The following is a 72,089-nucleotide window of genomic DNA, read 5'->3' on the forward strand; positions in this document are numbered from 1 at the left end:
ATCTTCAAAATGTTCAAAACTCTTCTTTCAGAGATTTGCCAAAGTAATAAGTTACAAGTAGTTTCTAATTTGTAATTGTAAAACAGTCCCCTTTTTTCTGCTGGAGATACCAGTATTTTGTAGCAGAATTTTACATGTCTGTGTAAGATCTCAGACTAGTATGGAAAGAAGCAAATACTGTTGCACTATTTGCCTTTGAATACAAGTTTCCCATGAATATAAATTGAACTATTCCACACAAGTGAATACAGTACAAACACAATTATGCCACTGTGTTTCTTACATATTTTGGCAAATTAGTAGGATCTGGTTATCAAATTTATGATGTTCTGCTCCCATAATAAATAATATGCAAACCCTTTAAAACTCTGTTTCTCACATATCATTAACTACAATAGACCAGCATGTGTGCAAACATAATCTCATTCCTAAAGCCAGATACTCTATATCAAACTTCAGGGTTTTCCATGTGGCCTGTTTGTAATATTCTTGCAACCCGAGGAATGAAAATGATTGCTATATATTTGAGAGCTATAAAATATTTGGTTAATTTTTCCAAATGTCAAATATGTTTTCCACTCATCAGATTCATTTGAATTTTCACTTAGTAGTTTCCACCATTAGCTCCAAGTCTTAACTTAAAGCAATCCCTTTATTTTTAACTTGTCTGGAGAAAAGGCAGTTCAGGGAAGACCTTATGGTCTACAGGAGATTGTAGCCAGGTGGGGATCATTCTCTTCCCCTGGGTAACAAGTGACAGAAAAAGAGGAAATGGCCTCAAGTTGCAGCAGGTGAGGTTTACCTTGGATATTAGGAAAGAAATATTTCATGGAAAGGGTTGTTAAGCAGTGGAAGAGGCTCCTCAGGGAAGTGGTGGGGACACCATCCCTGGAAGTGTAAAAAATGATGTGGGTTTGGTGTTTGAGTACATGGCTTAATGGTGAACCTGTGCTGGTACTAGGCTGACAATAGGACTTGATGATTTTACAGGTCTTTTCCAACTTAAACAATTCTATTGTTTTATGAAAACTACAGGTAGACAAAATATTTTCTGCTAATATAATATCTTCCAGCTCTGGCCTCAACTCAGAAATGTCAGACCAGTTCTACTCTCCTCTTCTTTTACATCTATCCCTTTGACAGACACTAGTAGGTAGGTTTCTTAGCATTCTTCAGCATTTAATCTTCAGACAATTTTATATCCTTTGCCTTCCCCATAAAGACATAGAAGCCCACCTTGGCAATGAAAAAGACAGGGGAGAGAAAGGTTAAATGGTTTGCTCATGGTTGCACTGGAGCTCTGTGGATAAGGCATTTCTCTGTAGCACCAGAGCAGTACTGAAAACCTCCCTTCCCTTGGGCAGTAGATACCAAAGCTTTTGCAAATATCCATGAGTCCAACCCGAGAGCAGTGTTGATGTTCCTGCCAGCAGCACCACCTCCCACTGCAAAAGAAGCAAATTGCAGTTTGAGTAAGAGCTGGTATTTGTCATCCTCTGCCTTTGCTGTGCAGTGGAGAATGTGGCACCTGAGCTTCCAAACTCTCCCCTCTCCCTCTCACCCACAATCATTTGTGAATTATCATTTGTGTAAACATTTTCACCCTGTTCCTTTTCTGACACAGCTCAGAGAAGAAGTGTCAGTGCTACTGCAGCCATCCAGCAACTGTTTACTAAATAATCCTTCACTGACTTTTCTTTGAGGGAAACATTCTTACAAATACAGCAGATGACATATGAAATTATAAAAGAGCCTATTGGGTAAATTAAAGATCTCCTTTATTCACAAAAACGTCCAGCTTTACAAGTCTAATGTGGAGTGCTGTACTACGCCAGATACATTTGGAAACCGTCCCAGCTATCACTTTGAAACTCTGCCTATTTAAAATTTTTGGCAACTTTAATCACAGCCACAAAAGCTTCAGCAAAATTGATGTTTTAATGAGGCCAGTTCTGCCAGGAAGCAACAAAGCAACCGATGCCATCTGCTTGCATCTACCCACATTTAATCTATTAATGTGAGCCAAACTTACAGTCATCAGTATTGTTTTACTGGGATCATTATCTGGCCTAAAAATAAGCTCTGGGTCTTATTCACTGCTGAAGTAACTGAAATCAGCATTCTTGCACCAGATATAAGTTTGATCCAATGTTTTTTTGGCCAGAAGAGAAACCAGGAATGGTTCAGCTCCACATGCCATGAATGCAAGTGAACCTTGGCTAAGCAGACAAATGCTTTCTTCACATATGCATTACAAGCTGAGAACTAACTACACTTGTGGGTCACAGTGTCTGTTTTCTGAGTCTCTGTGAAGTTAAAATAGGTGGAATAAAAACAAGTTAAAAGATGTTCATATGTTCCTGTGCTGCTATCAGGTTTCTATTCAACAATCCAACATGAAGTAGCTAAATAAATCCAACTGGCTTCTTTTCTATGTATACCCTAGGTCCCTCAGGATCATTTTTTCCACTATTTTATTCAGTTATAAAAACTTTGGACAATTGTAATGATAAAACATGGATATGGGCATTAGTGTCTTTTACTTCAGGGCAAAACTTAAAATCATTAATTGGTTTGACACTCCAGAGAAAGCCACTGCAGAGAAACGTCAGCTTGCATTTTGTGATGTCTCTGTCTACACAGTTAACAACTGGAGTAACCAGAGCTGAGAGTGAACTGCAGGAACCTGGAACAATTCTTGAGCTCTGATTCTGAGGCTGAGCTCTGGTTACATCTCAGCTCCCATAGAAGAAGTTCTGCTGATATAAATTCCCACTCCCCACCTCCTTATCCCACCTCTCTCAGTTGGCCCTCGTTTTCTGACCTCGGGGATGCTCTCACATGGATTGAAAGGAAATCAGAGCAAGACCCACCAAGACCCCTGCCCTGGCCAGAGCCAGGATTCTGGAAATGTGTTGCAGTACAGTTGACCTGCAGTCTAAAGTAAATCTACAATCATAGAATCAATTGTTTAGATCACCGAGTCCAACTCTTAATCAAAGACAGCTCTTCACATCTTGTGCTTCAAAACTTCTTGAAAACTTCTTCTCCTCCTTTGCAAGGCAAAGGTGGAGGTTTTCACATAGGGATGATGTGAGCTTGTGAGGAACAACTATCTTCCATGGTTGGCAACAAAAATCGTTCCTCTTGGGTTATTTAAACCTAAGAAGAGGAATAATTTATCTCATTTTTGATGATATGAGATCATCCTCACAGAAAAGGAGATGAACAGACAAAGTTTACCTGTTACTTAACAAATGTTAACAAAAAATGGAGATAAGCAAAGCAAAAGAAGAAAAGCTGTAGGCTGTTTGATACCTGTAAGATCTGGAATAAGACATTTCTAGTGGATGGAGAAATTAATTTTCCTGGTTTCCTGCTTGTTTCCCACACATAAGAAAAAATGTGTGTGGAATCACTATTCTCCAACACTTTAAAACATAATTTACTATAAGCAAGATGTTCATTTCCTTGGCTGAATACAGACATCCTGAAATAGGGATAATTCTTCTTAGTTCCTTGGGCCTCTCATGAATTTATTTCTTACTTGTTCAAAAAACCACTTATGATCACCTACATCCTCTGAGTTAATGGTACAATTTTTTCTTGTTGTTTTCAGCCTATGTTATGATCTCTGAGACTATACTGGATTTAGGGATTTCAATTTGGTCTTTAGTGGCTCATATATATCACAAATCTAATACATATCACTGGGCAAAGACTAAAACCAAAAGTAAAAAAAAAAAGTGCAGCTGAAGCTGGCATTTCTGTAAAAGCCCAGAGTGCTGTAGTACATTGGCAGGATAATCTGTCATGGCTAAGAATTATTATATTCATAAGTCTATACCACACAAACCGAATCCTCTGATCTAAATTAAATTACTCTGGTTTCATGGCAGTGCTACTTATATTGCATTACAGTCCATCATCCATGGCCTTGTTCTGGCCATAAGTGATGACAGATTCTAGTGCCTTATATAGTTATATTGGCCATTTATTTTCAGTGCTTGAACAATAGGCACAAAGTCTCTTTTGTAAAGGTTTGGTGCAGCTTGAGCCACGTATTCTGCTTTTCAATCAAACTTTTTTAAGATGTCAATCTTCTTTTTTCATCACTAGTCCTTCTATCTTGTACGTCTGATTCTTAATCATTAAGATTTCACTAAGCTGTGACATGAGCAAACTTTTCCATCATCTTCTGCCTCCTTAATGCTAAAGTTCACAGAACTTCAATTATTTTAAATCATCAAGTGTATTTCAAATTTTATTTAAGATATTAGCATGTCATGTTCTGACACTGCAGAATGTTATAGGTTTAGTGCTGGTTTCTCTTAAACATAATAAACTTCAGTTCTTCAACCCAGATCACCTAAATCATGGCTGGGATGGATGATCCCAAAGGCATAAGCACTACAGCACTATGAGAGAAGCACTCCTGGCTCTTACACCAACTGCTGGGAAAAAATGGTGCAAATGAGCAGATTTAGGGTAAACTCCAGAGAAAATGTATTCCTAACTCCCCAGGCCTAGGCATTCAGTTAAGCTCTGGAAAGAAACATAGCAAACAATTATGGAGAATAAGAAATGTAATTTAATATTTTTTTTATTCATATTATTTTCTATGCAAGAAGATGTTTGTGATGGCTTGGGCAGTGTGGTAGTGCAGTGCCAGTAACAGGGGCAAGGGAACATCATGCAGCATTCAGAAAGGAAATTACTGATTTCTAGGAACAGCACATTCCCCTGCTTTGGATGCTATGCTGTTGTACAGGAATACCCAAATAATTCCCCTGAATACATTGACAAAACCTCTGCTGTCTAGCATCCACAAACACAGACTTATCCTCCAAATACAAAAAGAGACATAAACCACAATCTGCTTGATTTTAAAATAGCAATTTAAAAACTAATGTAATAGCCTGAATCCACAGTTTTTTCTTTTTGGTAGTTAAATCCAGACCACCAGTTAAATCCAGGAAGCTCTGGGGCATGAAATGCATCTCCAGAGCTGGTTCCTTGCGAGCTGGAGCAGCCAGGCTCAGCTGCCTTACAAGAAACACAGCAGCTCCAGAAGTTCACAGTAGCCACACTAATTTTAACCAGCTGAGGACTTGAGCCTTTATCTCTTGTTTAGACTTCAGAGCAGACCTCAGCTTTCAGCAGAGTGAGTCTGCTCTAAACAGAGGGCTGATCTTTTGGGTTCAGGGTTTGCCCATCCTGGGGAGCCTGATCTCCCTTGTGCTGCAATAGTGGGGAGCTCTGGTGACAAAACGACATCCAATACCTGGAAAAGCACTGCTGTGGATGTGGGAAATGGAGTAGCTCCCACATGGGTGCTACTGAAATGAAACTGGCCCCATGTGCCAGCTTTGCAAAAAAGAACACTTTGTTCCTGCCTGGCCTTGGCAAGCTTTTAACCCTGGATAATTTAACATTAAAGCTACACTAGCTGTCTCAGATCCATATTGTTAAAGCCAGCTGGATATGCCAAAAACTACAAAGGGGAGCAAGCTTTTTGCCTACACAAATAATACTGACTGTCACTTTGTATCAGGACTTAATCCCGTTAATGAGCTGCAGGCGGGGCAATTTCCCTGATTGAATGTGTTTTTCAGAGCCTATTTGCACTCACTGTGTTGCTTGCTGATAGCCATAAGGTATGGACTGCAATCCGGACTCCACTCTCATTCAGCAGTTCATTATTCAGAGTGCCTTTTGCTTCCACATCCACTCAATCCTGTTATCTCTCCCACTGCCACAAGGAAATGCTGCTCCCTTTCATTGCAGGCTTTCCAAGCTGTATTCAGATTTGCACCAGGCTGCACATTCATCTTTTGTGCTGTGTAAAGGATTCTGGGGAGGTTTCACCTGGTTTCACACTAGTTCTGTTCTGCTGTACTGGATATTGGAAATTTCACAAGATTTCTTTCATTCATTCATTCATTCATTCATTCATTCATTCATTCATTCTCAATGAAAATGAAATAAATTCCTTGGTTATTCCACTTCAGACACTAAGAACTCATATTGTGCTGCACAGAAATAGACCCATGGATTGGGTAAGTTTAACACCTGATCATATATGAAAATTAGTCCAGAAAACAGATTTATGCTAATAAAAACCCTATTTTTATTTTTCATTTTTGTTGGTTTTAATTTGATCCTACCATGGCTCCATGGATGTAGAAGCAACAAGTATTTCTTTGCCTCTGAAAACAAATGGTTGGATCCATTTCCCTATTTCCATTATCTGAACATCCTTGGAAGGAAAAGAAAACCCTACCAGATGAAAAGATGCCACCACAGCTCCCTGGAAACTGGGAGAGTAGGTGTGCCTGTACTGATCCTGCTTAAAACCCTGCAGTAGGCTGAATAGCTCTCTGCCCAAATCTTTCTATATGACATCCTGGCTCTTTTAGCTCCAATTGCTCTCCCACAAAGAAAGGGTTAGGAGAGGAGGCAACAAGGGTACTTATTTACCTGTCCTCTGAGTAAGAATGTACTATTTCAGGTAAAACATTTTAGGTTTATGACAGGGTTTGTTTTTTTTTCGTTGACAAAGGAAAAATATGAAAAACACACATATATTTTTCAATGGATATGAATGTTAAGAAAATCACCAAACTTAGAAAAATTCACTTTTTTCACAGGAAACAGTTCCCCTGTTGAGAAACCTCTGAGGACCAGTGTTGGTTCTAGGCATAGGGCCTGCACACACCTAGTGCCCCATACCACTACCACAAATCATCTGCTGCTTGTTTTTAAACCAAATACTAGAGAAAAAGGGCTATTTTGGGTTAAAGGGACAAGCACCACTTTGAGCACAGGAACTAATAAAAGGCTGGCCTCCAGAAGGTGACCATCTCATACTTTGTTTGTTTTTACCTGAATTAGATTAGTTCTGCAGTGTGATTTCACCCCTATTAGACACTAGGAAGGCTACACAATGTAGCACTAAGCTCAAGGAGAAGTTCAGAGAGAGTTCACAGCTAATTAGAGATCTCAGGCTGCTCAAAGCAAAGCAACCTTGATGGTGAAGTGGATTCTTGCATGTCTGATATGACAGAGCTGCACTGGTGTGGGTTTTTACATGCCTGAACACTATTGCATTCAGCTGGTGAACTAATAAGTGCTGTTCCTCCCCTCACAGATTGCACATAATGTTGATGGAAAGTCATAGAGAACTCTGTTAAAAATATCAGAGTTACATGTCACATAAATATTTATGTCAGAACAGCATAACAAGACATAACTGGGACCCTAAGAATGGATATATGTATCTAATATATATTCACATAATTTATCAAATAGTACATATTTAGTATAGCTTTTTGTCTGCCTTCTCTAAATAAATTGTGAAGTTAAAGTGAGTTGTATTTTTTTGTTCTCTTAAAAATATATTTATTGCTAGGCTAAATAATCAAAAGTTAAAGATACATTTGATACTGCCAAAGAAATAATATCAGGTTTACAGAAAATAATTCACACATAACCCCAACTAATTGTCGAGCAAATGTTCGTATTTGTTGCCTTCCCAGTTATAATGATCTGATTGTGAGAAGTTTGGCTACTTGGGAAATGTATTGCAAAACACATGCATGTATCCCATTTTTACATCACCAAAACCCTGGATGTGGGCAGGAGCTCTGAGTGCAGCTGGCAGTGTTTCACCCCTGCCTGACTTCCACAGAAATGTTTTCTCACCCTTCAGTAAAACAGAGACTTGTTTCTCCATTTTAAAAGCGACTGTTGGCAGCAGATAGTTGTATTCAAGGCTCCCCTGCCCAAAAGGCTTCCCAAAGAATAAAATTCCCATTTTCCCAGATGGTCAGGCTCACAAATCGCCTCTGTCCTGCTTGGCTGTGGTTTTGGGGTGTGAGTGGGAGACCAGTGGCTCACAAGCTGTTTGCTGACAGTCTCTGTTGGAGTGAATTCACTGCTGGATGCCAGGCTCTGTGATGGCAAAATCTGCCCCGTGCCCACAGACCTGGCTTTATCTGTGCTGTGTTGATGTATTCCCTCAGGATCTGCTTAGCACTGATTAAAAGAAAGTTGTAAGATATTTGTATTCTCTGGAGAGTCACAGTTTTCACTGTCTTGGGGTATAAAGAATGTGGATTAAACACTTCATAAAGTTGGGGAAAATATATAGCTGGTAGAGCAATATCTCATGAAATGTGACTATGCAGTATGTGACATTACATATGGTGTATTCAAAAAGTTCAATACTGTTGAACGGCAATTAAGTCAAATAAAACATATATTAGCATATCACAAGAAAGCTGTAAAGCACTCCACACAAATTTCCGTGCTTTTTCCTCTTACTCATAGCTAATTAATTTTTTGGAAACAGGCTGCATTTATGAATTTTGGAAACTAAGTGAAGCACAGCGGGGATTCCAGTTTACTGCCTAGCAAAAACTGTGACTTTTTTTAGCAGTTCTGACAGGCACAGCTGAGTCTTACAAGGGCTATTCCCTTCTCTCCAACTTTTTTTTTGTCCCTTCAAATATTCTGTTGCCATATTAACAATCCATGTTGAAAATTTGCACTTACCCCAACAACATATTTTCAGGAGCTACTTTCTGATTTATATATCTTTCTCAACTGATTGCAGGATTTAACCATTGCAAACAGGAAGGCTTTCAATGTGTGTATGCTTTACACACAGTCTGTGTCTATTTGTGACATTTATTTTACAGCTTCTCTCTTTAGTGGTAATATTTGCAGCCCCATCATTAACAAACGAGGTAAGAGTTTTAAGGGAACTGTAGTTTGAAACAAAGATTGCCTCCAAGAAAAATGGGCTTGAATGAGGCAATAAAATGTTTGCACACATGAAAAATACCTATGAAGTCACCTCTTGGTCTGAGCTACAGAGTCAGGATGCAGGGAACAGATTTCACCGCTGAGGTGTTACAATGATTAATCACAGCCCTTAGGAAAGCCATTCTGAGTGTTCTGCAAGGGGAACTTCAGGGCCACCACCACACAAGGACTGCAAAGAGGCTTCCCTGTGCCAGCACAGAGGCGACTTTCCCATCCATACACTCCTACAAAGGCTGCCACAAGCTGCCAATTCCAGCCCAGCAAAGACTCGGAACTCCTTATTTCTGAACCCCAAGAGGCTGCTGTCTCATCCAGTGTGCAAAAAGGCTTCAGCAGACTGATGCCTTAGCACTAATTATTATTACCTGTCTCTGATTTATGGTGTGAAGGGGAGGGACTGTGGTTTGCCAGTTTCCAGTTGCAGTTGAACTGGAAATCTACAGCAGCTTTCTTCTAAATCTACAGCCATGGCATCGATATTGACATGAGCATGTGAAGATACAGCTCCCTGTACATCCATGGCACAGCAGCAGTCATCCAGCCTGTGCATACACACCCCCTCCTGCCTCATACACTCCTGCCAAATGTGCGTGGATGGGCTCTAACAGAGAAATTATTTGAGGGCTCATTTGTTCTTTTAGGAGGATGATGTTGTACTACCCCACATATTGGGTATGGCATAGGTTGGGAGAGCACCAATTAGGTTAAAGGGAAAATCCATACTGTATGTAAAAGCTTCTTTATATTTCAGTTACACATTTTCCACAAGAACTATTGAAAACCCTGACAAAGTGATATATGAGCAAATAAAACTCGAGTTTACGACATACAGACTCACATTTTCTGATTTTTTTTCCTCAAAACTCAGTGCCAACTGTTTTCTTTGCCATTTTTCTCCAAACCCACTGTGCCAACCAAGTGTCATTGATATGTGACTTTCCACACAGATAGATAGTATTGCAATTTTTCAAAGTACTAGACTGAGGCTATTAAGCATATTGCTTTAAACTTGCACCAAAATCAGAGGATATGAAGGAAGCAGACAGTTGGCAGAACTAGCCTTTCTACCACATATGTCAGCAAGAACTATAGCTTGGGAAAATGATGATTTCTGGAATATAGCACTAATGTATTTACCGTATGCTGTGCTAGAAGCTTTTTACATTCACACTAAGAATCTGCAAACTTGGTAATTTCATATAGGCAAACCAGAGCTCTATTTTTATTTTTTATGCAAAGATTTAATGTATGGGACTCTAACATTGCTAGGCTGTGTTATTTTTACCCACACATTCCACAGACTCTACTGGCAAGCTGTGAAATGCTGTCAGAAGAAACAGTAACTGCACTACATTTGTGGAAAATGCAAGCCCTCCACATTATAATGGTTATTTGCCTTGTTTCTTATCCATTTATCTATTTATTTCTTAGTAAAAAAAACGGAATAATTTCTAAATGACCCGCCAGTACTAAGAACTGCAGAGATTCTAACAGAAAGATAAATAAATATATAAAAACCTGGAAATTCCTATTTCAGAGCTTACAATGAAAGAAATAAGTAAGGCAAATCAGGTCATCATATCTATTCCAAGAATGATACCAGAGCACAAAACAGTATAAATCTTGACTAGGGGCATTTACACAACTCTTATTTAGGTATTCCTGTCCCTTTTTGCTTTAAACACCTTCTACTGCTAACATTGTACGGGCAACAGCAAAAGGGAGAACATGCATGAACATCTGAGTACACACAAGGAGCAAGACTAGAAGGATGTAGTTTACATTGAAAACATTCCTTGATACTCATGGCTGCTTTTGCCCTTTTTTCCTTCATCCTGTCCTCTATCTCCCAGCCAGGTTTATTTCCTCTCCCCTGCACCCTGATTTATAACATTCCCATGTTACAGGTGACTGGTAGCATAACAGGTGACCCCTGAGAGCTGACTCCTCCCAAGCTCAGTCCTGTGTGCAAACTTAGGTCAAAAACATAGCTGAAACTGGCCTGGGTAATCCCAAATGGCCCATCTGTTCCTCACTCCCATCACACCAAGCCTTGCCTGTCGTCACTCACAATGACTCTTGGAGCTCCGTCCTGCCTGTTTCAAATTGGTTGAGCTCAGAGAAGCTGGAGATGGCTGAAATATTATTTTTTTTACCGTATTCTGCACAGCCAAATACATAAAGACACAGATGTACTTCAAGCATCTCCAAAGTCAGCTTCTGTTTGGCTCAACGCTGACCTAGGCAAGGATGTGAAACATGGCTAAAATGTCTGCTCGGTTAAGGCAGGGGCCAGAAAAAGCTTCTAGGAATGTCTAGCGGGACTGATTTCCTCCTCTCTTTTGTGTTTTTCCTTCCACATGATGGGGATAGACAGCTCTTGATCTTGTTGTGGAGACTGCCTTGATAGGAAATGTGTTGTGTGCCTTTACCTGGGAGGCCCTGGGTTGGTTAGGAAAATATATTGCTGGTGCAGGGTGATTCTCCAGAGTGCCAGGAGTAACCTGGATTCTCTCAGCGTTGCTCATTTTCTGCAAAACTTTTTCTCTTGTGAGCCTTGGCAGCACCAGTGCCTGGTTTCAGAGTTTTGCAAGGTGGACCATGATGTGGAACAGTCTTTTCTAGATTTGGTGACTTCTGAATAGTCCCAGGGCAGCAAGGTCAGGGGGCTGCTGCTTGCTGGGGACAGGGCTGTGAGGGATGTTGCCCATGTCCCGTGTGTCCAAAAGGAAACCAGCTCTCTCCACTTGCAGAACAGAAAGTTTTTCTTCTTTTGTGGGTGGCAAACTTGCTTACAGAGCTTGTTCACTGACTCCTAACTTCACACTCAGTCATGTCCTTCCCCACATTGTCAACACACAAATATACTGTTTTGTTCCAAGCAAGTTCTTTCCTTACCCCTCCAGAGACCTGCCTCCCAGATGGCACCCTAGTCCCTGGTACTGCTTTAATATTAGAGTTCAGGACAAATATTTAATACCATTTCAAGGGAAAAATTATCAGGCCTTTAGACATAATCAAGGCAAGAGTTGTCCAAAGCTCATGTGACACGCGAGACAAAGGATGCTCAGGGCAGATCACTAACCTTCTCCATGGAGACACTCAGCAAGTCAACCTTTTCGTTATGAAAGGCAGGTTTCCTTGCAAAGTATTGTAGCGGTCAGGGGTTCCAGTGATGCAGATGATTTAGTGACTGCAGAGTCCTGAATCTTTCTGGAGCTGGTGGGATACCCAGGAATCCTAAAGGCACGGTGTGGAAGAACCCCAAACACTACAGCATGGACATGAGCAGTGTCCCCCTACTTGCACCACAGTTTTTATCTGCACAGAAGAGATTTGCAGGAAGAGTCTGGCACAATGGCACACACTGGACCATCAGAAACAGCACGAGCTCCAAAGGCACACAAAGCTGATCTACAGACTGAAGTATGTTGGCATTTTTGACACAGAGACCACAGAAGGAGAGAATTATCAAATTGCATTTCCTCAGGTCAGGAGCAGGTTAAATTCTAGAGGGAAAATAGGACTATCATAGATAAACCGACAGTGCTGCATCTTGATGAGTTATGGCATTCTTTCCTGACTGCCAGAACAAGAGAGTTCAAAAATAAGTGGTAGCAATTTCACATTTTAATTGGCACAATTGTAGAAAATGCTCCTTGGCAAGTATCAGGTATTATGTCCAACAGACCAAGCATTTGTCTACAACAGACTTCCTTTGTGTCACACAGGAATAAATAGACATGATTCTGCCTTATATGGCATAAGCATCACCTTGTGAGGGAGAAGTGATGACTGTGAAATGAAACTGAAGTTGGCAACGGTAATGCAAACAAGAGGATACCTTCAGCACAAGTGCTGACCCCATTGCATGAATAGCACGATTCTGACTCGTAATAAAATCCTCTGCTATTGTTTGTGTGTGCATAAAACACCCTTGTAGTGAAATACATACTCATGTTCTCTCCTAAAAAACTGAAAAAGATAAATTAGTGCCCTCTTATGCCTTAAGGCCAGAAAGCTGCAGACAGGAGCTGAAAAGAGCTGCAGGTCAGCTCAGTCTCAGTTTCTCAAAATTACACAGCACAGCTTCAGCCGCTGCTTCTTAGCACTGGAGTCTTGAATACCCACTGTGCATTGCCAAGTCCTCTGTTCAGAAATTTTCAAATTTAATACATAATTTATTCCTTTAATCCACTACTGCTTAACCCCTCAGCATGACTGACCCCTGCTTCCATTTTTACCCTTCACATCCCAGAGGACTCCTGTATCTGAGTTTAACTTCCAGTGACCTGATGTAGTCCCTCACATTTGCTGTTCACCTCCGGGTGCTTTTCTGATGTTTCACATTCAGACTCTACATCACATCCTTGCTCTTCCTCTCACCGTCTGTAGCTTTCCCATGTAAGTTCCAGACAGAAAAGGCCACAGACCCGATTTCAGTCCCCTTAGCCAAAGAGCAGCGAGGAGTGAATTTGTTTAGAGGTAGCTCAGCACCCTCTGCTGTATCCTCAGCGAACTGCAAATTTCCTTGCACATGAAGGACCAATTCCTCACAAAAGCAAGAATAATTCTGTGAAAACAGATGTCTAAGACAGTAATACAGGAACTTGCCTAGCTAGATAAAAACCTTACCTTTTTTCCCCTTCTCCTCTTCCTAAAAATGAAAAATTAAAATTTATTTCATTAAAGAATGAAATACCAAATATAGTATTTTCAACTTTATTGAACAAATGATAGAAGCATTGAACTTGGCAAATTACATTCCTCAAACTGTTTTTACCTTTTTAATTATTTTTTTCTTACTTATTACACTTTAATTTATAAAAGAGCTACTTAGATGTAAGCTTTGGAAAAAAAAAATCACATCATATTCTATTCTAACTAATTCTTTTTCAGTATTTTTCTGAACTGGGAAGCAAGAGGATGTCATTCAAGTGTTTCTCCTCAGCATGGATAGCTCCAGTGCCTTTGCTTTCTTTCTCAAGTTACATTGTTTCTCTTCAAAGTGCATTTCAAAGCTGTAATATTTCTGAAGGTGAGGTTGCTGGATTTTTTTTTTCTTCAGGATTAGACTGTGTGCTCAAATAGATTAAGTACCAGACACTACCAAGTAGTTCAAAACAGCAATAAAGTAATATACATACCCATTTCCATACTACATTTCTTCATTGATGTGATATTCCAAGTTCTCATCCTACAGCTACAAAACACAGTCTGCCTGTGTCCAGCTTTCACCACAGAAAAGGTAAATGGATGATTACCTGAAGATTGTTAACTGAATTTGAGCGGAAACCACTGTGATGAGCAGGAAACAGAAACCATTCCATTCTCTGTGAATATTTATTCACATCTCTGAATGACACAGTGATTAACAGTATTTTTAATTCCCTGACAAGGAATGAACAGTATTGTGACTGTTGTAGATCTTGCATGTATGACTCTTTCCTAAATTAATTCTTTCAGACAGGGCCCATTTATGGACACAAATTTTCACCTCCATGAAGCTCAATTCTGCAGTTGATGAGGGCTTGTAGAGTGGGATGAAAGAAAAACAAAACCAACAAAACCTAAGTATTACACCTGGCTGCAGAACACAACTTCCAGCAATTACAAAAACTATAGTATGACTTCACAGACTTGGATGACAACTGCAGTGTGATGAAACAGAGATTAGAGAGAATCCTTTCTTGGGATCCAAACAAACAGAAAAACACTGGGGCACAAATAACATCAAAGCTGGCAGTCATGTTTTACCAGCCTCACTTTTGAAGCTGTAGAAGCTCATCTGGAAATAAAGGAGAGTTGAAATATTTTAAGAGTTACACTACACACCTTAATTTGAACATGTCTGTGGCAATGCAAAATTAAATCTTTTGACTGGAAGTTTGCTTGGAAGGAAGCTGACTTTGAGCTCCCAGCTAAACTCTGAAGTATAAGAATACTGAATAGGAGAAAATTTAACTTTCCCATGGTAAAAAAAAAATAAAGGCAGCTATACACTGAAATAAGGCAAATATGAAATTGAAAATTCCCATGCTGGAGCAGGGCAAGGATTCTTCCCCCTGAGGAGTGGACGAAACATGATGAACTGATTGTAACTTCCTTTCTCTGTCTCACAGCACTTCTGGGAGAGAAGGCAGAGCTGGGAAGGAGTGAGGGTGGAGGGAAGGTTTTTTTAATACTTATTATCCTGCTGTGATTCTCTTAGAAAAAAATTCAATTAATATCCTCAAGCTGAGTCTAGCTTGCCCATGATGGTATTTTGTGAATGACCTCTTCCAGTTCTCAACTCCTGAATCTTTCATTAAGTTTTCTCTCTCCCATCCACTTGTGAAGTGAAAAGTAAAACATTTCAACTCAAAAGAAATTTATCATATATTTAGGGAACTTTATTTCAAGAAAAATGCACCAGCTTTTAGTTTTATTATACTTAAAATAGTCTAGGTAAAGTTAGGGTCAAAACAAAACAAAGGCATTTGATAACTCAATCATACCAAAATTTTGCTACATACACAGTGATGGTGGGAATATGAACTTCAGAGTTGTTCTCAGAAGGAAAAGGCTGCATTCTGGCACCTTCATTCAGAGTACCCAATTGCTATTCCTGTGCAAAAGTAAAAGTAGTCTTTGCTGTGTTTTGTCTCTTCATTCCAGTTCCCCCACTTCATTCTATTTTGGGAAGAAATCTTTGCTACCTAAATCAAATGATGGACTTGCCAAGTGTGGAACAGATACTGTGTTCTGTGCTCGGCAGAGCCTGCTAGAATGTAATATCCATCAAAACTTACCCCTTTTCAAGAGTGCAAAAAAAATGAGATGCATTGAGTAAGAACCAAACTTTGGAATTCTGCAATCAAAAATCCATAAATAAATTTCTTTTTTTAGGACTGCAGTCTATCTATAATACTGTACAGGCACAATTATTTATCCTGTAGTTCAATGCACTCAGAGCAAAAAATGCTCATTCAACATATAATCATGTTTTGCCCTACCACTTAGGTAATAAAGTACTTTTATTTATGCAATATATTTGAAGCCAATATTTTGAAAAACAAGAAAATTTTGTAGTCCCACCTTAAACTTCAGAAGATGTTAATCAGAAAGATCAGTGATGTTATAAATACAATATTCATGCTGAACAATTTTCTGGTTTATGCCAATTTGACATATTATGGAAGTTACAAATACTTTGATATCCAGAGACTATGCAGTGCTTTTCCACATGCTTCTTAACAAAAGCAATTCACAGATGTTTGCTCATCTCTCTGTTGAATGTCCTCTTATATTAGTTGATCCTAGAATAAAAATACAGATACAAATGAAAAAAAATCAAACTTGGTAAAACTAAAGCTTTATTCATGTAAATTATTTGGGGAATTTCTGACCAGGGCTGTTCTACAGTTCTGACTCCGATTCTGTGATTTTATTAATTAATCTGCCCCAGTGCAATTCCTACCCACATCCACCCTCCTTGAGGCTGATGTTTATGCAGCTCCTTTCTGCTTTTGGTAGTTTTATGTTGCACTCAACAAATAACACCCTGGACTGGCTCCCTTTATACTGTGATCAGTGGACATTTACATGGATGTCTTGATAAAGAGATCTTTAAGAAATCTTCAGCTGAGACAGAAAATTTGGGCATTATGAGATTTAAATTTCTGTTAAAATCTAACTCTGAAGTGAAGCAAGAACACATTTTTACAGCAGATACCATCCTGCACATAAGACAAGACATATAAACACCAACATCTTACATATTTTGCTGAGAGCCTACTTCCAATTCTGAAATGTCATTTTTATTTTGGGTAATTTATTTAAGCTGCTATGCTGACAACTTTTCAGGAAGTGGTAAATGTTATTTTACAAATATACTTGCCTTGTCTTTGCAGGAGTCCAGGGATGGTGATTGGCTGCCTTGACAGAGGCAGCTGCGGAGAAGGTGATGTAAATGGATGCAGCTGAGGGGTTCTGAAATCAAAATTAGCCCATGGTCCCCTTTGACTGCTCTGGGATCCAGCTGATAATGGACATGCACTAAGTGGTAACCTCACAGGGGTGGATCTGGGAATGAAATTAATTCATGCATGTGATTTGAGGCTACTTCTAACAGTATAAAAGATTTCAAAATTACTTCAATTTGTTGTCTAATATTCTAATGAAAAATATTATAAATTATATATTTTTACTTATTTAAGATTTTTACATCTTTCAGGAAGCAGACTGACAAAACAATTATGGAATCTAAGGTGGAAAAAAAGAAGTACTTTGTTACACATATTTTAAATTTCTGCTGGGAAGATACATTTGGCTTAATGATTACAAAGAACAAGAGTTTAATTTTTATGGAATGATTTAAAGTTATTTATTGATGATAATAATTCTCACAGTTTAAGACATTTTCAATGTTTAAATGAAAACAACCAGAAACACCTGTTGCAGGCTGCATGAGAAGTTTGGGTTATTCAGAGAGCAGTCCTTGCGCAGATATTGTGCTTTCATCTCTGATTTTTATAAGAATGATACAGCAGAGACATTATCAAATTTCCTAATTATAAAATTACTAACCCTTTATACAGGAGTGCCATGACAATAGATGTCAACAGCTACAGAAGCACAGACTATATCTGCTCATTTTTGAAAACGTGATTTCAAAACAAAATTTTCCCCGATAAACAAACATTCATGTAGATGATAGCCAAGTTGCACAGTAACACTTCTTCAGATCTAGAACATAACCTTTGAACATAAAAATTAATGCAGGCAAGAGGGGAAATTTTAGTCTCTTGCAGGAGATGGTAACCTCTTGAAAAAGTATTGAATTACCTTGTAGACCCTGCTCCAACATTCTGACTTGGTGTTACTAGAGCTGTCTGAGAACGTCTGTAGGATACGCTGCCTGTTGGAATCAGATTTTTGAGAACAGGACCAAGTGAATTTCCCATTTTCCTTGAGATAACTTTGCAAACAGATATTAGTACTTTCATTGCGTGATTTGGGACAAATTCATGATTGATTCATTCAACAACAAAACATGGTGCACAATTACAACAGTCAATGAGAGAGCTCAGCTGTCACAGAAACATCATATTGCACCATCCCTGCAAATCTTGTTCCAGTTAAACATGTGTTGGTTTCTTTCACCTTCTTTCATTTATTAGACTATTATTAGACTATCAAGACAGCTGTACTGAAGTGCTCCAGTTCTTCAGCTGATCTTTTTTTGCTCCATCCACCTCTGAGAAACTTCTTAGTGCACCATTAAATCATTATTTCCACTCACCCTTACTTTTGCACATAAACTTTGATTCCTTCAGCATTGTCCACTGCAAAACTTTATGTGAAGCTTCTGAAATGTGCTGAACACATAACTGTTCTACATAAAATTTTACTGTCTAATAAATATCTATTTATATTTAGACACAATAAAAAACCAGTTGACCTCAGCTCTCTTTATCTTGTTATGCCTAAATTTATAGGCAACCATGCATTTAGGAAGGATCTGAGCATATAAATCAAACATAACACATAAGCAATTTTTCCTCCTTCACTGAAATTGCATTGCAATTGCATTTATCTTTGTTTCAGGACACTTACACCATGTAAAAACACAAGAGTGCTAAAAGTTCTTTATGTGGCTACAGATGGATTCTATGAACTGCTGCAGCCAGGTGAAAGCCTGCCTGAGCATGGACTGCTGCAGAAACATGCTGAATGTAAAACTAAGAATGGGAGAGACACATGAATAGCAGGCCTGCAAAGCATTAGGAATTCTGGGAAACTCCTCATAAATAAACAGTTCTCAAGAGACTGCACCAATTCCAGTAGGCTCTTACTCATGTCTTATTTACATCTGAGTGTTACCCAAGTTCAGGATATGAAGGAATGAAGAAAGTAGTGGCAGGTAAAATGTCTTATACCCTATAACAGTGATAAGGTGAAAAAAAAAAATCACCCTTTTGAAGAAATTCTTGATCTTAACTACCTTACTTCTGTAAATAAATATTTTTTTTCACTTCCCTTTAGTTTCCCCCCTTTTCTTCACGTGCCATTAACATGACATTGTGGACAATGTTACCTTCTGTTAACCACAAACAGATAAAATAATGAAGCTTAACAGAGGTTCAACAATGTATATTACAAGTATTCCTGTCCTGTTCAATCACACATATAATTACAGTATTTTCCTTGCAACTTTGATTTGGGGAAAAAATCTGTTTGGCTACAAGTAATCATTTGCTGAACAGAAGAGCTAACTAGGAAAACATTTCATACTTCATTTTAACCATTTTCCAGTTGCTGGACTGAAGTCCATATGGTAAATTCCTCACTGCTCAACACAATTCAAATTTTTTTAGTAAATTGCTAATATACAGATTTTAATTTATTCATCTTCCTGATGTAACAGAAATGTTATTCAGTTACAAAGTTTCCTTTTACTCACCCATATGTCCATCCTGTGGTGGAGTTATTAGTGATAATCTTGTTGGACCAGTTGGTGTCTCCAGCTAAATTAACAGCAAGTCATTAACCACAGTGTTATAAGCATATAAATTATTAAGACATTTTAAGCAATATTATATTGCTATATTTTTGAAATCTACAGAGCCTGCAGAGCTCTGAAACTCTCTGCTGTCAGTTTTGTTCATAGCACTAAAATGCAAAACCTAAGAATTAAGTTACTATTTTTAAAGATCAATGGGCAGGTGGGAAATACATGTATTTTAGCTTTATTATAACCTATCACATTCAGATAAGAAACATTATGAGACACTCTCACTGTTTTCTGTGCTGAGATTCCATTTGCAAGCTAGCAGCTGTTACTGGATGTTACCTCTCTTAACCAGGATACCAACACCATGAAAAGCTCCTGCCTTCATTCTCTTGTTAGCAGTATCACTCAAAACATCAACTCCCTACTCAGGTATCAGAGTCTAAATGATAGTGCTTTCAGATCACTGGAATTTTTGTAATACTGGGATTTTAAGAATTTGCCATTTACTTTGGCATCACAGGTTTAAAAGCCTGTATATGGCAGGTGAAGAATATAATCCCAGAAATTAATGCTGTGATTTATTTCCTTTTGATTTCTTTTGGGGTGCATCTGACTTCCACGCTGAATCAAGTGTATCTGAAATCATCATGCACATCAGAATGGTTTTGAATGGAATGGGGGGAGAATCCTATGTTTTGCATCATTAGCAGAGTAGGAGAAATCAAAAGGATATATGTGTGTAACTATACATAAAAAAATTTAAAAAAAACAACACTTACTCTCCTCATTGGTGAAGGTACAGGATCAATCTCCATTGCCTCCATCCTTGCAAGAAAGGTCAAAGTATGACATTGTAATAAAAATCACATTTTCATTATAAAGACTAAAATTATGTTAGATTCTAATGTTAAATTTGACTAGTAATGGAAAAGCATAATACACAATGCATAAATTTAGGACTTATTCCAAAACTTACTAGCAATAAATCTATTCACTGATTGAACTTTGGCTTAGACATTTACAGAGAAAGTTATTTGATGATTAGGATTGTTATTCTTCTATTTGTCTGAATAAATATGCATATTTATGTATTTATCATTTGTATTCTCAGCAAGGGCATTCTGAATCTGTATTTTTGTAGGGAAAATAGTCATAATCGAAAGTATAGAAATATTTAAGCTTGAGCAAGCTGTATATTCATTTTACTTAAAATTAAATAAGCCTTACTGGACTGGCTCATCCCATCTAAACTGAGACAACTAAAGTGTACATACAGGTGTCTGTACAATAAATTCAGTTTTTCTGTATGGTAAATGGAGAGTGTCTCACAATTCACCATTCACCTATCCATCTAAAAGTTCTTTGAAATAAGGTGCATCATGCCTTAGGTTTTTTCCCCATAACCATAATTATCCATACAGCTGTAATATACACTTGGATAGATAAGCCTTTCCTCATTTCTTTCACATTTGAACAGTTTGCAAAAACAAAACACAAAATCAGGAAATATTTTATACTCACTACAAAAAGGTTACTTTCTGTATAAAACATTAGGTAAGATTCTCATTGAAAATGAACAAATTTGTACCCACGTTTCAGAAGTGGAAGGATGACTCGAATGAAGAGAATTTGAAGAATAAACATTCTGTTTTCTTGGAGGAACTGAAGTCATTAAGAAATTTAATATTAGAACACAGTTATGTCCAGTGCCACGTATTCCATAATTAGTATTTTAAACCAACATTTCTTACTGGAAAATGTATTTCTGCTCATACTGGAAAATGGCAGCGGTGTAGTTTTATCAGAAGGTTTCATACTAAAAGGGAAAGAAGAAATAACAAATATAAATCGAAAGCTGGTTTGATTAGTTCACGTGTCTAACTGGTCAATAAAGTATAAAATCAAAGCATTTTATCCATCAGTAGCAGGTTTTAACATAATACCATTTGCCATGAAGCAAAGTAAGAATTTATTTAGTAAGCTATGAACTTGCTTTTTATATCATAATATCTGCAGTGCTCATTGCATACCCAACAATATCAACTTAGCACAACGTTATAGCAAAGTACTTTAGGGAACAAAAGATGTTAAAATACAGCTCTTAACTATAGCTAAGCAGAAAATTCATTTCATTTCATGAAATTATATATTTACCAAACTTAAAGAAATCTAGTTGTCAAATGAAATGTTGGCATTTTCTTACTATTTAATAATAATTCTGTAGAACTGGTACCTTTGACAAGAACCATTAATAGGAAGAATATGTTTACTAGGCAAACAAGGGAAGGCCCTAGGACATTGTTCTCTTGGTAGAACTCAAAAAAGAAAATCTAAAATTCAGTTAGAACTCTGTATTTGATATAACCAAGATGCAATTCATTTGAGATAGAGACAAGAAAACGGAGGCAGTGAACAAAAACATATAAACTGATGTAATCCACCACATACAGTTTCTTTTATACTGGTTTTTCTTTCTGTTACATTATACCAAGCAGTCTGAGAGAGCAAAATACATTATGTGCAGTTAAGAGTCATGGGAAATAGCCTGTACTAAAAAAAAAACAAACGAAAAAGCAAACGAAAAACCAAAATAAAACCAAACAAAAACCACAGGAAAGGAATGAAGATCAACAAATTTGTGCTGTTAAAATGCTGGTTGCATGAACTGGCTTATTAATGAGATTTCAAGAACAGTTTTGGTTTTATGTTAGAAATAAGATGAAAAGATGAAAGTGTATCAGTCATTGAGGGGAAAATGATGAGCAATCTCTTGGCTACCACTTTGAAACATTTGAGAAAAAAGACAAATTCAAGATGAGACAAGAATTTAATTTTTACTAGTAATAGAAACCATGAGAACCATATTACAAAACTCTGGTAACTTTGTAAATGGGCTAAGATACCCACAAGGGCATCACATTACTTTCTAGGCTGATGCTCTAAAGTCCATTGCAAAATACACAAACATGGTTATGTAACTGCAAATAAAAATTTAAAACTGTGTATCTATGTGAAAGACTTTGTTAAAAGTTCACTTCTAGAGTTAACTACTGAGTTGTATTGTAAATAAAAGGATTTTTCCTAAGAGGATTGATTATTGTGAAAAATGAATCTGATGTCAGAAATCACTACACATTTATTTCTGTAAAAACATGAGGAAGGCAAACAAATCATTAAATCTTCATTGTTTAATGAATTAAACTTACTGTTGTCTGATTACATTTACTTTTGCTGCATTAAACCTCTTACCATTGCATCTGTTGCATTTGTTGTGTTACTTTCTTGAGAGACTCTTCCAGCTTTGCTATCTGTGAGATAATCATAGATTTAAACAAAGTCTATGTGTGTGATATACAGCTTCATTTTCATCCAACAAGTATCCTAAAGTGTTGAAAAGCTGCTTTCTATTGGTTTTAATCTTAAGACATCATTGCTATTCCAGATTTATTGGAGCTGTTATGGCTGTGTTATGGACCCATTAAACAGTCAGTCTGGAAGAGATATGCTTCTTTTTGGCAGTTAAAGACTTAGTTTGATTACCATTTCTTAAGTGTGCTGATAATATTGGATAAATGAATACTAGGAAGAGTGCTTAAAAACAGTTTTCTTTTCTTTTGCTTCCTATTTTCCACATCTGATATAAAAGCTTTCTTTATGATTAATATGGAGTTATCTGAAAAAGCTACCAATAAATGTACAAAATAATATGTTCCCACCATATTTCTCATTTCAGATTCAAAATGTATTCAGTTCACTGCAGTATCTACTTGTAATAAGCTTAAATGAAGAGTATTTCCTACTAAATTAGAGACACAACCAAAAATATCTCCATTAAAGAATGCTATGAGCTGGCAAAATTGAAGAATATTAAGGTCAAGAACACTAAGTCAGCTCCCTACTATGTGAATTTTTTACAGTCTTTCATTATGTGAACATATATTATATTTTATGAAGGATGTAAAAATTTACTCAATAGCCTCAATACTTCATCTATACTTTATCCTTAATTTCCATTACGTGGCCTTAATCCTTCACACTGTTCATATTTTGAAGGCAAATGAATTTGCTTGTTAACTTTTCATGCTTCTCAAACTATTATTTGAGTCCTTTAATAAAATTACCTGCTTTATAAAATCATACTATTTGTGGGAGATACTACGCTCTTTTTGCAGAAGCAAAACTCTGCAAAACAGATTAAAGAAAAAATGTAATTTATGTAAGATCTGGTTTTTGGTATTCTGTTTTCTTCTTCCTAATGAGAGCTAGGTTTGATTAAGAAAGGGACCAGTCAGGAAGAATGTACTTTACCCTGCTGCTCTGTAGGACTGGGTAATTTTAAGACCAAAGTATCTTAAGGTGAGTAACTATTTGATTTTCAGTATTTTGGGATCCTAGCACAACAGGGCTTCAAGACCTGATGGGAATACAGACAGCAAGTGCCCACCATCATCTGCACCCCAATATCTGCACAACTCACAAAAACAGCAACAAAGCAGTTTAATGAAGACCATGAGATCTTGCTGGTTGACAGTGACAAGGATGATAAACTAGAAATAAAGAAGGGGACCTGAAACAAGACAGCCAAGCACGAGAAACCAGAATGGTGTTTAATACAACCAGCCTCTCTTGACCCTGATCCAATACAAGCAGTTTTAACATACTAACACAAAGAATGGGCAACAAACCCACCCAAAACAGTGCATCACTGAAGCAGCAACCAACTATATCTATCTACCTATCTAGATATTTATGAATATATTCAACTGTTTCAGTACTGTCACCTGGACACCTTCCTTAGGTCAAGCATCATCCCTGAATAGTTTACAAACACTTCAGAGTGAATGTCTCAACAGTAAACAACTTAAAAATATTGCCATTACAAAAGCATCAAAACTCTTCACAGAGAGATAACATCTGTACTTATGCTGAATTCTATTAAGACATTTGTTTTACTTTGTCTACAGGTTTCAGTTTTACAATCTGGAGTTGTTACAAAAGATTAGAAGGGGGATGAAATAAGGATTCCTCCCTGGCCTGGCTTTGAAAGCAGAAGGACAGGACCCTAAAATAACTACACACACCACAGTACACTGTGAGTGATCCCAAAACGCATTCATGGAGAAGAGGGAAGAATGGGCCACAGAGCACCTAATTCTCCAAACTTCCTATCCATGACAATCATACCAGAAACTCCCCACACACATGAAATGGCCAACTGGACAGCTACATGAGCTTTTCATTCTCATTTCACACGCGTGGTACCCACTCATGGGTCTAATCACCAATACTGCCAAGCAGCTTTAAGCAACACCCCATGTCCTTAGAAATAAAAGAAACATCCAACTATTTAATAAAATATTTAGAAGTAGCTGAAAAATGAAAAAGAAATCTGCCTTCCAACCTACAAAGGAAGAAGCACAGTGACAAATGCAGTACCTCTTCTCCACGGAATAATTAATTCTGTCCTTCACAAAGAGCTATCCCAAATTCAGGGTATTAGCCCTTAGTCCTGGTTTCCCACTGCTCAAGCTTCTCATTTATTTTGTCAGCCCTAAAGTCTTCTTTTCCTCTGGGCTTATCTCCTAGCACCCATTCCTCCTCACCTCTTCCTCCTTCCCCTCCATACAGTGAACTGTTTTCTTCCCTCCCTGTTCTTTGATTCTCCACTTAATCTTAACCATCTCACAACTAGAGTATTTTATTAAAAATAATCACCAGAATTAATAGAGTCCTCACAGACTTTAAACAATTAAAAATTAGTATTTATAATGACAGTAATGAGTCAATCCTGATAAATTATTCTAAGCATTCCAATAAAAGATGATTACAGTTTCTAAAAATAAACCAAAGTAACAAGGCAAACATAAACAAAACCCTAGAAAATCACAGTTAGAATTACCTTTTCCTTGTAGTGTGTTAATAAACGCTTACGATATTTTTCTTGAAATTCTGAAACCTAAAAATAAATAGTTATATCAAGATTCACATAGTTACATTTATACACCTCAACAAAGAAGTGATGGAACATACCTACTCACAGTATGCAAAGTTTTCTGTATTTTAATAGGCAGTTAACCTATCTTCTTCAAATCCTCTTCAAAAAATACCCAAATTATTCTAAGTTATTATCACTGATAGACAAAGTCTTATAAAGTTAATTTAATCCAATATGACCTACAGTAGAGCTGGTAGATTTATTTCATTCAAGTTGTATTTTAACACTATGTTCAATAAAAAGGTAAAGACATTAGAAAGCCAGTTTAGCTGCAGTGTTTCTTATTCATCAGTGCTAAGCAAACACATAAAATTAATGGCAACATAAAAAGTAATCTGTCTTACTGGCAATTATAATATGCCTTGTAAAAATACCCTGTTAATTAAAAAATAATTGTTAGACACACTGTCTGGTGATGTGTAAGCACTTCTTGTGTCCAAATGAGGATCATAAACCATGACAAGTTAAAAGTAAAAATGACATGGTAGGCAAGACAAGAGCTTGAGAAACAAATTATCATAGACAGTAACTTCTAATAAATAATTCTTCTCACATGTAAGAAAACTGCCTGAAAAATGTGTAGGAATAGAGGAGTATCCAACTTAAATGGTTATTTTATTCCCTGTGGAAGAACCTGGGAGGTTCCCACTGAATAATCATGAAAGAATCAAGTGTGTCTTTTGAACAACTGATGGAAGAAATATCCACTTAGAAAGCGATGTCTCTGAGCTGCCTCCACTCACTCAGAAATGAGTTCTTGGGTCTAGGAGATCATCTTTTGATGCTGGGGCAAATTCTGAGCATACCTCAATGGCCTTCACTACACTTCAATATGTTTCCAACAGGTTCTCTCAGGCTATCTTAGCCTTGAGAAACTGAGCCCTCTTTTTTCCCTCCTTTGGCACAGTATGGAAGTTTGTATTCCCATGTGATTGGAAGTGTGGTTCCCTGCATTGTTACAGTTTACAGAGTAAACTGAAAAAAGCCCTGCTGATCCTGATGTTAAAAAGTGGGTATGGAAGGACAGAGGAAGGCTTCACATTTACCTTGTGTCACTTCTGCATCTGAGGAGGAGCACTCCTCAAGAAAGTGGCTAAGCTCAGCTTTGGAAAAGTCTGTGAAGCCTGGGGTAGAGCAAATGTGAATCCATGACCATTGCTGGAGGTGATTTTCCCTGGGTTATTGCTCTGCTGGATCAGGGAGTTCACCCAAAGATCAGCAAGTCCCAGAGCCCAAGGAGATGAGAATAGACAACGAAGGCTGCAGCTGAGCCCAGGAACAATGTACTACTGAGTGCCTGAAACTGCTGCTGAAATACACAGGAAGAAGGACAAGGACACAAAATCCCAAAGCCAAGCTGAAGAGATGCAGAAAACGAGGAGTAAATGGGAGTTTGTATGCACTCATTTAACCCACACAGCTACAGGAATTCTTTACTGGAAATGAAGCCTGAAGAAAGGAATCCTATCTGGAATTCACAGAAAGCAGGAGGAAAATGACCTTGGAATAATTCACTGCATCTATCTAGAAAAAAAAAAAATTAAAAAAAAGAAGGTGTGTTTTGACTAAAGAAAGAAAAAAAAAATAAAAAGGGAAAGACAGCACAGTCAGCTCAGGACTGTAGCCCAACTCAGGTTTTTACAGTGTAACTTTTTATTGCTATAATTAAGGCACACTATCTGGGCACATTTAAGCTTCTGGCAAATCTAATTTTTGATTGCATGGCATTGAAAGTGATTTTACACCATTAAAATAACCAGACTAGTGGTCCTTAGAGAGAGTTTGAAAACATAAGCAGTGACCATAATGAATGATTTATGTCTCCTTTAGAACTTAGAAACTGTGGAATTAAGGAAGTAAAGATAATAATGGGCATACATTAGTTTCAAGAATTCACTCACATACTTTTCCCATTCACATAAAAATCAGTAGGAGTTGCTGACTTTTTATAGAATTAAGAAGTTTTAAGGCAGATTCACCTGTGATAGTTCAGCTGAATATTTCTTGCATAATACATCTACTTGCACGAACAGTGATTGTATTTCAGGACTTATCTATGAAGAAATGAAAATATACCAAGGTTAGCATTTTTATTAGCAAGTCAAATAAAGTCTTTTTAGAAGTGCTTCTTAAATTGACTGACGTATATAAATAGAAAAAAATTGACAGATCAGAGAAAGATAATGCAGAAATGGAAAATAAACTTAGTTTTCTTTAATGGCCTTATATTACCCACATATATACTTATTGTGATTAAGATAGCACCAGTGTCCAGTGTCCATCCAAGGAGGATGCTGTGGCACCTGGAAGAGGCATTGCATTCACACCAACAGCCAGGTTTCTGGAAGGCACTTTCCAGGCTATTTGGTTCTCACCATTCCCAGCCACAGGGAATGTAGGGATGCATCCTACAATCAGTTTTGTTTCCAAGTCCTTTTTCAGAATAGTTCCAATACTGGCTGGGATCCCCTTGTCTCTCCCTGCCCACGGGGCAGCAGAATATTATCCCAGAATACCAAAAGAGCCCTAAAGTAATTGCTGAATTTTTAAGTATTTTATGACTTGTGTCTTTTAATCAGAGATCATGATGTGGCCTCACAAATGGCCACCTGTGCTTTTATAAAATGTTAAGTGCTCTATACCTAAGCCATGATTGTAATAAAAATCATAAAAATGCTTCTAAGTATTAAGTGAATTTCAGAATAATAGTGACATTTGCACATCTATCCAAATCTACAAAGCAGTGTAGACAACTTCAGTGTTACGTTAATCCTGAATACACACATTCCTAATCTGTTCATAAGAAAAACAAAGAAAATATTACTCCAAAATAGTTATACTAGTTTTAGTACTAAATTAAAATAGCTAAACAGCTTTCAAAAACAATGTATCTAGGAAAAAAATCTACCTGCAAACAGGATGGCTCTCTTTGATGCATTGTGATTCTATAAGAGAAGGTAGGTTTACAACTACCCCAAATTTGAAGAAAAAGACCAAAAATAATGCAGGCATACTTAGATGATAGAAGAAGGCTGCCCCAGAAAAAGGTAGCCTTTCTGTAAGGAACCACTTCTCAAAATCCAGTAAGAAAGAACTGCTGTAGGAAGAATTGAAATTACTCCTAGAAGTATTAAAAATCTCAAAAATCTTTAAAAAAATTAAGAAATTTTAAAAGGTGAATTGCTAAAAGAAGTAAGAACTGGGCCACCTGTGAATGAAGCATAAGTTTCCTTGGATGCTAAGAAAGCAGAAGGAAAAGTGCAGTCACTTAAATTAAAAATACTGCATTGAAATCAAAAAGGGTTAGGCTTTGCTCCACTTTGAAATACACAAAAATCTAAAAAAATAGTATTTTTAACTCCACCAAAAATATCTTAACACTAGCATAAAGTCAAATACTCAAGACCAAACAACAGCCAAACCTCTTTTCTATGTGTGCTTAAATTATATCTTTTTAACAATAAAGAGAAATGGAATCTCTTATGTATGAAAAATAATTGTGCAAGGAGCTAAATTAACAACTTGGATTTGCAATAGGTTTGTATCTTCTGTTTCCCATATGGTGACATCAGCTACTGGGATGTCCTGTGCAGCAATTGATGATGGCCTGCACTGTCTGCTCACTGCAGAGCCGTGCATGCTTTAGGAAAACTGCTTTTCCTTGCTTTCCCCAGCTACTAATTCTTACAGAAATCACAGGAGGTAGTTAATTGTCTTTGAGACTTCCTCTGCAATTTTGAATTTGGTTGATATCAGCCAAAGCATTCAAAAATGTTCAGCTGACAGATGGAGAAATGCAGGGACGGACAGCACAGGGAACCTACCTGTGATATTTCAGTAAAGAAAATACACACAAGACAATAATAGTCCACCTTGAAAACTTGAAGATATTCATAAAAATACATTCAGCTTCCTTAAATGAAATGCATTCATAGGAGCAATCTATTTAGGGTTCTATCAAAACAATGATCTTGGTTTATGTACCTATCAGATTGGAAAAAATAAAACCCAAGCAGTTTCATCGTGATGTAAAAACTCCTTCAAGTAAAGATTTGTATGATACTGTTTGTATTTTATCTGCTGCATGGAGGACTAGCAGATGTTCCTATGATATTCTGAAATACTGAACAGCCAGATTCTGATTTATTGTAACACTTAAACATCCTCTGGGGAAAAGCAAGTGGGGATCATGAGACACAAAAGGAAGATATAAAGGTGACAAGAATGCATTAATGTAAAAATGAGCATATTTAATGTGTATATGTTGATTATCCCAACATACAATTCAATTAGGAGTTCTAACACATTTATAGGACCTCCTCCTCCTCATTGGGAATTCTTCCATAGCATCAAGCTCATAAAGCTTACCAGGTATATTTCCACTCAGGTTCCTGAATTATAGAGCCATGACTTTTTTATATGCATCTTTAATTATCATTCCAATCATTTTATCTGTTCTTAATCAAGGATAAGCAATCATCATTAATGTCTTTTTTAAAGAATATGGTAATTTGCTTCCTTCCAGCCCTCCAGAGCAGTGGCAGGTTCTAATGAAACATCTAATATTTTTGTTACTATCCCAATCACTTCATTTTTAAATTCCTTCTGTGTGTTTGAATTATCAAGTTGTGATGAAATACTGCAATTTAAGACTGATGTAACTTAAAAACTGACATTGTTTTGAGCAAGGTGTTGGACAAAATGGTCCCTGACAACTTAGAATACTCTTTGATTGAAAATAATAACAAAGTTTGCAGCAACAATAGGTTGATGTTGAAAGCATATTAAAATATGCCCTTTAGAATTTTTATGAAGTGCTTTTTGATTTGTTTTGTATTTGATTACTGTGTGCATTGTTCTTTTGTATTATAATTGCATTTTGTTGTTTTGCTGCAATTTTTTTTAGTAGCATTGTCTTCTTCAATGTTTAAGATTGCTAGGAGGCCTTCATGCTTAGCTGTATTTAATTTTATTAAATGTTTTTGGTGTTTCTCTTTTATCCTTATAAGGCATTGTCTCTTAGGTAGGCATCAGTCTACAAAAATATGAATGTTTTTCACAACCTATTTATGAAATCAGCTAAAGAGAAGATTCCTTCTGGGAGAAATGGCAAAATTAAATGTTCCTAATGATTAATCAAGAAAAGGAATTAAAAGCTCTTAATTCTCCAGTGAATAACAAGAATTCCCAACAATATTTCAAACTCTTTCTTAATCACACAGCCACGAGGAAAATAGTTAAGCTTAAGAAAAAACAGGGGAAAAAACCCTAATCTACTTGAAAACACTGCTGAGACATCATGCAGGTTTTTAATTCAGTCCATTACCTGAAATAATTCATTACTGTTCATTTTCTGTGATGTACAAATGCCAATATCAATAAACATTTTTCCACATTTTGAAAGTAGTCACTGATGTTACACAGTAACCAGCGATATTTATTGAAAAGTTTAGAATGATTTACAGTCTAGCAGTACCTGAAAACCTAAAACGTTTCCATAGGCTTTAATTTGAAGGAATATATACAACAAAAAGCTGAGCTGTCTAGTGCCTAAGTATCTAAGTTTAACAGCCTATTATCAGCAAATATTCATGCCACAGTTGGCAAAAACAAAAAAAGGAAGCATTTTTTAATGCAAATAGTTTAGCTGTTAAACAAACCACAGATTAATGTAATGCAACAAAACTAAAGCTTGGTTTACCTCTTTTGAAAGGACTAAGGTACGACAAGGACTTCTACAGATCAAACATTCATCTTTTTTGCCTGTAAGATAAAGATACATTTAAAATATAGATCAAACTGAATATATATTAAATACATTGTAAATAAAATGTGATATCTAAACCTCTGGAGCTTCTGGAAGAAATCTGCAGGTTATACAAGTATGAATAAACATGAATAATGAATTTGATTCTATAACCATTACACAGAGTTGTGCAGGAAAAATGTGTATGAATGTCATCAGGTCTTACTCCTGTAAATAAGCATTCATGTAAATGATTTTGTGAATATCATTAGTGTCACAGAATGCAGGTGACTTTTAGTTCTCTTGATTTAAATAGGACTGACTACTTGCCTGGTTTAATTAAATGTATGCTTAAGTGCACTAATGATTTACAGTCAATCTGATACATGGATTTTTAGACTGGGGCACAGTTGGGTTCTCCCAAGAAAATATATGAAACCCAAATGTAAAGGAATTAATAATTTTACCTTTTGAATTCCTCCAGTGAGAAAACAATAAAATCACTCTTTAAAACTTTATGACTTTTAAACTCTTTGATTATCTGCAAACATATTAGAAAATATCTATAGCAAATGCACATTATTTCAATATTTATAATTTATAATTTTACTAGCTACTGCCTTTCTGAAGATTCTATGGATCAACACCTTTAAATACATTTTAAACCTTGCATTGTCATTACTGCTGAATTCACAGCATAAAAGATACATAATCTCTCACACGTTTTTCTCCCAAACTACATTAAGAGCAGAAAGGAAAGGAAAGATGTTGTCCATGTCCTAGGAGCCTGGAAGCTGAGAGGCTGCGTTTTATTATACTCTATCCTCAACAGCAACCCTGTGAGAATGCCTAGTCAAAAATCTTTAGTTCTGAAATACAGATTGATCATTTCTTCTGTGTGCCATTAAAAAAAAAAAAAAAACAACCAGGGCATTTAGCTTGATGTGAAAGAGAAAAACATTGAGATTTGTCTGCTGCATTTTTTTTCTTTTGCGAAACAACTCCATTATTCCTCTGTCTTTCCCACATATCATTGTCTAAGAACATCACAGGAGTCACAGAGTATGACTCTGGAATTGTACATAGCACAAGAGCTTTAAAACATCACTTCAAATCTTCCCTCATGCTGCTGAAAGTTTTCAGGAACAATATTGAGCCTTAAAACTTAGTATTAAGACTACTTAAAAAACCTACCCTAAAAAAATCCTATTTTTTTTTATTGCTCTTTCACTAAGGAAAAAACATTATTTTTCCCAAATTAGCCAGAACAGAAAGCCATCTATTTGTGTTTTTTTTAAAAAAAAGTTATGGATCATAAGTATCCAGAACCCAGTTTGATTAAAGCCTCCACGGCCTTTGCCCAAGGGTTCTCTCAAAGCCACACCAACCTGGAAGTGGACACAGGCGGGTTTTACGGTTTAAAGCGAATCAACAGCAAGGATCGGAAAGGCTTATCAGTAACATTCGAAAAAAATGCTCAGGGCTTTCTTTCTTCCCACAGCGGGTCAGAAATAGCCATGTTTGGGCTGGATGTGTGCACGCCAGCACAGCCCGCCCCGCCGGGCGCGCCCCAGCAGCCATTACCTTTCTGCAGGCAAACCTCACAGAAAACGTGGCCGCAGTTGGTGAGGTAGAACAGCGGCGTGGGGCTGAGGGGCTGCCGCATGCAGGAGTTGCAGAACGGGGACACGGCCATGGGGCAGGAGGGCCCGGCGGCGGCCCGGAGCTGGGGCAGAGCCGCTTCTCCTCAGGCCGAGCCCCGCAGGTGCATCCCCGCCACGTCCCGCCCGCTGAGGCGGCCCTGAGGGCAGCGCGGCCCGCGCCCCTCCCGCCGCGGGGCCTCAGGGCGGCAGAGCTTGGTCCTCACACACCCGCCCACCAAAATATTTGGGTTTTCTGGCCTCTCACTACCAAACTGGAACGGTGCCGACACAGACGGTGCTCTGACAGTCCCGCTCCCGTCCACAAACGTGGGGAACTGAACTACACCCGCAGGCAGCGGCTTCAGCAGGAGCCCCGCCCTACTCACTCGGCCCGGGGCAGCAGATGGCGGGGTGCAAAAAAGGAAAAAAAAAAAAAAACAAACCCGGAGAAAATAATTGTGTCTCTCACTTTTTCAAATGCAAGAATCTAGGAAGTTTATTAATTCTATATCACAGGTTTGCTATTGCATCTTCTGTTGTGGAAAAAGAGGAAAACAAGGAGATTTAGGACATTTGAGGTTCATTTCTTCCACCAAAAGATAAAAAAAAATAAAATAAAATACTCCATTGCTTGCTATTGTTCCTCGATGAAAACTTCAGGGAGAAAGAAGTCCCTTACAGACCTACAGTTGCAGTGCAGGCTGCAGCTCTGGGTATGACAGAGCCACAAACTGCAGAGGAAGCTTTTAACCTCACAAAGGTTTCTGTCCCCAAAGTGCTTCCCAAAGGAGCTGTGAGTCAGCTTCTGCTTTATGGAGTTAAATAAAAATCCTGAAGGAGACTGAAAACATTTCATAAAAGCAAAGATGATGATGATGAGATGATGATGATTAATAATAGTAGTACCAATAGTAGCAGTAAAGAATTAAGCAATTACAAGTTATATTCAAGACTCCCAAGTCTCAGTGCTGAATCTATACTCTTTGAGTATAGACCTAATTAATATGATGGAACATGATCATCTCTTTTATAAATCCTGAAATGTTGCTTGTCCTGGATTACCAGCTGGAGTGTATTGTAAGTGAAATGAGTTACGTTTGACATTGGAATGTGATTAGGAGCCCTACACTAAATATCAGCTAAAGTCTGAACCACAAGCTTGTCACAGTACTTTATTACTTTGTTCTTGGACTTCATATACCATATGGTTTTAACACATATTTCCTACTTACCCACCACCAAAGATGTTATTACAAGACATGTTGTGAGTGAGTGCCCTATAAAAGTTAATTTAATAACACTTACTTACTGGTCATTCTAAGTGGCACCTCCAAAGTATCCGAATTGTTAAAAATAGGATACAATGTAGTGAGTAGCTTTATAAGATTTTATTTGGATTGATTTGTTCCCTGGAACATTGCTTTTAGTCTCTACTTTGTATCAATTTTATTGATTCTCACATACTATCCGCTGTATTTTAATTCCCACGCTGGATATGTAAGTAGACTTACAGGGAATATAATTTCCTTTCATAAGAAAACAACAGGTGGGAAGATGGAAAAAAGAAAGAAAGGAAAGCAGTGCCTTTAGAACAATAATTGGTCTGCAGATATTTCACCTTTCACTACCTTTTCAACTAGAAAAAATGGGTAGGAAAACAAACCACAATACTCTGCTATCACAGTGCTCTAGAAACTTTGACTTCCACGTTTTGGTATGTTATCGCCTCCAACTCCTTCCTATTACTACTACGGCTTTGTCAAGCTAATTATCTCAATTTTTAACCACAGCCTTTGACTTGTCACTGTATGATACTGCAGATACACTGCTATTTGTATATATACTAGTTAAATTAGGGCATAAAGATATATGCAACCAAGCTGTAATAAGTGAAATGGAAAATTAAGTCAAAAACTGGTAATTTCTGTAGGCAGTTATAGTAAAGTTGCTAAATAATTAAAATTATAAAAATTCTCAACACAGAAACATTTAGTTGCAGGAATTAATTAAAAGAAAATTGTCATTGTTTACCAAGAAACCTATAATTTGGGTTACTTTGGCATACTTCATAAAGACTATAATTTACATAAACAACTGTGGGAGGCATCTGATTGTCATCAATTCTATAGCCTTATGTTTAGGGCTTTTCTGAAAGTAAAAAGTAAGTATAATTCCAAATTGCTTTTCTGGATCTCTCTCCATGGTAATTGCTGCCACCAATGATCAGTTCAAACTCTGAATATTTTACATGAAAGCATTCACAATTATATTTAGGTGTTACACATATAGAGATTGAGTTCAAGACACTCTCACCCAATTAAACACTGCAGGGGATGTAATTATTTCTCTGTTTACTATCTGAATTCTAGTCAGTCTGAAGTGCTGAAATGTTCATGGTGCCAAATAAGATTACTCAGCAAGTAGAATAATTTAAAATCTTAGGAAAATTTATCTTAGATTTCTATTTTAGATTTAACCTAATTTCAATGTTCTTCATTAAGTATTGAACTTAAATGCTGTCTTAGTCACTGACTCCTTCTAAATTTAGCTTTACATTCATAGAGGGGGGAAAAAATATGATAAAACATGGGATTCAAGGAGTAAAATGTAAGGAGATGCCAGAGGTGTGCCCTAGCTGGAGAAACAAGAATTAGAATCAGAAGATGAGAGAAGGTTGAGAGTTCTATACAAGCAATTTTCTCATAGGTGCAGGGTTTCTTTAGATGTTCAGTGTTACATGGTGTGCAATTTTTGAATCTGTGCATTGACTTTATAGAACTTAAACAAGCTTCTTAGATATAAAGAAATCTCTTAGAGATTTGATTTGCCAGATTCCAACGGAGATGAGGATTAGTGTTTGTAATATAGCCCACCACAAAATATTGCTGTTGGTTTCTTCACTTGTTTTCCGAAATTTTTCTTCACGCTCCTAGAGAATAAAGGAAAAGCATAATTATTACCTTTTGGCATCTCTATGTTTCATGGTAACTAGAAAAGCATCCCCCTTCTACATAGTCATGAACAAAAACATTTTTCCATGTGGACAAAAATGAAGGTTTGTACTTATCTGTATGGTAGATATCTTCACAAATCAAAACTGAGCAGCAGGCATGCTGCATCCTGAAGCAGGAAGGCAAATAGAGCTTCCCTTGTTCACAGAAGATGTAGTGTGCTAAACATGTTCCATTAGTACAGATGTTAATCTGTTTAGGTTTACAGTCACTTCCATTTTTGTCAAGAGCCCTTTTGCAGCCAGATTCCTGGTTTTGGTTAATTAATTGATATATTTCAAGCACAGTATATCTGTATGCATATAGAAAAGTGACTGTGTGTAACTGGTTTGAAGAAGGGCAGCTTTATATCTGTCTTAATGGGGATATATAAATATACACTCAGTCATTTCCTTCCCCACTCAATAAAGTTTGTGCATGCAGGGCAGAGTGGAAACAACAGCTGGCAGCATCACTCACAATGGTACCTGCCACCTGCTCAGCTGCTGTGGCTGAGTTTGACCAAGGAAACTCTACGAGGAAAATCCTGCTTTAAAACACCACCTGCTGCTATAAAATAACACCTGTTGCTACAAGCATGAGTCCACAGTGATTAATTAGTTTCATGTAACCGCTTAAAAGTATTTTGCAAGGTAATGGAGGCTATTTTGGTTAAATATCTATATATTTTTATGATTTAATTAAAAATACTGCTGCAATTGGATAATAAACCTCATAATACTTTATGAATTAATAAGCCTATGTACAATATTTTTAACATTTCCATTAGGGCACATACGTACTCTTTCATAGTCTTGTTCTCTGGTTACGTGATGAATTTGCTCAATTAGATGCTCTAGTCTGACATTAACTTCATTCACTTTGTCTTTGGCTTGAATAGCAGATTCATCCAAAAAATGTTCCCCAACTCTGATATCCAAGTGGATACGCTGCAAACAGAAAAAAATGTCCTCATTACTGTACCTTCTGCTTTTTCAAAATTCCTTAGAATAAAAATGAAACAAATGATAATTTCCTCTTAAGATCATTTCAGGAAAATAGTTTTAATTGCTTATTAAAATCCCTCCTAAAATTAGAATCAGGTGGAAAATTTGAAAGATTTCTTGATTTTATTTTTAAATTAGTTACACAAATATACAATCTTCACAAATGTTAGGGCATTATTTTATGCTAGTATTGATTCAACCACTATTAAAATGTTGCCTTTGTCCAAAATAGTTAAAAAAAAAAAAAGGACTGCTCATTATATTTCACATTTCATCCTAATATTGCATATTTAATAGTACTGTGGGAGGTTTTTTACAAATACAGTTTTAGGTTCCCTCACATAACTGTTTTCTTCACGTTATTTATCCAGGTTGGAAAATGTCCCAATATCCTCTAGGCTGTTGTATGATCTATAGCAAGAATGCCTCAAGCCAGCCAAGCAACAGAACCATAGAAAGAAAAGAATGGAACTTGCAATGTTATGCAACTTATTTTGGCATGAATGAAAAATTCTTCTAAAACTAGTAAGAGACTTCTCCTGGAAGCCAATTAGTACCTAAGGGAAAATTAAAAGGTTTTAGCCAAACAAATAATTTTCAAAACCCTAGAAATTAATATTACCATAATAGAAATTAGATCTGCTCAAAGATCAGCCACATGAAGAGCATTCTCAGCTGTCTAGAAGTCACCTAACTGTATAGGTAGAAATCCATCTTACAACCTTGTGGTCCAGTAATTTCTTTATTTTTGTTTGAAGGAGCTCAGATAACCATCTGGTTCTTATGAAGAATAGTTAAAGATTTGCCATCACTAAAGAATATTTTTCCTTTTGTGATCTTTATTCCTCCAGATATAATTAAAAAGGACAATATTTTCCTTTTTTGATTTCTGTGTTCTCAAACAACATTATTAAATATTTGTGATATTAATGTTCTTCCCTGCATCTCTTGGCTTTTTTCATAAAGGATGGTCAGAACTCTAGATTGTACATGTATCTTGTAAAATAATGTTAATACACCCCATCAATAGCAGATAAAAATCACCTGCACGTCCTCAGAATCACATTCATGGTGCATAGTTAACTGTGACCAACCAAAGCTTAATCCCCCTTACTCTTTCTAGTTGATAAGCTCCACAATTATTTTTTTTTATGATTGGACCTAATTGTTTTTGCAATGTATATGGCTCAGTTTCCATTAATTTCTGTCAATCAGCCTGTGAGAACACCTTGTTATTCCTGTGTAATAATCCTACTCCAGTAGGATTTCTGTGTTATCTACTTGTTTTCAAAGTGCACAGTTAGGATGAGATTTAGCCTACCCTAACACATTTAGAAGATATTTATATTTATCTGGTTATTTAACTATTTTGCTGTGAGCTGAGGAGAAAAAAAGAAACTAAAACCACTCTAGAGAGTTATTATCTCCTGTTTTTGGGAAGCAGCAAATAGATAAAATTTCAAAACAACATTTGTAATTTTTTTTTTTGCTGCAATCCATAGAGCCACGATATCACCTCTGATGGCTTTTCCCCCCCCAAATCTGCATTAAAACCAACTTTGCTGGTAGTAGACAATAACAAGTATGTTGACATATTCTTCATTTGAATATAATTTTAAAAATTAAAATGTTGCATATTCTTTAGGAATCCAATCTATGTTAGTGAATACATGGAATATCTATATGATGAGTGATTGTGTTAGTCAGTCTTAAATATGTCTTTTTGATCCAAATTAGTTGTTCTTATTGATCAGAACCTTTCATATCCAAAGCACAATACAAACATTAAATCTCTCTATCCTTAATCTTGCCACTTGAATGCTGACTTCTTAAATATGAGAACAGTCATTTTATCTCTTCATCTGCATAATTCTATGTTTGCTTTCTTTAATCACTAAAAGTGTTGAATTATCTGCTAGAAGTTAGACCAACTTCTAATCCAGTTTGAAATCTCTGCTGTTGGTAAATGATTTATCCTGGTACAAGAATATTTAGGAAATACACCTACCAGTTTACTTCGTGCAGTCACTGCAAATCTCGTGGAGTTAGACTGGAAACATATTATGTGCTCCCCAGAGAAGTGGGATGTAAACGAAAAGGTCCCTTGTGGCCCATACAGTTTTGACAAGAGTACCTGCAATTTAGATTTATACATTTTGTTAGTAATTTGTTGCTACCAATAAGAAAATCAAAAAACAGTACAGTGAATTGGATTTAAAAATGAATCAGTTAAGTTGATATCATTAAATTTATCCAAATTTCAGAACACATTTAGAGAAAACTAAACAATTGTAGCTCACAGTGAACATTAAAATGCCACAGAATTTTGCAATATACAAATCTAATGCTCTCTAAAACATTCAAAGTTTGAAAACTGAGACCTTGCCTAGACAGGAAAATAAATTGTCCATTGCTGGAAAAGCTCAGGACCTCATGGCAGCTCAGGCAGCTGCTCTGTGTGAGGGCTACGAGCAGCCTCTTGGTGACCTTGACTTTGGGTTTTGTTTATCATCAGCACTCCTTTCTGCTGCTCAAGTACATTCTGTACCATTTTATTTCATTAGTGAATTTTGGGGGGTTTATTTTTAATTAGACTTGTTTTGTCAGTTGTCATTTATTCGTCTTATTGACACTACTTCCCAAATCTGGTAGTAATGCAGAAATTGTCCATACATATAATTATCAAATAGCATCATTTCTTTCTACTTTTATCTTTCAGCATCAAAATGCTGAACTAGCTGGTAGATTAGATTTACTTCTTCCCCAGAAGTGTCTTTTATTTTTAGATAGTGCTGCCTGCCAGTGCCAGAAGTCAAGTCATAAATCCTAAAGAAACATTCATAAGGCATTTTTACCTCACCAGTAGGACTTGTGACAGTCACAAACATTCCCAAACCAGGAGCAGATTCAAGAAAGTCATGTTTATGTATATCCCAGCGTTGTACTTTGTAATTCCCTGAATAAAAAGCATAGATAAATCTGTTAAATAAAACATAGTTTAACATTAAACATCTTCATCACTTTTTCAGGCAAAATACAAATATATATGTGTTTCATGTGTTTATGATTAATATTGCTCAGGGGCACTTCATAACAGAGTGTAATGTAATAAATTTTTACTACACTAGAAAATGTTCTAAAGTACTATAAAAAAGGGTTAATTAACAAGAAAAACTTTCTGATTACTCCTAATTCTCTGGGAAGATTAGCCTCTAGAAGGCACACTGAGACCTCCAAAAGCATAATGTGCTGTACTCCAATTACATTTTATGGATTGTCTTTCACGTATCATATTATTAAAAAAAAAAGAATTCATTTGTATTATTCTTTACAATCCCCTTTAAATCTTACATTTATAGTCTTGTAGATTAATTTAATGTGCTTCTGATATCAGAGGTGAAATGAAACTTTAGTACATCGTGAATTGTCTCTTTTAAGACCAGCATTTATCAAAAAAAGTAACTCTCCCATTCATATGGGGAAAACTGTGTTACAGAAATTCTGATATGAATGAGTACATCAGTCAGAACGTGCAGAAGCACACATGGAAGCAACAGTTCCACAGCTGTAGAATTAAAAAAACATATTTTTCTCTGTTTAGTCAGTAAAGCACTCTGAAAACCTGCATTTCTTTGTGTGATGTATACACACAATATTTGAGGACGTTAAACCTAATCCCTGCTGCAGAGAGTTATTTTCAGAGTGCCCTTTTCTGGTTTTTTACCATATTCATCAATCACAGAAATTGCTGTTACATTTCCAGTTATCTTTGTTATTGCATGGGTTAGATCATCATAAAACATTGACAGGTACCTACCAACTACCAAGGTGTCACTGGGAATATCTTCAATTATGCATTTCTCTTCTCTTTCTCCAATGTGAAAATACAAAGCGAGTGAAAAAGAAATCCAGAAGTTCATAAGAAATCCTATTAATTTGCTTTTCATGTTTATTATATATCCCTGCTGTACTGCTTTTGAAGATAAATAGCTACATACAAATGCCTGTAGTCCTGTGGTTGCTCCTTGTTTGCTGCTTATCAGAGTATTTTTGAGAGAGAAAAAAAACTGTGAGAAAAGGCAGCTGGTGGTTACACATTTATAAATAACTACAGCATGTTCTGGGGAATGAGATAACGTGGAAAAGACACCTTTTAAAATCTTTCTTCTTTCCCAGCATCTAGATTAAAATTTATTTTATACTCTTAGAAGAGCATGAAACTGAAAGGGCCTCTCAGGTGCTCGAGATCAGTTCCCTAGATTATGTAGGCAACTACATTGGCTACCTTTTTCCATAAACTGTTCAATTTTCAACTTAAATGAAATTATTATTTCCCATTTATTCTAGGTGATTATTCCAAAGCTTCACTCCTCTTTTATTAAGCAAATTTTTAATTGCCATCCTAAATCATTGTACAAATATAGGTATCTGTATAAAAAAACCCATAAAATAACTATACATCAAAGAACTATAGAAGAAAAGAACTCAAAAAGAACTTGAATAATCAAATAATCTGTTAAATTAACAAATAATATTAGTGAATATGATATTGCAAGGAAAAATAACAACATTAACACTTTCAGAATAAGATTTTTTTTATACAGGAATGACTATTTTTTAGATACTTCCTAATACATTCTCTGAAGAAAGTAATAGTGTAAATCAAACAGGGATTGAGGTTCTTATTTTTATTCTTTGTAGTCATATTGGCCAATGTGTATGTCTGATGACAAACTCATTTACCACTCAAATGTTCCTTGTCCTGTAAATAGAGATCACTCTGAAATGGTCATTTTCCAGCAGGGAGGACCCACCTGTGGCATCATTTCCAGTCAGGAGGACCCATCTTTCCTCATAAAATTTATGTTATCCCAATTGCACAAGAACACATATTTTTCTTGTAACAAGGAAAAAGGGTGGACAGCCCTTCATCTTCAATATCTGTTACCTAAATAAAAATTTGGGGATGGTAACTCCTACTGGATTACTTCACGTCTGCAAAAGTAGGACTGATTTGTGGTTATTGCCCTTCACTGCACCTGCCATCTATGAAGCTGTCTCAATAAAGGAGTGTCTGTGTAACACTGGCACACTTTGGACCATCCTGGGTTCAGTCCATTTCACAGCATGAAGTATCTTCATGGAAGCTGCAGCACAAGTATTAGTTCACCTCCAAAAATCACCCATCAGCATCCTCATATTAAGAGGCTGTCATACAAGGAGAGCTGGTTCCTTTATTATTACATTATTTCTTTGACTCCATACAGTTAAGTATAAAGGGATAAAAATTGTATCTCATGGCTATCGAATTTTTATAATGTCAGGGGGGATGTTAGGACTCCTTTACTACTTTAGCACTTACCCATTAGAAATAATTTTAGATTATACAGGGTCTCATCATATCATTGGACTTTAGCCTCTCTGACACAGGATATGTTGACTGTCATGCACCTGCATAAATTCTCATGCCATACTCATACCTGCAGGAAACATAGGTATGTCTGAAGATTGTGATCTACTTGACCAGTCATCCTTTTAGCTTTTTCTTAACACTTGTGGCTTGCAAAATTCTGAGTTCCAGTGGTAGAACACAAGATATACAAGGTGACACCAATTGATCCTTCATTCTGCTCAGACCCACTGGAACAGACACATTCTTTCTGTACTTTTGCCTAGCAAATGCTGGCATAGTGGGGCTGCTGGACTTCAAGCAAACAAAAATAATTCAATCTCCAGGTAATCAGGTTGTCATGCAGAATACTGAGAGCTTTCTTTTATCTTAGGCATTCAGAGTTCCTGTAAATTGCCATGGACACAACTTCTGCATACTGCAAAAATCCCACTGAACAAGATCTGGCTAACATCAGAATTGCTGTATCAAGTGTTAGAGTTATGTCTTGAGAGTGTGAAATATTATCATGGAATAGTTTGAGTTACTTTATTATGTTGGATCATTCATGATAGGTCAGATATTATCCATGTACTTCAATTACCTGGGACTGGGAATATAATGAAATGAAGCATTTTATCTTGAATAGCATCAGATACTCTCAGATCATTTGTTTGCACACTTATTTCATTATAGGAATTTAATTTGGTGTTGATTATTTTTGTAGGACCACAGATTAATTCTGCGGGGAGTTTTTGTTGCTATGCCTTACCATTAACCACATCTTCCATTCTGCAAGAATATCTGCCATCAAAACTGATTCTTTCTATAAAATATTCTTTCTATTCTATAAAATATTCTTGAAAATAATTGTCTTTACAAATCCATTTCAAGCTTCTTTCCAAAGTACTTTCTGAGATTAGCTTAACCCAGAAATTAATTTTCCTGTTTCCTTCCCTAAATCTCCTGTATTTAGGACCTCAGCATCTTGGCTGCCAACCATCTGTAACATGACATATAAGGGAAAAGGAAGGAAGAACTTCTCTGTGTTTCTTTCTGGTCCCAAATTTTTTAAGGGAATTCCGAGTTTGCTGAAGCTACAATGTCCTAACAATAGCCATGCAGGGATCATGTACCTCACTAATCCCTTTAATAGATAAATACTATGAGAAATGTGCTCCATCACTGGAATGCGTTTCATTCACTGTATCCACAGTCTTGCCAAGTAATGGCTCCATCCCTGTGGTTTGCAAAGGGAATACCTGGAATTATATTTATGGCTATGCAATACACAGCCACAGGGGCATCCTTAAAGAATATATTTACCAAGGTCTCCTGAAGTTACTGCTTACAAAAAACCCCATATCCAGGTAACTGGCCATATAGGAAACTTCTGCTTTTGAAGGAAGCTGCAGTGAATATTCATGTATGTAAACACCCTAAAATAACAAAGTTTTGTATCACTGACTGGAGATTTCTGAGGTGTGCTGGTCTGTTGCACATTCTCTTTCTACTCTGCGTCCTTATCTTTTCTTCTTCAGTGTCCTTTGGAAAACTTTTGTCTCCAGGAGTCTGAGCAAACTTTGCTCAGATTATATTCTGTAGGACTGAAATCCCAGTTTCAGGTCATGTATGTTATTGAAAATCCAGGTATTCTTTTACTGGGCCTGGATCTTTATTTATTCTGGGCATGTGAAGAAGCAAAACTGTAGTGTTTAGAGAGCTTCCAGAAAAGTACCTCAAAGGATATCTTGTGGATTTTGAGTTTGTTTTTCCTAAGGCATAATTTAGAATTGCATCTGATATCTGACCAAAAACTTTATTGAGCTTAATTTGTCTCTTGACAATCAATTTGAAATAAGCTCCTACCCTCTGAGAATATTTAAATAGATACTACAATATATGCTTATGTTTTCTGATTTGATAGTAAATGTGTAAACATGTAGTAAATAAGTGTAACAGAAAACACAGAATGGTTAAAACTAATATAAGAAGAAGAAAGATAAATATTGATGATTACCTAAATATAGAATAGTGTACTGACACTATTCCCATTATAGAGTGGAAATAGAGGGAGCTTAAAAAATAGGTAGATAACAGGAGTAAGTGAAATAATTTTGAACAACAGACAAGAGTGGGAATCTAAAGAATGAGAGAAGAGCAGAAACTTCTACACTTAGTTCTAACAGCTGTGTATTTATCAGTATTTGCAGGACCAGTGAAGTCTAGTCTGATAAAGTTTCAGATTTATTTGTGTCTTTGCAAGATATCTTCCTTGGAAAAAAAATACAGAGAAATGTTAAATGTTTCAGGCCTATGGGGAATACAGTGTGCTCCTTTAAGGACAAGAGAAATTATCTTGTATGTGGTATATTCCAGAACAAAACTACTCAAATCAACTCCCCTGTTCAATATCTGTGCTGTATATTTAAAACTGCAGTATGCTATAAAAGTTTTGTGAGCTGGCTTTAAATTTATTCTATTGAATAAGTATTATTCCAAAATTCTTTTCCTAGCTGGTAGCCACATTTTTTCATAAGCCATATGTTACATACATTTTATAAGTTATTTGAGCATTAAAACTTGCAGTCAGGAACAGTTTCTGACGTGTTTTGTTAGAGTTGTGCATACCTTAATTTTAGGTAATATATACACAAATAGCAGCAAACACATATAAAGAAACGTGGACACATTTACTGCATATATAAGGTTAATGATATAATTTATGTTATGGCCAACAGAGTTAAATTTGAGATTAAAGTTGTCTCATGAGGGACACACACCAACAGTCAGTTTTTGAATCTCAGCTAACACTCTTAATTCACCTTAAATGTTTCCTACTACTATTCACACTTCTGATTTTTTTTTCTAGTAATTTTGTTGGCTGAGTGTTCTCATGGCAGTTATTCTTCTCACTTTTGAGAAAGAAAAAAACATTTTCATACATCCAAAAGTCTCAAGACAAGTTTACTCAGTTCCATTATTGTCTTAACCACACTGCAAACATCTGGTCACTCTGACCAGTAAATAGTTTCTGAAGAAATGTACATTAAGCAAGGTTAGAAAGACAACAAAATTGCCAATAAATTATAAAAAACATAATTTAGAGGAAAAAAACTATTTTCTAGATATAAATAGCTGTAGATAAACAAATTACAATATTTAAGGAGGTTATTAGTTTAGATTCTGTGATTGAAAGATTTTTACTGTGAAGTAAAAATGTGAAGTACAATCCTTAGAAATGTCTTTTTTTCTGCCACTAGAGGGTACTCCAAGAACTTACAGTGTATTTGGAGGAAGGGTTTATTTGGGGGTTTTTGGTCTGTAATTTATCCAGTACTGTTGGCATTCTAAACCTTAGAAATTTAACCCCCCAAAATCTTGATATTAAATAAAAACTTTCAAAACCACTCTAATACAGCTTTTCAGCAAAATAGTGCAGCGTATCCAAATTATAAAGAACATTGATTGACTTGTAGTTTAGATTTAATTTTATCCTACTTTTAAATTATCTTAATTATCATCTTTCCTTTATTTCAGACACAATTTTCTGGTTCACATCCTGTTTCTTCATCCAGGTTGGGACAAGGCATTCCATTATTGGCAGGCTGAAGAAGTACGAAACGAGTTCTGATCTTGGTCCCTGTTTCTCTGCAAACCCCTCTGCAGAGGCCCCAGGAAGACCATTGTGAAACCTCACAGTCCAGGGGTGTTTCTGCAATACACACAGCAAAGAGGTAACTTTACATCAAGATGTACTTAAGTCAAATACACAGTTGGAAAAGCATTAAGGAATCATCATCAAACAGCATCCTTTCTTATACAAAGTACGTGTGATATTAATGAAATCAGCATGTTGTCTCATAAATTTAAAAAAATGTCTGGTTTCAGGTCCTAAACTTATCGGTATTGTTATTGCAGTCTAGAGCCTATCTAAGGTACTATATCAGGACTGAAGCATATTATGTCTTGAATGAAAATAAAGAATTCTTTAAATAAAACTATGCTTAAAATTACTGTACTCAAAAGATTGAATTAAAAAATGTTTACTGTCAACTTTTATAACTAATTTTCCTTTGCATGGCTTACTAAAATAATGGGATTAAAACTTTTCTCTGGTTTATTTTGGTATATTTGTATTTCTTTGCAGGCAGCTATTGTTCCTAGAGTTGTTCATATCAAATTCCATTTTATTTTTGTTCTATTTACTTCAGACATAAAATCCCATTTTTTATCCTTAAATCATGCTATTTTTTTGGTGTGTACACTTTGCCAATAAGGATATTCTGTCACTAGAAGTTTTCTAATGCTGGAAGGATTTTCAATATAGTTTTAATTTGGTGCAAGAAAAGAAGTTAGAAATTTGGAAGTACTATCCATAAATGTATGCTTCTATCTAAAATAAAAATCATAAAAAATATGTGAATATTTCTTAGCAGGTTAAATTAAAATACTAGTTGTCATAGGAAGTTGCATCAAAACTGCCTGTTACAGCATTTGTGGGTAAAACAGTTGTGCCCAAGCCCATCTTTAAATGCCACACTCCATGTGTGACTCCTGGTATAAATTTCTGGTATTACAGTGAACTCACCACTTCTGTTCTCGTCACTTACTCCTGTGTTTCTAGAGGGAATGAGGGATACTGCTTGACCTCTGATAATTAAATCTTCCCTTTTGATTCTGAAGTAAGTTTTTAAACAGACTGATTTAATGGTTCATATACAATAAAGTGGGAATTTGTGATTAAAAATGGGTTTTGAAATACCATACTTTAAATGCAGTTTTAAATTTATATCATGAACAGGGCCAAATGTTCCTTTCAAATCTTATGAAAAAGGCAAATATCTGTAAATGAGATGTGTACACTCACTTTGAATATGTCTTGTTTACTAATAGAAATACATGAATCCACTTTAAATTGATAAATACATTTATTAAATTATAAATAACACATTAACTGTGTAGAGAATGAGCTGTATTTTAGTGGTTGTAAGGTGACCAGCACAGTGCAAGAGACATGCAATCTCCAGACATTCTGGAGAAGTTCCTGGAATATGGCAACTCTTTTAGGAGTACATTGCTCCCTTGGAGCAAATATTGTGTTAATTCTATATTTGTTAATTCCAAGTTTTTAAAATCATCCTTATGATTGGCTTGAGTCAGTAGTTTGCATGTCTTCCTACCTACTCAAGATTATTAGCTAATATTTTTGAGAAAATGAAAATGGGAATTTTAATTTTGTTATCAGGATTTATGTTTCTATTGGAAATACATCCAAATCAGTTGAATTATATAAACTTTTATTGCACATAGCTGCCAAACTCTGATCCAGAATGAGACAACAATAATGGTTCTTGGCTTCATTGTCATGTAAAACCTTAAGGATGAATATTCACTTCAAAGTTGCAAAGAACTTGGGAATGCTGATTGAGTGCCATTTGTTTCTTATAAAATTCACTGAGCTACACTGACACAAAGGATTGGTTAGCTCTTACTGTGGATATAGCCCAGTCCTTTGAACCACAGCTGAAATATGCAATCCCTCACTTATTCTTTCAGGAATTCTCTTTTATGTTGACTGGCTTGTTTTATTTCCCATTTGTGAGCCAACAACTACTCCTATGCAGACAGGAGAATATTCTGCCTGATCACCTGTTTCATCCACATCACCTGCCAGATTTCCACATGCTTCGGAGTGAATGGAAATACCAGAACTGAGAACATCTATTAATCACTTACCTGAGACAGTGTCTATTATTTCATTGCTTTTAGCTGGAAGATTAATAAAAGGTGCAGAAAGACCTGGCTGGCTTTTCTTTATTTTCACCATTGTTACTTGAGCAATAGGTGGCAAAATTTTGAGTTTGGGATAATAAAATGAGTTTGCTGGGTGACTTGGAGAGGAACAAGTGATCTGTGAAATAAAAAGAGGAATATTAAAAGAATAAGAAGGTAGCTGTAAAATCATGTTTATAAATCACGCTAATACTTTTTGACAAATAGTTTACATACAGCCAGTTTCTATGAACCTCATAACTATGCTGGTCATCCCAGAACTTTTAATGCAGGATATTTGACTGGATACAAGAGTGTGGTAGGAGGTCCTGCCAACACAGTAATGTATGAAATTATTTGATAGAAAGAACTGGATGTTATTAAAAGAATACATACTATTAAACAATAATATTAGGTACGCAATAGGAGCTGTCATATGAATATGAGAGGCCAAATGCTTCTCTCTTCCTTTCCTCATTACTCATCAGCACAGCATTTGTTGCTAGAAAAACTCACCTTTAAGAAAGGATTAAGTGAACACTTACAGTATTCAAAACACTTGAATCAAAATCCTTCATTTGCCACCACTCTAAAATGGCAAAGGCAAAGTATGAGGCATAGAGAGGATGAAACGAGCAAAAGAGATTAAAAGCAGTGTCACCACAGTGAAGTTCTCTGCTTTCCTTCAGGTCCTTTCTCTCAAATGTAACACTTTCAGGTTTCAGCAGTGCTTTCAACTGAAAACTCCTCACAGCAGTATTGACTACTAAGAATTATCATGGCTAGATTCACGTTTGGTGGTGTCAGGACTTTTGTGAGTATTTCCATTTTCCTGGCACTTTAAGGACTGTTAAATATCATCTTAAATTTTTTCCAGCTTTTCCAGAAAATGTAGAGACAAATTCTCATGAATAATTTACATTTACCTAATAAATTTCAAAGATACAGAAGATAAACTAAAGCAGTAGGTTTATCAGCTGTCAGCACTCTTAAATAGTTAAATCAGTTTCATAATTTTAGAATAATTATCTTTTAAAGGGAAGACTCAAAACATATCAGTATGAAGTGCTAAATGCTAAACTATGTCTATGCACCTACCTCTGTAACTGTGTCCTGTGGAATAGTGGCAAAGTTTGGAGAGGAAAATGTGAATCCACTGTCAGTTCCAGCATCATATGGAAATAGATCTACTGAGACTTCATCCATCCAGTGGTCTCCTTCACAGAGATTTAGGCTGTCAATACCCACAAACCAGTCAGGGCTTGGAACAATTCGTACAACAAATGAAACCTAATGAAACAAAATGATCCATCAGGATTGCATCACCTGCTTTGGAATGCTTCAGTCCTGCTTTTAGTGATTTTCACTCAAAGTTCTTGAAAAAATGCCATTTTGCTCTTCTACTTTATAGAAGCTGTACAGTGCTCCCTGCAACGTGACACGCTTTTTAGTGACTCTTTTTCATTATATTGTTCCTACAAGTGGGAACTCAAATATTTAATTTTGGTTGCTGGTAACATAAAATAAACTTTCTAAATGAATATGTACATTTACTTACTAAGGGATGTCTTGGATGCGCTTCTAATTCAGTAGAGGTTTGTCCTGTACCACTGGAAATTGCAGGAGCAGAGAAGATTCCATGTACACTCTGAATTTTCTCTCCAGCTTCTTCTATTTCTTTCATTAATGCCCAGGCTTCACCCTTTTCAGCAAAATCACGTACACCATTGCTGGCATATTCATTTTTTTTCCACATGCTGTAGTCAGAACTATGAGTAACACCTATTTGAGTGAATACATGGCATGATATAAAAGTTTGATTTAGAATGTCCCTATTTCTTCATTTTCTCTGTTTTATTTCTGAGGTTAAAAAAAAAGTGTATAAAATTGAGTGAACACTAAAACATTTGGCGTATCGCTGCTTCTTTCAGCTGCAGCCAATTGAAAACACAAGTAAATTGAAAACAGTCATAGATTTTTGAAGACATTGTGGATACTTCAATATCTGCATTTCATTCTTAATAAGTTTGGTGCGCTTTTTTCCCCCCCTTTTTCATTGCTTATCTTACATAACTATAAATGAAAAAAAGACCACAGAGGTCAAGAGGTTTATCTGCTCTTGAACTGTTCATACTTCACTTACCTAGCAAGGATGACCACTGTGCTGGGGGCCTGTAGAGTGGATACTGCTTAGGGAAAGCAATTTGACTCCATTTCCCTGTGAAGATTATCCTGTACTTTGCAAGTTCCTCTGCTGTGCAAAGAGCATCCTCCCCCACAGGCAGGCTGCTGGCATAACCCAGCATTGTTACAAGTACTGTCCAGAGAACTTTACAGGAGCAGTAGACAAACATCAAATTTTCCATTCCCTTCCACACAAAAAGAAAGAAAAAAAAGTGTTAGCCATATTAGTCACTTAAAACTCAAAAGTTACAACAGTTACCTAATAAAATGTAATGTGGCATAAGTTATAACCAAAGAGAAAGCAGATATCTGAAACACTAAAATTTGCTATGCTTCTGAAAAACATTTCTATAATGCTTTCAGATTTGTTATTTCCATGCTATATACTACAAACCTGTAACTTTACCTGGCACAAGTGTTTCTAATGAAAATGAAAATAAAAATATCTTATCCTTGTTCATAGTACTACCTCAGAGAAAAATCTGTTTCTGATTTTCTTTTGAAATCTGATTAGAGTCACATCTTGATTTAATTAGAGTAGCAACTGTTTCTGTGGAAAACATTAGTGGTATATTTATTCTTCTAAAGATTAAATTGCAGGTTACTTTGCCAAAAGAAATGATTTATTTTAAATTTATGTTCTACAAAGGCTGTTTTATAGCATAACATTTAAAGTCAAATAGATTTCATATTTATATAAATTACTTTGCTGTCATAATATGAATTAAAAACACTGTAATTCATTGAGATTGTTTAAACTACACAGTTTTTAAAAATCAGTATTTTTTTAAAGTTACTGTCATAGGTTGTGCAAATTTTGTTTTTAAACTAACATGGTAATTGCATCAGACTGTTAAACCAACTGTTTAAAATAACAGCCTTAAAAACTGATTTTTAAATGTTTTTGTCCTTTGAGAAAACTATACAAACTTAAGTAAATCACTAGTAATATATTAGTTTGCAAAAATAGCTATGAATACTCACTAAATATTCCTCTGGAGCACTGGTAGGGGGAGAGCACCTGCTTTTGCTGGCAGCTGAGTTGGTCTGCAAGAGAAGACAGTAGGAGTCTTGCTATTTATGCCTGAAGAGGGTCCCTTTGGTCCAACAATTATTGCAATCTTTAGACTTTCCAGGTTTGCAAAAATCATGCCATCTTCTTGTTTGCAATCCCTCTGGATAGACTAGCAGAGGTTTCCTGTCTGTCAGCTGGTTCAGATTCCTTATCAGAAGACTGAGATGCCGAAAAGACAAAATGCTTTTTAAAAATACCTTGGATTCTTAGTAACAGTTTGAGTTTTCTGGTGCCTTTACAGTTCTCTGCTCTTATTAATGCCTCCAAGCTATACAAATGAACTGATTCCAACACTGAAATAGTTCTAGTGAATACTCTTTAAATGAGAAACATGTTTTCTTGTAAGTTTTATTGTCTGACAGATGCTCCTTCCAAACATTTACAGAGAGCTTGCTCACTCTCACACACCATATGTATGTGTTCAAATAAAAGGGGTGAGGCAGCTAAAAATGTCAAGAGGAAAAAAAAAAGTTGCATTTCATAATTGCACATACTCACACAGACTGTGTCTCCTGCAAATATGAATTAATTTAAAGTAGTACAGTGTATATTTTTGTGCATACAGTACTGTATGCTGGATGATGAAAGGGCTCTGTAACATTGTGGTTTCTTTGGAAAGAGTGGTTTTGGGAAGCTCAGAGATTTTTCTTAGCTGTCTTCAGAGTAAAAAACCCCAAATAAAAATCTCATTATTACAGTTAAATCGTACATCCTCTATGGCATAGTACATATAGCTACATCACTAAAAACATTTAAACTGTTGAAAAAAATAAGCATTATAGAGTGACCCAATTAAAAAATAATGTTTAATCTTTATTTTAATTTGTTTTCCCCACCACCTTTCAAATAAGGGAAAACAAAGGGCATTGTGCCAAACCTGTAAGGTTAACAAATTCTATTGTGGCTAATCAGCAATTCCAAATTTTACAGTGAACCATGAAAATAATATTTCATAGAGTTTTCTTTAGAAATTGTGAGGAATGTCACTTAAGTACTTCCCCAGATCTCTAACATGATGGTGCAGCATATGGGAAAAGACCCAAATAAACCCAGTTATTTTCCAGATGCAGTTCCCAGGGCATCACAGGTTAAGCACACACCACACAGCTTTACTGACACGCTGTTGTCCACCAAACAACATGTCTGAGCTTTGTGGCACTTTAACTGGAAACTTCCCTCCCACCCCGTGGTAACTCCAAGCCAGGAGGTGAATAAACTGGGATGTCTGGATGGAATTTTCATCAATTATTCTGCTGACAAAATGGAATCTATTGCAAGTTTCAACACTGACTGCTACAGCACCTATAGCCACAATTCTTCTCTAGCTGGGTAGATGTGGGAATCCTGTAGCAGGTTAAGGCATGTAGGTGTGGACATGCCCTTTGTTTCCAAGGTCTCTTCCTCCATCCTATGTTAATGGTATGTTCTCCATAATTGATTTCTCTTCCAGGAGCCAGACTCCATGAAGAAGAAGAGCAAAAAGCCTTCATGGGTACTTTTATACAAGTTTTTAAGTGTTTGTTGAAGGATGATACTTGAATTGCATCCAGCTCACTCCCTCCTACCCACAGAATTCTAGATCCACAGGTTTCTTAGAGATTTTAATTTAATGACATCCAGCCCATGCAGCCCACTAGAACTGCAAAAAGGTCCCACAATTTTAAAAGTATATTTCTAATTGTATTCGTAAAACTACTTAAGGCTTGCATATTTATTATTAAATAGCCTTAAACTTCTGTAGGTTTTGTTTTCTGTAATCACAGGTACTGAGCCAGTGAACTTCACGTACTGAAACCTACTGTGGCACTGCCAGGACAACATGTAAAATGAGAGCAATGCAACTAGCTCTGGATCTGGCACAGGAATATTTAATTTATCAGAATAGCCTTTTCCTTTCAAAGATAAATTACTGGGAAGAGGCACATCACCAGACTAGATTATTCTGGTTCCATGACTATGTGTTATGAATGTACCCAGGAATGGGACAATACATGCAGGCTGCATAACTTGGCACTGGACCTTTCCCTGTTTACAATGAAGGTTTTACCATGAGAGACTTCTCATGATTAAATTCTTCAGAACCTAGAGCCTCATTCTTATCTTTGTTGAATTCATAATGAAATCATTGGGCAAAATACTGTAAATTTATTTAATTATCTTGTCTCCCTACACCCTGCCCCCTAAGGCTGAGTGAAGAGAGATTAAAAAAAAGGAAAACAACCATGCAGAGTAATGTTGTCAGAAAATCCTAACTTGAAGACTCACTGTCTTATTTCTTTAAATAGAAACTGTGCTAAGAATAATTAGTCTCTGCCATTGTGAAGGACATCAAAACACTAAATATGTCTCGTAGATAGGAAGGAAAAAAAGAACAGAAAAGAAGCAAATTTCCACTCAATGGATTACCTTCATGGCTGGGAACCACAGATGCCAAATTTCTGTGGGCCAACAGTAGGAGAAAAAAAATGCTGTGGGATCAAAATCTATGCTTGCATTCCTTCTTCAGTTTTTATGTCCCATTAGGAAGCTGCTGAGAACTCATGGAAAACTGGAAAAAAAGAGTTTCCCTTTAGAAACAAATTTGCTTATGATATAAATGTATTTCTTTTTTCTTTCTCTTTTTCAGCAAAATAGCTTTTGTTCTTCAAGTTTGTGCCTCTTCTGGTACACCTATTTTCTATCCACATATGTACCTTTACAGACTCTGAATGCTAGAGGGATTAGTCATACAAAGATTGTTTTATTTAAGCATCAGTGCCAAAGTGTGCCTTGGGTTAAATTTTGCTTGCAGAAGTGTGCAACTTCTGCTGTTTCTTGTCAATATGACAACAGTTTTACAGTTCCTGCAGTTTTTACCAAGATTCAGAGGATGAAAGCTGAAAAGTATAAAACAAAAATGATACTTTTGGTTTTTAAATGTCAGTCATAACATTGTCTAAAATAGCCTGTATTTTTTCTAACCAAAAATAATTAAAGGAATGAGAAAACAAGAAAAAAAACCTACTTAAAAATACAGCAGTATCATCAATTTCATGATGGTTCTGGAATCATTTATGCTGCACTAAAACATTTAAATGAGCAAGTTCAGCCTATCACACAGGAATATAGCACATTAAAATTGTGTAAATTCCATTTTGGTTAGTCAGGGAATAATCTAGCCCTTTTTCTGGCAAGCAACCAGACTGCCATCATTAGTCATGACTTTTCTATTAAACTGTAAGATTAAGAGAAAGGAAAATTTACCAAAATGATTAATCTGAAGTTAGTTTGCCCAGATTTACTTAAAGAAGAAACTCCAAAAATTTTGTATTTATATTCCTGAGGTATCAACACATATTTAAATTTTGCTAAAACAATTTCCATTCTGCTGATAAGGAGTATATGTGCAACTTTGATATTCTAAGGCTGCCTAACATGCATCTGACTAGCTAGAATCTCTTTGTCTACCAAGAAAAATATAACATTGTATTACTTAAGAAGGATTATACAGCCATACTTTCTCTCCCGTGGTTACCATGGAGACATGTATAATTATGGACACTCAGCAATGCCAAAGGTTTGCATTCAGTCAAAACCCTCTGAGCTCTAAGTTGTAAAATCTCAGAATCAGAGTGGCAAGCAGCACAAGGTTTTATGGTGGAATAATTTTGGTAGTGGTTTGTGAGCTTTTACAAAACAAAGTGTTTACATAGGAGAGTAAAGTATTCTTGATATTGGATGGTGCAACTGTAGTGAAAGCAGCTTTAATCTTTATTAATCTTTTGGGAGAGAAATTTACTTTGCAGATTAAGGTACCTAAAGTAAGTAGAAACATACAAACTGAATTTGTATACTGCCACTATATATAATGGAGGTCTAGCTATTTTAGCTGATAGAATCTATAGAACTGTTCAGCTCACCCTTTAATCCATACCAATATATGACCAAATTAATAACTGATGAGCAGTTCTCTGGTCTCCTCTAACTGTATTGATAAACTCTCCATTGATCCTACCTCCCATGGAACCATCTAAGTAACAGATCCAGGCATCTCTATCTTTACACAGGGTTCACTGAGAATTCAAGCCAAAATAAGGAAAAGGATAAGGAAAAATACCAGCCTTCTTGACCACAATGACACTCATCAGTATCAAAAACCTTCTGCATTCTTCTGTCATTTGTATTAAAATGCTTCCTTAGTACTGAAACACCTAATATGTGGCCCAGCCTTAGCTAACCATGAGGTCCCCCATGACAATGACCAGAGGTTATGTTTCTCTTTTATACTCTCTATATATGTGTATGACTATATCAATGTGTATGACTTTTCTCAATAGTCACCTTCAGCAGTAGTTTTGATTTCTCAAGGTATCATATATCACCTAAGAAGTTATCTTCCACTGTAAGGTCAGAGCCATATCCTCCTGTTACAAAAAAGTTCTTCAGCATAATATGTAAAGTTGGTCATTCTTGGCTCTCACAAATGCTTCCTGATACCCTGACCTCTAAGGTTATCTATCCAATCCATCTGTAGCACAAAACATGAAATCTTGTAATCTCCTTTATGGGTAAAGAGGAGTTATCTTGGCAGCAATGAACTCAGCTGGAAACAAATAATTTAAATCCTCTCTGCCATCTCAGCAGCTAAATCACAAACTGGGAGCCTCTTTCCTATGCTATGGCTAATGCTTGTGATAGGAATGAAGCAGACTCGCAGGGATTGCACAGCCAGGAGCTCCTTTATCATGGACTTCATCATTCAGCCCACTGCACACCTGCCAGCTAGTACTGCCACTGCCTATTTGTGTTTCCACAGGCCTTTGCAGCAGGATATGGAAGAAGGAATTCATGCTACCTTTTTATCCACAAGAACATCACAGATCTGAGGAAACAAAAGCAGCTTTCTTTGACCTGTTCATCAGATATTCTGAGCTGTGGATGAGGGTCAGCTTTCAGAGCACTGTGCTAACCTGTGGCATGCCTGCACCAGCAGCTTTAGCTCCCCTGACTGCATAGCCTGTATGACCCAGTGGAACTCTGGAACAAGCAAAATGTTTAGGAAATGCTGAAGGCAAATCTTGCAGATCTGAGTGTTCATTCTTGCAGGCATCCCTGCTTTTAAATTTACTTCAGATATCTACAGGAAAAGCTATAGCTGAAATGAAAATCTCTCTGAAGGGAATCTAATGTGCATTGCACTACAGTTTCATTAGAGCAGAAGACAAGGTATTTTTGTAGAAGTGCACACACACATACACACACACACACACACACATTTGTTTGAATAATGTAAACCAAAAAAAGGGAAGTTTTTTGATTACCATATTAATTCATTCTCTCATTCTTCAGTAAGACTGAGTAGGCAGCCTGTGTAGAAATCCCTGTGGTCATTTCAGTGTGGTATCTTGCCACTTTTAGATTCTTGTTCCACTGTTTCCAGTGTAAAGAATTTTTTTTGTTTGACTTCTTTGTTTTCACATGTGTTTGTTGTCAGTGGAATTGCCATTATTTCTAAGTCTTGCTTGTTAGTAAAATCTGTGGTTTTCTCTTATATCACAGAGAAGGTTTAATGCAGCTATCTATGTGAAGGTTAAAGAAGAGAACTGAAAACTGGCTATGGAGAACAAGGCAAAACTACAGAAGCATAATTAAAAGAATAAAATTTATTCTCATTTTGTGAAAAATATGTATTGCATCTTCCAGCAAGTCAAATCCTATTATAGCTTTCAATTAATTTCTAAAGTGAAATGAGCTTGTGCCATTAACATTTGTACTTCTTGTTTGCCACTGAATTTCCACTGGAAAAGATTTAAACACTACAAAGCTACTTTTCAAGGTGTTGACTTCCTCAGACCAATTTGATGCTTTCTTTGCCTTTTAAAAATGTCAGTCCTTTATCTCTGTGGCAATACTATAGAAGGCCACTAAATTATATTTCTAAAGGAACCACTCAAGAGCACTCTTTGCTTATAGTATGTCTGGCTTCACAGTCAGTTTTGTTGATTTATCTTGCATTTTTTTCAAAGATCTTAAATTTATTGAATGATAGCTGTGGAGTTATTAGGGTTCCATCTTTAATTCATATGAATAATGGGGTACTGAAAAAAAATGAATTGGTCTCTTCTGGGAACTCATCCATACATCACAGTTTGCAATAGCTCTAGTTCAGTAAAATTTCCATTAACTGCTACCACAGCACAGTATCTTCTTCCCACCCCAAGACTTGTGAAGAGCCAATTCAGAATAAGGGTTACATTGAAATGAGGAGTTGTATCCACTGTCAGAGTGGTACCACATTTTTGGGACCAAGGTGTAATTATTTACTTTCTGCCATGGAAATTGTATAGGAAAATCAGTAAAACTTTTCTGCTTACATGTATAATTCTGTCATCATTCCTTAGCTTGGTTATTAATAGGATCTAATCACACTAAGAAAAACCAGGAATTTCCAGTTTAATGACAGCTGATATATAATAGGTTATATCATTCAAGGGCATAAGAAGATCTTATAGTAGAGACTGCAAGCACTTGCAGTGTTGCATTCAGCATTCGTTAGACCTCATCTAGAATGTTTTAGTGAGTTTTCTGACCTCACTTAACCTCCAAACAAGACAGGTATTGATAAACTTAAGTCAGCTCACAGGAAGTTTTGTTCAGCCTGGAGGAGGGAAGGTGATCAAGGCAGCCTGATAATAGGGTCCCAGTGCCTCTAAGGAGGTCATCAAGATCACAGAATCACTAGGTTGGAAGAGACCTTTAAGATCATTGAGTCCAACCCATGCCCTAACACCTCAACTAACATGGCACTGAGTACCACATCCAATCTTTTTTTAAAAACATCCAGGGATGGTGATTCCAGCATCTCCCTGGGCAGACAATTTTATTTTATAACCCTTCCCATAAAAATTTTTTTCTTAACATCCAGCCTAAATTTCCCTTGGTGCAGCTGAAGACTGTGGCCTCTTGTTTTGTCAGTTGCTGCCTGGAAGATTCATAGTGGTGGATGTTGGGAGGCCAAGGGACAATGGGCGTGTATTGAGGCAAGAGAGGTTCAAACTGGATATAAGGAAAAATAACATCAGGAGGTCGAGCAGTGGGGTAGTTGGCCCAAGGATGCAGGGCAGTCTCCCTCCACAGGGGCTTTAAGATGAGGAAGGACAAAGCCATGAACAGCCTGGTCTAATCTCAAAGCTGACCCAGCTTTGAGCAGGAGGTTGGGTTATACATCCCCTGAAGTCTCTTATAACCTGAACTATCCCATGATCTTATATTATGAAGAGAATTTGTTTCTGATATTCTTTCAGTGCTTCAGGAAATGGCAAGAAATTCTCACCTGTCTAATAATTTCAAAGGTTCTCTCCACATCTGAGATTTATCTTTACTAATAGAGGGAATGTAATTGTAAAACTAAGGTTTGTAAAGGAGGTGGGTGTAGGACCAATGATAGGAATACATCTATGCCATACAATGGAATTCAATGCAGAATTCCCTGAGTTAGAAAGAACTGATGTCTCTCCAAAACTCAATATACTAAACTTAAATGAGCATGGAGAAGATGGAGTGAATTAACTGACTGAGAGCTCATATATTTGCATTCAGAAACAGGGTGATAAAACACAGTTATGTTTCTTTTGGGTTCTGGGGAAAACCCCTTCATATGCACATTGTTCTGTGACAGCAGCTTCCACAGAGGTGCTCGTGGATGGTCTCTTGCTGAAACACAAATATGACTATAGAGGACTAAATATATGCCAAAACACAGTTTTTTATGGGAAACTTCAAGTCTTTTGTGACTTCCTCACAATAAGTAACCAGGCTGTTTTTATTATCTTTTATAAATGTATCAAATGGATGATCCTAATTAACAATACTCCTGCCATGATGCTGCCAGCGATCCCCGTTTAAACGCTTTGAGCTGGGAGGTTATTGTAGATACATTGTGTTGCATATAGAAATACATTGTGTTGCATATAGAAATACTTGTGGTTTTTATTTGGCTACACATATGCCCCAACGCACAGAAAGAAACTTTCAAAAGAATTACCAGCTCTGACAGCAGAAAAAATATAGCTCGTAGAGCAAACACACCCAAGAGCACAAAAATTTTGGAAGTATTATAGAGCAGAAGAAGCAAGACTATTAAATGTAAGACATTATTGTTTCTGACTAAAGGCCAATATCACTTGTCTACAACCAAAAACTTGCTCTTCCCCAGAAATATTGAATAAAATAAAATGTTCTATTCGCCCCTTGGTTCTCAACAAAACTCAGGGGAATGCAAACTGTAAAAACAAATATTTTCTAAATCAGTATTTTTGCCAACATTGAACAAAAGGAAATTATATTAAAAAAAAAAAAGTTTGCTGTTTCAAAACTGAAGAAAGCATCTGGTTAAATGATGGGTTATATGTTTTCTTACAATTTTTACTGCTCTTTCAAATCTCTGAATTATTAATAATTATAAGTGTCTGAGTGTGAATTTTATTTATTACAGTGAAAAAGTGAGCTCTACAACATGATGAGAAATTTAACTTTTCTCCATTGTATTCTGTCTTAACTACAAATTAGGGATAAATTAAGCCAATTTGTATCTCAGGAAGCTTTGCTGTTCACTTCTTTTGCTTCTAAAACTGTATCCATGTCAAGCACAATTTTAGGACACACTATTGCTTGAATGGATTTTTAATTCTGAAGCACTGGGATAAATATGAATTAACATCAGTAGAAACACTCTATAATTATGTCAATGTGAAAATAATCTGAATCTGACCTATTCTTTTAAAAGATGTAAAGCTCATATTGTAATTCCTTTTGTCAACATAAAAGTCATTGCCCAGACCGTATTTTAATTAACCACCCTGAATTCCTTATTCAGATTCAATTAAGGAAAGATATTATTCTTCACTTCTTGTCCTAACCTGTCTTTCACTGTGACAGTGCAGTTTACTGATGTATTATCAGTTATGGATTCTGAGGAACTGTTCTAGGAGTTGTTTGGACAACATTTCGTAATTATGAATAAAATGCATGATTAGAACAAAGGTGAAAAAATACATTAAAATGTTACAGTTGCTCATAAAACTAAGGGTAAATAAGCACAGAACTGGGGAAGGACTTCAGTAATCATCTCCATAAGTAATCATTCTTTCTTAGTCCCCACATTCAGTTTTCTATATGTGCAGTAATAGTCCTATACAACAGTTTTGACAGTCCTGTCTCCAGAATTGCTGGAATAGAAAAAGCCAGAAGAATCAAAACCAGAAATCTAAAAGCATAGATTTACTCATCTAAATAACAGGCCCGGTACTCTGTAATGAGTGAATTGATTCCTAAATGTTTAGTGAATATTTTAATTCCATTCAATAAATATTCAATAATATAGATCAATTTATTTTCTAGAGTTGTAGAAACAGCTGTTGGTAGGGGCCTCTGGAGATCTCCTGACCAGCCTTACTCAAAGCAGGGCTGTCACCTAACTGGGAAAGGCTAGTCTTTGTCTGCCTGAGTCAGTGCTTTGCAGCTCATGGAGAGCACCAAGGGTGGAGATTTCCAGCATCTCCCTGGGTGACCAGTTCCAGTGCCACACCACATTCCATGTGGGAGTGTTCCTCCTGGGCAGACTGAACCTCCCAAGGTGCATCTGTGGCTGTTGTCCTCCCCCTACATCATCTGCCAGTACTGAGGGGACAGCAGATTCCCTGTTGGCCACTCCACTGATTAAATATTGTCAGAAACTTGTCAATAACACCCTATTTCATCAAGTGTGATATGTTTATAGCACACTGTAGTGTGATATACAGAAAAGGCTTTTACTCTTTTACAGGTGTGGATCCTCTGCTTTTCCCCAAAGTCCTGAAGAGGCTCTTTGGGATTTCTTTCAACCAGACTTTGATAGTTACCAATACTCAGTTTAACATATGTCTTTTCTGTCACATCTCCTTATTTTTATGTTTTAAAGACTTTCATCATCCTCAGAAAACATATAGTTTTTTTTCCTTTAATAATTATCCAAGTGTTATAAGAACTGATATAAATACAAGCAGTCATTTCATTGCTTCTGCAGGAAATAGATCTTTCCTGATTCTTGGCATGAGGTGCTAATTTTACAAATGCTAACAATGGTAACAGCAGTGCCTGGTTTTTTCCCCCACAATAATAAAATAAATTAAAATAATGTTTTTCTCATAACAACAGTTTGTAAAATCTACTCCCAAAATTCATAGTGATTTCTGAAGGTAATGTCATGTTATATGCACATTATATCAAAATCTCAAACTATTATCACAAGAATCCCATCATTTCACAGTATGAAATTATTTACACACTTTCTTTGTTGAAAATATTAACAAAGTCCCATCACATACAGCAAATCAGGCACTCAGAATTATACTTATTGCCAACCATTAATCTCTTACCCCAATGCATTAGCACCTCAACTAGACAATGTCACTCAACAGATATTAACAAAGCAAAGTGCGGTGCATATTTGCTCTATAAAGGTGATGCAGACAGGATTTAGGTTATGATTGTACAAAGTATGTGATATTTGGGTTTAAAGTCATATTCAGAGACACTATTAAAACAAAACAGGAAAAGAAGACAGTTTAAAAATAGCATAATTTTTTATGCTCAGTTTTCAGGGGGATCTTTTTTTTTTTTTTAATTTTTTTTTATTGTTTGGTCATATAGTTTATTCATTTATCTTCCTGGATTGCACTAGGATAGCTTGAGGATATATAGGACAGCAGAGGACTTGGTTAACTGTATGGGACTCCACACGTCTTTGAGTTTGGAATTTTCAACCATATGTTTTATAGATAAATTACATTTTAAACAGAATAGAAAATATATGTTGTTCACAATGTGTGTTGTATGGTAAATGCTTACTTGGAAAACTGAAATGTTTGAATTTAGCATCTAGAGATAGAAAAGAAGTCAAAAATTGAGGAAAACAAAACCAGTATTACACACAGCTCTTAAATCTCTTGTACTAACTAAGACAAGTTGTCATCACTAATTAGATCAGCCTTAAGAGATTAAACACCAAGCTTATTTTTCCATGGTGTCTATTTCATTATAATAGCTATTTGTCTCCTTCTACCAGCAGGAATGGACAAATAAATTACACCAGCCATAATTTACTAATATTTCTTTAGTCTTTTCTAAATTAGGAAGAAATGCCCTCAGTCCCAGAAAGCTTATATAAAACTTTTGCCTTTATGGGGTTTTGATGGGACTCTGAGGAGATCTGAACCTTGAGGTAGGACCAGTTTTATCTGCAGAATGAACACCCCCCCAAACCACAAAATTCTAACTTTGATGTTTCGTTGCAGCACAGACATCCCATTAAATACACCAAATTCAGGTCTTCCGGATGATGCAGACAAACAAAAGTTTGGAAAACAAATCTTCCCCTTGTATTCTATTTCCTCTCAGAATGAACTCTCCTTCCAGATGCTCTGGAGCCCAGCAGCTTGCACTGCTTCCTGGGTTGCAGCAACCTTCAAAGTCTCCCTCTGGGTCTCTAGGAATGTACCCTCTCCTTGACCTCTGAGGCTTGGCTGTGGATCTGCTCCTTTGCAACACAAAAGACATGTGCTTGGTCAGGAGTGTTTCCATGTGCATGCTGACATTGTAATCTCCTCCTTTTCCTCCCCACAGTCCACCTGACCCAAACTGCCACAGCCAGGAAAAACAGAGGCAGCCCTTCTGCTGTTCTGTCACACCCTTTCAAACACGGCAAGAAGAAAAAAAACCCAACAACCACAAAATAGAGACTAAGACAAGAAAAAAACCTCACTTTTATCATCTGTCAGGCAAAAAAGCAGTCAAAATTGGAGGCAGTCTGTAGTGCCTTCATCCAAACTGCAAAGCCTTTCCTGGTTTTCTGGCTCAGATGTTCACCCTTTTCATTTTCCTACCTCGAGTAAGACCTGAGGTGAGACCTGGATTCATCAACTCCCCCTAGACCCCGAGTTCTGGGGAGAGAGGATGCAAATATATGAGCCAGAGTGGCTCAGGCTTCTGCTCATCCTCATCTTTCAGAGCGTGGATTACACTATCATAGTCCAGAATAAGGATGATATGACAACTTGTAACTCAAACAGTAAAGAAAAGATAAGATGGATAGATCTTACAAAATAATTTAAATATGCCTACCTCTTGTCTGATCTTTTAGTCACCTCTCACAGCTATTCATTAATTGTCTGTCCAGCTCAAGGCTGCCTGTTGCCATGACATCTGACTGCCTCCAGAAATAATGAAATACAAGATAGATTCTAATCTGAGAACATGGAAAGCAAAGCATAACTTCAGAAAGTTTCTACTTCTGAAAAACTCAGTGAAAGAGGTGGCTATTACTAAATGTAGCATTTTGTAGGAATGTGTACGAGTTCTCACCTGAAGCAGGATCAGTCTCTGGGATGTGCCAGAAAAGTCTGTTGGATGTTGGGAGAGAAAATAAATGAGAACCAGGAGTTGAACCCTTTTGGCAATAAGAATGGCTCTCCCGTAACCATCCCTTATCTTTTTTGTAAGCTCAGAAGCCTCCATGGTCTCTGTCAGATTTCAGAAACTGTATCAGGATAATCTGCACAAAACTGAAGAATTCCAAATCCCATTTTCTGTAGTTTATTAGCTTCAACTTTGATTAATATGAGAGGGACCTTGCCTCTGCTGGGGTTCACTGGCCTGTGTGATGCTGGTCCATACCCTACTCACTCCTTCAGCTTTCCGTCTGTTTCTTGTTATCCTATGCACTCAATACAAAAAGGAGACACATCATGTCTTTACAGCCCTTCTGGTGGAAAGGCTTTTTCCTTGCTCATGTTTCCTTCAGATACATTGTAAATTCTTTCTGAAGTGACCTTTAAAATCCATTCAGACCTAGTATTTTTTATCCATTGTAGCAAATATCTTGGCAGACACCAAGTCGTTCATGTCCAAAATGTCAAAGATCAATGTATTTTTCTACAGGGAATTTCCATATGCCACATGTGTGATTTTTCACTAAAATCCACTGTGGTACTGCCATTATGAAGCCATTGGTAGAATTTAGGATATTTATCAGCTTCTATCAGCCTTTAATGAAATAGATTTCCAACTCCAGCCTTTGCTTTTTAACAGCCGTTCATAAACTTCATACATTTCTGAGGGGATAAGGACCATTAATCAAAAAATAAAATTAAATCTCCCTAGGTAGATGTTTCCAGGATCTGTAGACTTGTTCATTTTACTTCCCAGTCTTCCCACTTCTGAAGCAAAATCCAAGACAGAGGCTTCAGAGATCAAACTAGAAAACACAAAATATGTCCCACCTGTTAGTATTCAATAAAGGGAGACAGGATTTCTCTTAAGAAATTACAATAGAAGCCTCTGGTAAAAGAACACAAAAATTATATTTTCTCTTTTAAATTCTAAATTTTTAAGTAGCTTCCAAGATAACAAATATACAGATCAGCATACTAGGAAACTTCTTTCTTTATAAGTGGTCTCCTGCTTCCAAGATGTCTAGAGATCCTCTTTTCTGTGTAGCAGCAGAGGCAATGTGGCCAAAAAATCAAACAACTGTGATTAAAAATATATTAACCTTGTCCCTAAGTCTGAAAGCCCTCACAGATTTGAAAGTGGAGGGCAAGAGAACCCATGAGAAAAATTTCTAGGAAATATTATAGAATTAGCTAATTAAACTGTGAATATTCTCACTAGTTATAAAGGAAAACTATAGATAAATATTTTTCGAAGTATTTTATAAGAGAGGATAATGTGGAATTTTAGGTTTGGACCTTGTAAATTACCTACCAAGCTATACTAACAATGTAAATGAAAATATGCTATAAGCAGTTACACTAAAAAGACAGCCAAGGTATCTGCATACACAACATTAAAAGAAAAGAGGAATAGTTTGCTTCTGTAAGCCTACCTCCTTCAATTTATCCATCAGACTAGAAGAGTGTGATGGGACATATTAGGATATCACAAAACACTTTGGCAGTGACATCTGGAAAACTTCTAGAAGGAGCTTAATTTTCTAGAGTGAAAAAATACTCTCTTGAACCATCCACAGTATTTGGTACAAGTCCTGAAGGCTCTAGTTTTCACTCAAACATAAAGGTAGGGAAAGGATGTGGATTAAGACATCTTTTCACTTGGGAACATGCCAAGAAAACCCTGGAAACTTATTGTAGTTACCTCACAGCTGAAGCCTAGAAAATAAAGAAAAATAAATGCATGCATGAATACATAAAATTCAGATAAAAATAAGTATTTTTTATTGTCTTATAGATTTTTATATTGAGTTACTAACCTCTGACCCTATTCAGTTCATTTGGGGGCTTTCAATAGCTGTTGTTTACATCCTGCATTTTTAACTCTGATGTAATACTTCAGAGCATGAAAAGGCTATTATGGTAACAATGAACCTTCCTTCTTTTCCAGCATCTTTTTGCTGACCTCTCTTAGTAATGCTCATGTGTGTTTATTATTTAAGTATGTCAGCATTACCAGAGCACAAGAAGGAAGGAGATCTGCATAGCTTAGGAAATGCTGCTCATATGCAGTTGTCAAAAGTACTGTTTGCTAAAGGGGGTTTTTGCATATACAGGTATAACATTTCACATTTTGGAAAAATTACAATATCTAAGTTAGAAATATCAGTTTACAGAGCACCTCTCGTATGTCCATGATATTCCTCTGGAAAGTGACAAAATTAATTTATTCAAAAGAATGACTGAAACTCTCAATCATATTTATTCTTTGAAATTTTAATCTATTTTCACCTTATTGTATGAAAGTTTATTTAATTTCATTTTACTGATAATAGCATTGAAATGAGGCATTTCTTCTTCCATTTTCTCATAATATGGAAAATTCATGAGAATGTGAGAGCAGTGCAGTGGATGGAAAATTATTACTTTCTCTCATAAACTTGGCCAAGAAATGGAGAATGCTTACTCAAACAATCCCAGAATACAACAATATTTTCAGACTGGACAGGTGCTAAGTATCTTGTTTTGTTAAGCTGGCTAACTTTCCATAATTCAAGTATATCTCTTCAAGGGCCGGTTTTAACAGTTTCTATCCAGGTTTTCAGTGAGCTACTCCAAAACAATCCTACCATACTTTTCAGATGACCAAATCTGCTTACTAATACTAAATTTTTGAGTAAGGACATCAATATTCTCTACTTTTTCAGAGTGAATTCCATTACTTTTATACTTCTTAGATAGTTTTGTTTCTAAGAATCACAGGGTGAGCCTACATTGACATTTTAGCTCGATTATCACCTTTTGAAGCAAATTCCCTGATTATTCTTGTTTAATAATCCTTTCTTTTGTATTTACTGACTGGTTTTGGATCACCACACAAACTAGATTTTGGAGTGAAAATCAGTAGTAGGTCATCTTTGGCAAGCATGAGTAGAACTAGGCCAAGAATAAAGTCTCCTGATATGTGTAACAGCCAGATCCTTCCTAACTGTTTCATTTTATTAATCTGCTTATATTGGTCTCTGCTACTTGCAAATGTGTACACTCTTTTTAACTGGACATTGATTTCATAGACCCTCACAAGATGTAGAATCAAATTCAAATATGGTTAAGGCACTTAAAATGTCATTAAAATGTATATAGGACTTAGAGATGTGATCATCTTTGGGACTTATGAAAATTTCATTAATTGGTTATCTGCCTAAGTATCTTCAAAATTCAGAACCTTCTATTTCTGTGATGCACTTCCACTTTCTAAAAATAAGGATAAATAATAATAACCAGTTTGACAGGATCTGATGAGGATAAATACATCAAAAATTGTCAGCTGCTCAAATTATGGAATGAGAAGGTTGAATCATAGATTGCTTTCATATCAGAGATCAAGGTTAAACAAAGGCTAAAGCTCTGCATACACGATTTGCAAATGCAGTTATGCTAATAACATGATGATCTTAATTAGATGATCAGCTGCATATCTGACTTTTGATAATAAGTCCTAATGTGACTTGCTAATCAATGTCAGGTATGGGAATAGAATGTAGAATTTCTGACTTGTGAATCCGTGCACTAATTGCTAAACCAGACTGCATCCCCAATGTCATCCTTCACTGCAAAATGCTCGATCTTCTACTTGTACTCACATTATGTGTAATTTCAACAGCTTTTTTTTTAGATTATCAGACTGTTAAGAGCAGAAGAATCCACTATAATCATATTTTCGAACTTTTAGATAACAAAGACCAAAAACCTTCTTGCTATTTCATAGTGGGAAAATTATTATTTTTTCTTACCATAAACTAATATTATAATTCTTCATTTTTTTACTGGGCTGTGGAACATTCTTTTCAAAGACACATAATTTTGACTTCAAGATTCCAAATGATGAGTTTGTCACTTTCCATGAGAAGAAATGTCAGTCATTAATTGCCCTCCATCTACCAAGATGCTCAAAAATAAGGTCAGATTCATTATGTTTTCAAAAGTTGCATTTAATTGGCAGTTTATACGTTTCTGACTTCTGCTTTCAGCCTCAGTAATATCTTGTTATGACTTTAACTGCTAGATTAAACATTCCTACATCTCAGATCATAGATTGTGGTATAAAGCAGACTATGAAACAAAAGTAGTCACTTTAATCACATTGCTTAAGTCACTATGGGAAGTAGTTCTGATAGCTAAGAAAATAATAGAATTATTTTTGCTTCAACTGTTTTGTTTTTCTCTTTAATTTAGAAATATTACAGACAAATCCTAAAATGCAACTATTACAGAAATGCATTTTAAAATGAAAGATTTTCCCAGATTTATTTTCCTTTCCAATGGACAATCCTTATATTCTATACCTGAAGAGCAGGCAAGGAAAGGAAAGAAGCCATTTTTTCCTTCTTGAAACAAAGTGTGTAGTTGTCAGCTGTTTCTTTGGGTTTTGTCGACACATCAGAAACCCTTCTTAATAACTGTGATTCCCATTAATTAGCTCACTGGAATAAATACAGCTGTCAAAGCAAAATAGGGTATTGTGGAATTTCCACACACAATAAATCATTACCCCTTCAAAGGACAAATGTTAGAAATAATAAAATTTTAAAAGTACATGAAGCTTACATCACACACTGAAAAATGCTTAGATTCAGCATTTTATGTTTACATAAAAGTACTGCATGAAATAGAACCAAAATTTCATATCAGAATGATGTTTGTGTATAAAATTTATCACAATTGAAAATATTCATATAAACTTGAAGAATAAGAAGTTAAATTACTGAAAGTACAAAAGAAGAATTTTTTTCTTCTGAGTGCATGGTACTACATACAATGGTACATGCGTGATAATATGTGCAAAACCTGAAATCTATTAAAATGTCTGCTATTCCTGTATTTAATTTTATCTCTACCAAATTAAGTGTTAATAGATTGTGGCCTAATTGTAACGTGATGTTTAATTTTTTATCTTATGCAAAATTTTACAGTGGGGAAGGGAAAAACAGCAAGATGTTTCTCATTAAAAAAGTGCATGTTTGCTGCTGCAGCTGCAGCTTTGGCTTCATTTCATAGCTAGAACTCTCAAAGGGCACAGAAAGAACAGTAATAGCCACTATGGCCCCAAACTTATCACCTCCTAAATACAACTGGAAAATTTAGACAGGAGGAAAATTAAACTTGGTTTCTCTTCTAGTAAAAAAAATTTCAGTAAAAAAAACCCCAAGAAACCTCAAAAAAACACCGAAGAAACCCCCAACACATTAACTTATACAGTTAGAACAACATCAGTGAACCAAATTCTAGAAAAGAAAATAACTACTTTTTTTAATTTTTTTAATTTTTAATTTTGAGAATGTTGATTTTTCTCTTTTTCCCCTTGTGACACACTTTTCTCCTTTTCACTAGGAAAAGCTGTCTGATAAAGAGCTGTATGAGCAAAAAATTCAGGTCCCACAGAGGAAAAACAAGTAATTCTTTTGAATATTTACACATGTGCACCAAAAGGCTCCATCTAGACAGCAGGAACATCCACAGTATGAATTATGGAATAATATAGGAATGTTCATTTATTGTGAACTCCCAACTCTTCACCTTTGCCCTGCTGATGAATCCATTCCTCCTGGGATGAGTGGGACAGTACCAGAATCTCAGAAATCTGCCAAAAGCAGGAATTCTATGAGACTGAACAAAAAGTTGATTTTCAAGGTGAAAGTAATTGGCAAAAAAAAAAAAAAAAATTTGTAGGGAAGTTTTGAAAAGTAAGGGAAGAGTCCTGCATTGCTTTTCATAATGCAAGATTAATTTCTTAACATTTTTGCCTGATTAGGACACATGTAGTAAAATAAATTTTAAAAGCCTGGCAAAACAAAATACTACAAACAATGGGGTGGAGAATGGAAAAGTATGAACAGAGATAAACAGCCTTAATCACAGCTCTTAGCTGTGTGTTGGAAAATACTCAGCATTACAAGTTTAGTTTATAAATTTAAATGGAATAGAATGAAATCATATGTTAAATAATAAATGAAACACTGAAAAATAATAAATTCTGAAGACTCTGGAAACAAAAATTTTAATAGCTTGAATAACAAAAGGTCAATAAGTTTTATTTAGATAGAGTAAAATCACATTTTATCCTGTATTAATGTAATTTGTAATTCCAGTGACTAATATTCTAGAGAAGATACATTTTTATTAGTTTTATTATGTTACAGTGTGAAGAGAAGTCTCATGCATTGTCCTTCCACTACACCTTCAATCAAACAGGAAGATCTGAATCATGTTCCTGATATTTACAAATTTAAGAAAAGAAAGCATACACTGAAATTTATATTTTCTGAAAGATCAGAAAAGATAGCAAATTTTAAAATACTCTCTTCTAGAACATCTCCCTAAGGCAGGCACATTTCTGCAGGAATTAAACAGAATTATTCTGTATATAATTAAAACTCTGAAATCATTGCTTACTTACCAAATTTGACCTTGGTGCTTAGTGGTAACAGAATATATACTACCTCCTTTGTTCATCCATTATAAACACACATCAAATATTGCAGGGGGAGCATCTGGTTTTAAGAGGCACTTACTTTGGAATGACAGACTCAGAGATGTAATAAACTAAAGTGATACATTTTGATTTCTATTACTGGCCCTCACAATTATCATCAGTATCTCTATAGCATTTTTTTCCTATTCTGCCAAACAAACCGTATTTCTGTTAATTATATGACTAAATTAGTCATTCCAAACTTAATACCTCCTAAAGCCATCAGCAGATGTTCCTTTATAATCATTGATGTCATTCCCTAAATGATTGAAAAGGAGGCATTGCTGGAGTGCTATGAGTGAATGGTAACTTTGGTGTTCTTGTCTAACTTTAGCTGTGTAACAGGGAAGCATCTGGCCTGCCTCTCTCAAACAGGCTCTCTCCACAGACAGCAACACTTCCAAAACGAAATTCACCCTTGTTAAAAAGACATGGGAGAAACAGCCCTGTCACACTCCCCTCTCCTCCTCTGCAGGCAGCCCAATTTTTTAGCCCAGTCAAATTTCTACTTTTGAAACTGCAAACTGCTAAAACTGGTGCCATCTTTTAGCTGAACATGGTTACAATCCACAGGTCAGATTCTCTTCTTCATTTCAGCTGATCTGGTTTTATGTTTTAATAAGATGAAAAGTCTGTCCAGTCTGGCAGGAGAAAAGGTGTCTCTGCATGGTGAGTAATATTTAGCACCTTCCACAAGTGTTCTCCCAAGCAAGTGTTACAGTCAGGTGAAACCAGAGAGAAATATTCTTAGACTGCTGATGCTTATTTTGAAGCCAAAAATAATAATAAAGTTATCTCACTAATGAGCTCAATGTAAGCATTTCATGCAATATATTTTAAAATATGGAGGACACAAAGAAAGCAGAGAGGCAGTGAGAGGACATGGGATTTACTTGGACTTCCAACTACATCCTTTGAGAATATCATGTGTTTTCTTTTTTCCTCCTTTCTGCTCTATCAGTCTGTACCACAATTTACTACTGGAGAAAAAAAAAATTACTGTTTTCCCTCTAAATAGCTATCAGCATGTTCTTTCTCTATAAATCCTAGTGAGATCCCTGGTGGTGGCATAACAGTTAACAAATACAGAAAGTGATATAGAACAGCTTCATTTCCCCAGCATATTAAAACTACAGTTGTCAGCACTTAATGTCTCTGATATCCTTAACCCCCTACAAGTTGTAGAATTAGCTAAAGCTTTGCCTCCAGGTATCCCATCAGGATGCTCCAATACAGACATTCACATTCAGTGTAACTCTCTCTAGGAGTAAAATATCTTTTTTGACATACTTAATGCGTCATAATAACTGCAAATTTATTGTATCAAGCATTAACCACTTTCTCCTTCATACATGCCTGGAGCAAGGAAGAAACATCACTATTAACATAACTATGCTACACTGAATGAACAAATATGCAGAAGCCTTACTGCAGACTTCAATCATTTGCATTATTTTTAAATGATATAATTTTAAAATACGTTCATTTTAGAGCCATAAATGAGAATGGAGCAGATGGTTAGAGCTTAATTTAGAGTAATTTGTCTATTAAAATACAATGCATTGCCAGTGAGTCTTTGTTGTAACACTAACTCATTACAATGGAGTTGTAATTTATGGGGTAGAGGGAAAGGTATTGGACCTTTAGGAAAAGTTTACAATCTTAGAGTATTCACTAGGAGAAGTGAACACAGATAAGCATTTCAATACAAGATTATTAAGAAAAAAACAGGAAAAGCAAAAATAATAGAATTAAGATTTGCAGTCTTTTCAGAACTCCCAGTGTTCCTACACAGAAAGGATATTCACATGCACAAATAAAAGGACCCTTTCTTATATGTTAATGTTAATCATGGATTTCCTCATTTGCACTGACTTTTAACTGTTTAAAAATGTAGAAGCTTATGGCTTCACATTACAGCAGTAAAGACTTTTATAAATAATTTTTTAGAAATATTTTGAATAA

At 36.1% G+C, this 72,089-nt stretch overlaps 3 protein-coding genes across 3 annotated transcripts; all 3 read right to left on the minus strand.

The window, feature by feature from the left end:
• Positions 1-15,199: 15,199 nt before the first annotated feature.
• On the minus strand, positions 15,200-33,121 carry RNF212 (ring finger protein 212). Its single transcript, XM_023925680.2, has 12 exons — positions 32,650-33,121; positions 31,021-31,082; positions 27,299-27,373; positions 25,224-25,280; positions 22,574-22,632; positions 21,076-21,140; positions 20,917-20,986; positions 20,104-20,149; positions 19,274-19,337; positions 17,656-17,728; positions 16,709-16,893; positions 15,200-16,127 (listed from the first exon to the last, which is right to left on the minus strand). Exons 1-12 carry the CDS (start codon positions 32,759-32,761, stop codon positions 16,090-16,092), a joined length of 906 nt encoding a protein of 301 aa, XP_023781448.2. The 5' UTR covers positions 32,762-33,121; the 3' UTR covers positions 15,200-16,089.
• Positions 33,122-34,081: 960 nt separating this feature from the next.
• Positions 34,082-40,771, minus strand: LOC111928288 (transmembrane emp24 domain-containing protein 11-like). Its single transcript, XM_023925681.2, has 5 exons — positions 40,523-40,771; positions 39,561-39,661; positions 38,714-38,839; positions 36,502-36,648; positions 34,082-35,637 (listed from the first exon to the last, which is right to left on the minus strand). Exons 1-5 carry the CDS (start codon positions 40,650-40,652, stop codon positions 35,488-35,490), a joined length of 654 nt encoding a protein of 217 aa, XP_023781449.1. The 5' UTR covers positions 40,653-40,771; the 3' UTR covers positions 34,082-35,487.
• Positions 40,772-44,318: 3,547 nt separating this feature from the next.
• On the minus strand, positions 44,319-51,549 carry SPON2 (spondin 2). The gene is made up of 6 exons (XM_023925679.2): positions 51,038-51,549; positions 50,013-50,238; positions 49,428-49,651; positions 48,968-49,159; positions 47,834-48,008; positions 44,319-45,809 (listed from the first exon to the last, which is right to left on the minus strand). Exons 2-6 carry the CDS (start codon positions 50,233-50,235, stop codon positions 45,631-45,633), a joined length of 993 nt encoding a protein of 330 aa, XP_023781447.2. The 5' UTR covers positions 50,236-50,238; positions 51,038-51,549; the 3' UTR covers positions 44,319-45,630.
• Between the last annotated feature and the right edge of the window lie 20,540 nt (positions 51,550-72,089).

This window comes from Cyanistes caeruleus, chromosome 5, assembly GCF_971803275.1.
Source record: "Cyanistes caeruleus chromosome 5, bCyaCae1.hap1.1, whole genome shotgun sequence".
NCBI classification, from domain to species: domain Eukaryota; kingdom Metazoa; phylum Chordata; class Aves; order Passeriformes; family Paridae; genus Cyanistes; species Cyanistes caeruleus.

Bases quoted from the DNA above. Each gene is read 5' to 3' on its own strand.
- RNF212 (XM_023925680.2), bottom strand. From the start codon at position 32,761: ATGGCCGTGTCCCCGTTCTGCAACTCCTGCATGCGGCAGCCCCTCAGC. The intron at 25,281-27,298 runs GTGAATCTGCCT...ATTTATTTTTAG, and splicing joins ATTCAGCTGAACTATCACAG to GTTTCAGAATTTCAAGAAAA. The intron at 20,150-20,916 runs GTGGGTACAAAT...CTTTCTTGCAAG, and splicing joins CATCCTTCCACTTCTGAAAC to GATGGAGGCAATGGAGATTG.
- LOC111928288 (XM_023925681.2), bottom strand. From the start codon at position 40,652: ATGAAAAGCAAATTAATAGGATTTCTTATGAACTTCTGGATTTCTTTT. The intron at 38,840-39,560 runs GTAAAAATGCCT...TCTAAATTGCAG, and splicing joins TCACAAGTCCTACTGGTGAG to GTACTCTTGTCAAAACTGTA. The intron at 36,649-38,713 runs GTAGGTGTATTT...TTCTGTTTGCAG, and splicing joins TGACTGCACGAAGTAAACTG to CGTATCCACTTGGATATCAG.
- SPON2 (XM_023925679.2), bottom strand. From the start codon at position 50,235: ATGGAAAATTTGATGTTTGTCTACTGCTCCTGTAAAGTTCTCTGGACA. The intron at 49,652-50,012 runs GTAAGTGAAGTA...TCACTCAAATAG, and splicing joins ACAGTGGTCATCCTTGCTAG to GTGTTACTCATAGTTCTGAC. The intron at 49,160-49,427 runs GTAAGTAAATGT...TTGTTTCATTAG, and splicing joins CGCATCCAAGACATCCCTTA to GTTTCATTTGTTGTACGAAT.